At 37.4% G+C, this 72,089-nt stretch overlaps 2 protein-coding genes and 1 pseudogene across 2 annotated transcripts in view; all 3 read right to left on the bottom strand.

The window, feature by feature from the left end:
* Positions 1–16,483, bottom strand: part of LOC145772146 (uncharacterized) — a 26,084-nt gene extending 9,601 nt beyond the window's left edge. The window contains exons 1-14 of the mRNA XM_082583988.1: positions 16,411–16,483; positions 14,662–14,723; positions 8,031–8,150; positions 7,277–7,399; positions 6,954–7,109; positions 5,303–5,388; positions 4,165–4,247; positions 3,449–3,545; positions 2,521–2,683; positions 2,223–2,381; positions 1,799–1,990; positions 1,464–1,613; positions 792–925; positions 329–512 (exon numbers count right to left, since the gene is read on the bottom strand). Coding sequence (XP_082440114.1) covers positions 329–512; positions 792–925; positions 1,464–1,613; positions 1,799–1,990; positions 2,223–2,381; positions 2,521–2,683; positions 3,449–3,545; positions 4,165–4,247; positions 5,303–5,388; positions 6,954–7,109; positions 7,277–7,399; positions 8,031–8,150; positions 14,662–14,723; positions 16,411–16,436 — 1,735 coding nt within the window. The 5' untranslated portion in view covers positions 16,437–16,483. The remainder of the gene's footprint in view (positions 1–328; positions 513–791; positions 926–1,463; positions 1,614–1,798; positions 1,991–2,222; positions 2,382–2,520; positions 2,684–3,448; positions 3,546–4,164; positions 4,248–5,302; positions 5,389–6,953; positions 7,110–7,276; positions 7,400–8,030; positions 8,151–14,661; positions 14,724–16,410) is intronic.
* Positions 16,484–21,700: 5,217 nt separating this feature from the next.
* On the bottom strand, positions 21,701–21,796 carry LOC145773071 (U6 spliceosomal RNA; annotated as a pseudogene).
* A 7,467-nt stretch (positions 21,797–29,263) lies between these two features.
* LOC145772145 (A disintegrin and metalloproteinase with thrombospondin motifs gon-1-like) lies at positions 29,264–59,123 on the bottom strand. The gene is made up of 28 exons (XM_082583987.1): positions 59,009–59,123; positions 58,230–58,288; positions 57,470–57,598; positions 56,565–56,681; positions 56,035–56,193; positions 54,994–55,073; positions 53,064–53,149; positions 52,837–52,939; positions 51,385–51,556; positions 50,458–50,616; positions 49,758–49,955; positions 49,209–49,370; positions 48,723–48,853; positions 47,685–47,865; positions 47,070–47,203; positions 44,133–44,313; positions 43,721–43,851; positions 42,294–42,474; positions 41,969–42,099; positions 40,706–40,972; positions 40,315–40,426; positions 39,918–40,040; positions 39,200–39,307; positions 38,171–38,314; positions 37,289–37,838; positions 35,591–35,679; positions 31,370–31,516; positions 29,264–31,042 (listed from the first exon to the last, which is right to left on the bottom strand). The coding sequence occupies exons 1-28, from the start codon at positions 59,011–59,013 to the stop codon at positions 30,879–30,881; spliced, it is 4,203 nt and encodes a 1,400-aa protein (XP_082440113.1). The 5' UTR covers positions 59,014–59,123; the 3' UTR covers positions 29,264–30,878.
* Between the last annotated feature and the right edge of the window lie 12,966 nt (positions 59,124–72,089).

The following is a 72,089-nucleotide window of genomic DNA, read 5'->3' as shown; positions in this document are numbered from 1 at the left end:
TTGTATTTTTTGCCTGGAGTGCATTGTGAGTAAATTAAAGGGAAAACTTTTTGAAAGTTTACTTTACTGTATTGCACAGCTCATTGGCCGAATGGTTTCGCCTTCGTCTCTTGTGCTGAACGGGCGAAAATTTCAATTTATTTTACCAAAGATATTATAATATACTGCTGTATCCTAAAATCAGAGCTAAAGTTAAACTCCAAAAAAGCCGATTAACTCTCCTCCTCTAGGCATATGCACATAACTAGGCAGAAGCTGTTTACTAGTAAAAACTAGTAAAAAATTACTAGTAAAAACTGAAATAAGACTGTGGGTTTGCATTGCTTACATGCACAGTCTTCTTCGATGCATTCCTCGATATCCAGGTTGGGGCCTTCACAATCACCCTCCGCCTCATCTCGGCACACAATGCATTCCCTTGTTCGCACGCGTTGCCCAGCCCCACAAGTCATCGTACATACTGACCAGGCTGTGTAATCTCCAAAATGGGGGCAACAAAACGTATTGCAACTCTGAACAATGAAGTTGTTGAGGTAAAGTTGTTGAAAAAGCCCTCAATAATAAATTGGATCGTGCAGAGTTCACTCCCAGCACAAACATCCATCAAAGTCGTTGTAATGACTAAAAATGTTAATTTGTAAGTTTTTGATAAGGAATGAAGTTCTAATTTAAGCGCTTCACTTACATCAAACAGTCATTGACAGAAATGATTGTATCAGTTTGTCGATTGTCCTTTTAACACATAACTTTTTTAACATTCATGACATTTTTACCATTCATGACATTTTTACCTCTTCCATGGTTTCTTCACCGAGACACCCATCATCGCCAACATTTCCACCAATGCAACTTCTCGTGTTCAGTCGAGTACCTCCTCCACAGCTTTGAGAGCACACACCGACAGTGTAGTCTGACCACCTTGCACCTGCACAAATGGAAAGAACAATGTGGTTGGTAACTCGAAGTAAGAAACGTATTACGCATTTCATTACGCGACGTAAGAAACTTAATTTTGAACTTGAACCTTCAAACTGCTGGGAAAAGGCAAAAATGAATGCAAACTGATTAATTTAATTACAAATTTTCGATAGGTCGGCAATATTAAAGACGTGGCCAGCCAGTATATCAGTCGTTTTTGGAACTTGCTAAGAACACTGTTGAATCAATGCAAAAAAGAACTGATTTGTTGACTGGTTGAAGAAACATTTAATGACGTCTGTGAAATTTTTTTTCTGCCATAAACTGACATTTGCTTTATGAAAAATCATTTTTTCTAACAGTGTTTTTCTACTTAAATTGCGAAAGTTAACTACACTACCACACAACACAGTTCTCAACACTTGTTAACGATATAAACTGATGAAGCTGGGTTTGGCTGGATTTTAGAATTCGTTGAAAGTTAGGCTATTCACACAAGTCAATCTACTTCATGATAGTGGCCAGAACCCGCCATGTGCACTCACAACTTGGCAAGTTGCATTGTTGACTTTGAGTGTCTTGTCCGGTACATCCGGGTTCTCCAATCTCTCCATTTAAGCATCTCCTTTCACGTGTTCTTGTTGCAATTCCACAAGTACTTGAACAATCTCCCCAATTTGACCAATCGTCCCAAACTGCAAAAAACATTCACATCACAAGACATCCAAGTTTATATCCAGTATCGTTTCTTGGTTTCAAGGAAACCTTCATTCAAGTAAGATGAGATTAAACTGGTAATACACAAGAACAGAAATGTTGCTGGCTATGAAAGGTATGCAGTGATTTATATATACTGTATTACATTTTAAACTTTTAATACCTTGCTTGGCGCAAGTATTTTGCACGAATGGTGAACCAGTGATATTGGCAACCCATTCTTCAATGTACGAAAGTCGCGTGTAAACTCCATAACTCCCAGAAATACCACAATCCCTTCCAAATGACGTAATTCCAGCAATGTACCAGTCGCAACTATTGCATCGCTGACAAACCAATGGGCCGCCGGAGTCACCTACACGCAGACAGATTGATTTGTACAAACTTATTTAAAAATAAGTTAAAACATAAATTAAAGAATTAAAACAACATTTAAACAAACAAACTTTCTAGAAGTACTCCCTTCTTTACTATAGCCTACTTACTTTCTTTTTATATTTTAACTTTCATGTTTTGTGGTATATAAACGGATGACATTTCATGCAACATCAGGCTGTAACTACATTTGATATGGCCAAACAATTTACCTTGGCATGCATCTTGTCCACCCTCTTCCCTACCAGCACAAATCTGGTACGTCGAATTGACTTGGTACTCTGCCGCTGCGTAAGCTTCTTTGCAAATGTTATTATCAGTGATGGGAACGCTGGCTTCCTGAAGAACAGCCGCCGACGCTCCGAAAAAAGCTTTATTACAAAAAAGTAGAATTTAGCACCCTTGTGGTTGCGTTATAACATCTACCCCAACAAACAATATGTCACAACAATAGCTAAGAAAAGTGCAAAATTCAGTTTGAAACAAAACGGGAAAGTTTTTTGTACTTACTCGTGCTCCCAAAGCCTGTTATATAGCAAATTTCCCCAGTAGCGGGTTGGTGACCTCCAGGCAAACAAACAGGGGTAACGAAAGCGCCATAAGCAATAGGACGATCAAGCTTGAGAATGGCAGCATCGACGTTCGGAAAGACATATTCAGGGTGGATGAACACCTGCAGAAATGAAGCCCTCAAAAATCAGTAATGAAGCCAGAGCGAGTAGCTGATTTTGGATAGATTGAAGACATAGGGTGATAATGTCCCGAATTTGTACATAAATTGTGGCTAAATTATTTTTAATGCTATAACGTCAAATGGCCGCATCGGCGTACCTCGCTCGCTATTGAGCATGTTGAACAATCGCTATTTTATTTTGTTGTTATGGTAGTAGAAATGGGGGTCATAAATGTTTCAAAAGTGCGAAAGGGAACTCTTTCGGATGGTGTCTGTATGCGGTAGCCAGCTTCATCAGCGGTGAGATAGATTTAGCACACAATGAAGTTTTCTACACAACAATGTTTTCTAAAATCTGAAGGGATCAAGCGACGAGTTTTGCCTTTTCATAAAAGTAATATCTATTTTAGAGTTGCTTGCTGTGTGTTGTTACTTGGGTGGTACCATGGATGACACAGCCTGTTTAAAAACATCGCTAACCCTAAGTAACCTATTCAGGGTGCAATGAATTGGGCATGCTTACAGTATTTAAAGAAAATGCTGTCGAGAGAGAGGACCTGGCCAGCCTACTCTAGTTAGCCTCAACGACCGAGTAATATGAGAATCTTTTTTCGATATCAATGACGGTTTTAGTGATAACCTTACATGAATACCTTTTCGATAACGTGCAAGGAACCACTTTTACTTTTACACAGATAAGCACAGCACGAAGATAAAAAAATGTGAAAAAGTAATTGTCAACCATTAAAACGAGTGTAGGCCTACCTGTGTCACATCAAATTCTTGTATATGGGCGCTGCCCCCCATCGTGGTATCAGATAACCCTAAAGTTACTTGCAATTGTTCAATTGATGCCAATCCGCTGAAAAACACATATTGTTAAAAGAGTGTCAATTATCACAAATATGTATGCAGGCTTATATTGTTGTTATTGTTTTATTTGCATCAGACCAACAGATCCATATTCACTACCAAACATGCAAAAAACAAAACCAAAACAAACAGCTGTTGTTGTGAAGAATTGTTAACGAGTAAACTGCAAATGGCACCATTGAAATATGGCGATTTGACAAGAGCGTCAGAGTTGCAAAGAGTATTCATGCAATAATTTTTTGAAGATTGACATCTACGTAAAAAGTTCTACTAAGATTTGCTAAGTAGGCTACTGCACCAAAAGTCAACATGTCATCTTCAATTTGAGTAGTGCCGGCACTGGCATGGCGAAGTGAGCCATGCAACACACAAAATGCATCGTTCTAACCAACACGTAAATAGTTGATGTGGGCACGATAGAAACTACCCCAAAGTTGACAAGCATAGTAAGAAACACAACCAGGTTTGTATCATAGCCGATGCGTTTTTGATAAACTAGATCCTCAGTTCTTAATTTTTTTTTTAGACACAACTGTTAAATACAATTTTTGTCATGTACTCGTAAATACAGTAGAGCAACGAACTCATACACTAGCAAAGATACTTACTCCAAGCAATGTGCTGCCGTGAGTACGTGGGTGTCATCGATCAAAGTTCCACCACAAATGGCGTCGACAATGGATATATAAGCCTGACAATGCAAAGTTTAAATGAGCTTTTGAACAACAATTAATAATGAAATAACGGCAAGCACCGTTAACCCTTTTAGGTATGAAACATTCAAAACGCACTACTGGTCATATCTCGCTACTATGTCACATCGCTACTATTCTCGCTACCATAGGCTACCACGTTTGATCGTCCAGGACAAAATTCAATTGAAAATAAATTTACAAAGCCACCACTTAATCTCGTTAAAGTGCCACGTGAAATGACGTGCAGTAGAAGAGTTGATACAGTAGACAAAACGGGACGGACAAATCAGCAAGCAGGGACGCAGAATGCTGCTCTGTCCCGATAAATTCTCTGGCTACCCTCCAACGATGAGATAACTTTCGAGGAGGAAGTGGTTTCGTTTAACCTTTATTTTACGGCGCATAGTTTCACTTATCAGATTTCATCATCATCATCATCAATTTTAAATAGTTTGTTTTTGTTGTGATGAAAGTTGCTTTGTGAAGTTTTGTGGTTGCAACATGTCTCTGATGGAAGTCACGTTATGTTCCCTTTGTGCAAGCATGCGATCGGATAGACGACGAAACGCACGAGGTCCGCCAAAAGAACATGGCTCAGGTGACCATTCTTTAGAGTTTTGGGCTACGCTAGGTAATTTGGGAATTATTATGCTATAGCCGTTTTACAGCCGTGTATAGTTTCGTTCAAAGAATACCGTTTCGTTTCGTTTATCTTAATGTTTATCGTGCCATTCGTTATATGCCAGTCTTGCTACTATGCCACTTTCTCTCGGCTCAGACGAGTGGCACAGTAGCGAGATTTGACCGCACTGGCTTCAGCTTTTTGCATAGCTACAGGCTAGTTAGTGTTATAGAAACTCACACCGCATGTTTTGGGGAGCTCATGCTATTTTTCAACAATTTTGAGTTTTGTACAATGTCCTGCATTCAACTTCGTGGTTTTGGGCACACAATTCTAACTATAACGACAGTATCGGTAACTAATGTAGCCATGGAGAATTATTATTATAAGATTTCGTTTAACAAAATAAAATTGATCAAATTGGCTTACCGTCCATGGCCACCTTTTCACTCTGGCGTTCATACCACCAACGATTCGGCCGTTGGTTGTGCTTTTACCACATGTCGTTGACCGGTCTGCAATGAAAAACCACAAAGAAGAACAATTGAAAATCCAGCCGCCACAAAGGTTAAAATGCAAAAGCAGACAAGACAATTTGAAACTATTTTTTCCTAGCACTTTTCAACCATTAAAAAAGTTGAAAATTTAAAAAAAGTATAATTTCAATCTGTCATTAGATCTTTTTTGTAACTGATCAGAAAATTTCTTAATTGAGAAAAATTAGATTGACAAGTGACATAATTCCATTTTAGGCCCTAACCGGTTGCAGTTGGCAAGTGTTACTTTTACCATTGTTTTTAAAAATAGAGCTAAGAAATCCATCGCTGATGAAATGAGAATTCAGAACACTTTGTTTGTGCTGTTTATCATTGGTTGCCGCCAAAACTGCCATAACGATCCTGCAATATTTAGTCAGTTGCAGACTTTTATTCCGTACAAAGCATCTGTTGAACTAGCCAAATCTCCATTTTGCTATAAAGATCTGTAGATCCTTGCAGGGAAATTTCTAAGCAAGTATTCACCAAACACACTGATCGTGGAGACAATGATTTTGTTCAGTCGAATACATCATACGAGGAAAACATGTGAACTTTTAGCCATGAGTTTATCTATCCTAATGTGGCATTGAATCCTTCGCCATTCAACCAAACAAATTTAAATGATTTACAGTACTGTATTTCGCGACGAGCCTTACAGTCTTCCGAGCTGTTGGGTTTGAAATTGAAAAAAAATAACCTTCTTCAATCAGGAGCTAACATGACGTTTTACCAAAACATGCAAAAGGAGTTCCACCAATTCTTCACTTTACAAGAAAAGTTTGCAAAAAGAAAGAAAAATTGCTCGTTTAATCCCGATTTTATTAGGGAGCATGTGGCCCAGTGCTCTCGTGGATCAAGTTTTGGGCCAAGTCAACTGCCCAATCTGCGTCACTCCATCGTAAAAGCTATTATGACAATTGTGTAGAATCATAGCTGTGTTTTGCTTTGAGCAATATGGGACAAGTGATATGTTTCCTTTTCGTGTCAAAAACACAAATATTTTGTCTATGTGGTTTCGTTTTACTTATCTTTGAGCATTCGCATAGTTTTTGTACCGGTATTGGCAAAAACAGCTCAGTATTATGACACAGAAAACATAAAAAATGTTTGTTCATTCAACTTTGTGAAACCAATTGTCAAATTCAATTCAACCGAAATTATGACGACCAGTGTTATAGACTTTGTCCAAGTTTATTTTAATTAAAAGTAACTTATCGTTAATTGGTGGGATGGCGGTGGTGGGATGGCGCAGCGGGTAAGGCGCTCGCTTTCAAATTATGCAAACATAGTTCGACTCCCGGCTTATGCTGGTTGTTGACAAACGCCGCCCACCTCTACCCAGGGTGTAATAAATTGGGTGGGCGTAATTGCTGAAGTAAAGGTGGCCGAGAGAAAGAAACTGGACACCCTACTCTCGTTAGTGCCAAAGTCTTAGTAGCCTACAGTGAGAACCTCATCTTCTCATCCCCCGATGCTTGAATAAAGTATGGGACTCACCTTTACATTTATCGTTAATTTATAAAACAAAAAAGTTTACATACCTCGTTTGCAGCATTCTACTTTGTTGTAATATCCCCATATCCTGTTTATATCCGCTGCTTGGCAGGAAGTGCAAACATAATCTCCATCCGTGTTTTTACAGTTTGTCAGTCCGGTTTCGGTACAAGGATTATCTGGTAGCTCGCACTCATCGATGTCTGAATGTGAAGGATTGGGATCGTGATTATCCAGGGGAGTCAAAGTTGAATTCAGCGAATCGCTGAGTTTCTCTCGCAATTTAATATTATTTTAAAAATTAAAAAAGCCCTAAAAAATATTTAGTTATATTTCGTGTTATATTTCATAGAAATTAGTTTGTCCTTACCCTCGCATGTCCTTCCACCATCGGTAGTAGTGTAGCCTGGGAAGCACTCACAAGAAGCCTCCACATAGCTTGCGTTCACGTTCTCGAGCTTGCAACGGTGCTGGCACTTCAACTCCAAACACTCTGCAAAAAGCATTTTGAGATAAACGCGATGATTCCTATGAGACTTTGTTGTGGGTGTGAAAAAGTTGTGTTTTCTCATTAGCAAAACGGGCGAACACAATGATTGCCACTGTATAAATGTATGTTGGAAATCGAACAATACTTTGCAAATATTTCAAACAAAGTGTTTGAATTCCAACGTTGATTTCGTGTAACTTTTATTTGTAGTTGGATAGGCACAAACGTATTTGCTGTGCAAATGTATACTTTTATTGTTTAATAAATGTCTGTTTATGGTTTAAAAAAGTTATCTCTCTACCCAAATTGTATAATTGTTTAAAGTATCTTCAAATATAGCGTTGAGTCAGTTGTAGGTGCTTCTTACATGCCTATAAGAATAACTGCCCTCTTCAGCAAATGAGTTTCTATTTTATCATCTATGGATAGCTCATTGCCAAGATTATGCAAACTCGTTGAACAAGTTTTCAACTAAAATTTTAAGCTTAGAAAATAGTAAAACAATAGTTTTGATGGTTGAGAAAGCTGAACCTGTTCAAAGGGCTATGGAATGAAACATTATAATTGAAGCATAGCTACGCCTTGTTGATGGCTGGTTGAATTGTCGTCATACGGTGCATGTAAGTATGCTTACTTTCGTTTGAGGAGCACATGTTGCATGTTTTCTTGCAGTTGTCCCTCACAATTGACAGCGAAGAGCACAGATTTTCATAGCTGACACACCAATCTGCACAATCTCTACAAGAGAATGACGCTGAAAAAGAAACGGCACAATTGAAATATTCTATTCCACCGCAGAGCAAGGAATAGTTTTCAATTTTTTTACTGAGCGCTTTTGCTTTCTTGAAATATCGACAGATTTCACTAAAAAAAAACGTGGACTTGTCAACTAACCTATTGTCATTCAATTGAATGGAAATGTCAAGAGTGTTTTTGTGACTTAGCATTTGCAGGTAATTCCTTTTCATTGCAAGGTATAGGCATGTAATGAACTTTCAATTCATAATATTTCATATACCAATTTTTTACAGTCGTTTATTTTAACAAGACTAAAAACTCCATTAGCACACAAACTAACAAAAACGTGACATTACTAACGCAGCTCTTTTGATTTCTACCTATTAAAATTAAGTTGAGATTATGTGGTTACAAAGTTATGAATGTAGCATCCACATTGTTTTCACACTGCTCTACAGCAGTGGTTCTCGACCTTGCGACGCCTGGGACCAGTAAAACAAGAAGATTATGAACTGACTACAAAACATCATAGGAAGTAGAACAGATAATTGTAGCCTATTCTTTGTTGACCAAAGTTGTCGTTGCGGACCAATAACGTAAGATCTTGGCATAGACTATTGAAGACAAAACTTACAACAAAACGGCAATCAAATCAACTCAAATAAGAAAATGTCAATCACAAGGGCCGGCCGACAATTTATCCTTTCACAACCCCGGATTCACGGTGTTACCGGACTAGCCTGAAAGGCTACTAGAGCGCAGCCAGTCTTTGTTCCATCATCCAAGACACGCAGACCTTCCACTTCATTAGGTGATTGAAAATGGTAGCCTACAATCGTTGATGATGTGGTCTGCGGGTTGTTTCTCAGCACCAGAAGGGGACCATTTCCTGTTTGTGCATGGTTGAGCCGAAAAGATCAACTCCCGTGAGAAAGACGGATGAGGCATACCCACGCCAGAAAAGGGATGTAAATGGGAAACCTGCTATTGTGTCGTTGCCAGTATGCGGGCAAATAAAGAAGTTTCCAAAACACGTAGCTATGGTTGAGCACCCAGACAATATCTTTGTTTGTTTAATTAAAGGTAGATTTGAAAAGGATTTCTCCTATAATTAGTTAGTTGAAAAAACAGCAATAATTTAATTGCTTTGAGAGTTGAACAAAATTGTGACAGTGCTTTTATGTATCTAAAGTGCAAAGTCTAATCGAATCACAGTTCATTTAGATTTTCTTTTTTATGAAGATTAAAAGATTAAGATCTCATGTGTTAATATCTTGGATGAATAAATTGTTGATCAAAAAGTTTTTTATGTCGAGGATCTTCATGTTCCGGAAAATAATGGTTAAAATTGCCAGCCAACTTTTCAAGTGTTGACTTATAATGCTCAGTAACTGCTAACGTCAGTTATTTCTCGGTACCAAGATATTTGTGCAAAAGTCTTGTAAAGAAATTTTAAGCTTCTTCAACGGCCAGAGTAGGTTATATCTGTCGAGTAAGCATCCAGTAAGTTTTTTTGCTTTAGTACAATTAAAATTAGAGATTAAAAGGATTTCTCGCATAAGTAGCTAGTTGTATAAACTGATTGAATTCACAATTACGGTACATGTTCTCATTACATCGTTTGAGCAGCAAAGTCATTGAAAACTTGATTAATTGAGCAAGTGACTTATGGAGCAAGTGATTAAGTGGCCAAGTGCCTTCTGTATCGGCTGTGCATAAATTCAGTAATTTAAAAGAAGCGTAGTCTATAGAAAAACTCAACAACTAAAATATGCCGCTAGAAAAACAGGAGAGATCTACAGTCGTGTCCGTATTAGTTGACTCAAGCAGGAAAAAGGATACAATTTCAGTTGTTCAACGTTTTTATTATTTATTTTACACAATACATTTCAAAACCCGGTGTTAATAACTTCTGTGACCACCTCGATTCTTCAGCACCTCTTTCACACGCTTTGGCATCGATTCAACAAACTTTTTGCAGTTTTTTTGAATTTCTGGGTTTCTATACCATACTTGAATAATGGCCTCTATGAGTTTGGTTTTTGTAGTGCAATCGAGTTTTTGCAAACGAGATTTCAAAATTGACCAAAGCATTTCTATAGGGTTGAGGTCAGGAGAGTTTCCAGGCCAATCTAGGCATTATCTTAAGTTGATGAAAAACTCTCTTCATTTGCTAGAATGTATGGCATAGAATCCTCATTGAGGGAATGATGAAGTCAGCTCGATACTCTGAATTGATAACACGAACCTTAACTCATGACATGCAAAGGGCATTTCCTGAAGGTGGGATGTATTTCACAGGCTTGTCCATGGGACATTTTTTTCTGTCCCATCCCATCCCATAGCAATTCATGCCTGCCCCGTCCCATCCCATCCCATGGGATTCCCATCAAAATACAATTCAATAAATGTTATTAAATTTATGGAAATTTAAGTCTAATGTGGACTAGATAGGACTAAATGTACAAAAAGAGATACAAAACGACAAAATTTATTGACTTTGTTAACTTTAAAGTTCAGAAAAGTTGTCTATCTATGACAATTCATTATCATTGGCACTCATATTCCGAGTCACTGTGCTCATTCAGCAAATTTTCAATTTCCTGCTCTTCCACTTCAACTGCTTCTGATAGTGATGATTTAGTTAGTTCGGATAGTTTCTCAACCATTTTCTTGTTACAAGCAAATCTGCTATACACAGAGTTTATAACAACAGCAGGTAACATCCGCTTTCGTAACTTACTCAACAACAATCCTGCTGCACTAAATAAGCGCTCTACCGCTGCCGATGACACTGGTATGGCCAACACAATTTTCGCACCAGCTTTTAGCAGTGGAAACCTGTGTTCATTTTTCCAATAATCTAATGGTTGTGAACTTGGTTCATTATAGGGGTACCAAATTTAAGTGCTTTGTTTGGTGGAGGAACAAAAAGTAAGTCAAAGTCACTTGTTGGATTTTGTTCTACAGTTCCTGCTACTTCACATACATCAGATGAAAGATTTAAATCATTTTTTTTCCTCATTTTTTGCAAAACAGCTCAAACAATTATCAGCTAAGTAAAGCTCAGATTGCAAGAAAAGCTATAAAACCTATGGAAAATTTGCAAAATTTTTCTGGGGGAGCATGCCCCCACACACCCTTACATTGGCTATAACCCTCCCTACATTGCATGCCTACGAAAATCAACCAGGATACGCCACTGCTTATGTCTACAATCTCCAAAACCTCGAACTGTCTGTCAGACTGCAGCACCTTACACCAGGCCACATGGCTTTCGGACTTGAGTGTTGTATGATTGTGAAGTAAACTATGAAAGCAATTCAAGCATAACATATCGCATTAATTTTAAAGTTTTGCAAGAAGAATTTCTGACAATCTGTCTAAAATATTTTTAAATAAAAATGCCTAGCTACTGTCCCTTGGAAAATGCAATTCGTGCTGTCCCATCCCATCCCATCCCATGGGACATTTCCCATGGGATTCCCGTGGGAATCCCATTCCCATAAACAAGCCTGGTATTTCAGCAAGATCTTGCTCCATGCCATACATTCTAGCAAATGAAGAGAGTTTTTCATCAACTTAAGATAAACGTTCTAGATTGGCCTGGAAACTCTCCTGACCTCAACCCAGTTGAAAACCTTTGGTCAATTTTGAAATCTCGTTTGCAAAAACTCGATTGCACTACAAAAACCAAACTCATAGAGGCCATTATTCAAATATGGTATAGAGACCCAGAAATTCAAAAAAACTGCAAAAAGTTTGTTGAATCGATGCCAAAGCGTGTGAAAGAGGTGCTGAAGAATCGAGGTGGTCGCACAAGTTATTAACACCGGGTTTTGAAATGTATTGTGTAAAATAAATAATAAAAACGTTGAACAACTGAAATTGTATCCTTTTTCCTGCTTGAGTCAATTAATATAGGCACGACTGTATGAGTGCAGGTTTGAGAACCACAGTTCCAAAGCAACAAAGATATACTTTGTTTCAAAAGATAAATGTTTGAAATATTATTTCACAAGTAGGCTATAGATGCAAGCGATCTGTTTCAGCCTGATGCTGAGGGTTCGCTGACTCCACACGTCATTGCACATGACTAGGGAACGTCGTTTCTAAAGCTCATAACAAACCGCTACTACCATCAGCGAACCCGCAGCATAAGGGTAAAACAGGTCGTTTGCATCTGTAATACTTGCAAATAAACAACGATCATGATGTTAAAAGCGATACTCAACCTATTATTTAAAATATTAAATTGTAGGCAATAACAACTACTATAGCAAATGAATTCAGCAAGATTTAGCAACCTGTATAATATCTTTTGTCAGAGATTTATTTATAGTAGCCTATTGCTTCTTTTGCATTGTAGCTTATTGAAATGGAAGTATTTCATCTCTGTGGAATATGCAATGCGATTTTATAGGAATTTAATTTAAAATGTTTTTATTCCACAATATGGAAATTTTTTTGAAGCAAGAAATGACTTATTCTTCGTCAAGTACGGGGTGAAATGCACTCCATAATAAATTTTGGTGGTTACGACTGTGCTTGCATCACACAGCTGGAGATAGATGTCTTGAAGTATCGGTACGTCTAATAGTTATGGCTACTTCACTCAACAAACAGGCTTTGATCGGGTGGATTTACCAAATTCTTTTAGACAAAAAATAGCTACCTAAGTTTATAATTGATGTCAAATTATCCCAGAATATTGTAAGAACTCTTTAACTTACTGTTTAAAGCTTCACTTAGAGTGTTGTTACGTTTGACAGTGTGTGTTGTAATAACATGTTTTCCACCTTTTCCTAAAAATTTAAACATGATGATGGATCGCATTACATTAAAACGTCATAGTCCATATTGGAGTTTTAAAATCTGTTTGATGAGTGTTTGGTTTGCAATAGCTATCTAACCTATCTTGTGATTAATAGCTAGGTATTACTTTCAAAGGGTGTTTTTCAACCCCAAGTCCGCCTACTCAAATGAGCCCTCGAAGGTTCCGAATGAGCCCGCAAGCACGTTACACTTTTAAAATCAAAAGTTTTTAATTTCTTTCTACACTTATCGGGAAGAAAATTATACGAGGCTTTTATCCGAATAGTGAATGGAATGATGGCAATTATTAGAGTTTCTTATGCGTAACCTAAGGTTCGTCACCGAGCATGTTTGGAAAGCCAATGGAAGACTTTTATTGATTGCTTACAGAGTTATTCGTGGTGTCACATAGTTGTCATAGGAGCTTCTTTGGAAATAAAGATTATTTATCAGCAGGAACACGATTCTTCAGTAAAAAAGTTTTAATCTGTGAACTGCGGTAAATCTTTCCTTTGTGCAGTGCACAACTGCACATATGCAGGCTACTTCGTACATTACGTGACAAACTAGAAGCAGAACACGATTCCAATCGAACATTTGTTGGCTATCTGCAGGAAAGTTGCTCATTAGACCAGCTTATACAAGATGCAATCTGTACCTTCTTTAAACAACAGAAGCCCTGATAAAGACTCCAATGAAAACAATGCAGAATGACCATGTAGCCTATTTCATGTTCGTGACATGAATAACTTCAATCGTGAACTATACATCGAAGAGTTCGACAAAAACTCAATTATAATATTAATCTCAACGCCTTGTCATTGCATGAATGCTTTCATAAATTTGAGAGCATCTTCTCTGAGGTGGTAAACAATCATGCCCCTTACAGAAAAGCTCCCGTAAAGAAAAGCGGCTCAAGCTCAAATCATGGATCAATCGTGTTGATCCATGGTTTAAGTAAAACAAAAAACTCCATGTGTAAACGTTTACATAAAATAAGTTAAGCATACATTGCACGAACGATATACAACTTACCGCCCTATCGACACCGCTAAACGCAAAGAATCTACTATCATAACGCCCTAACAGAAAGCAAAAATGATTCCTACAAAATAGGTAAAGGTGTTGATGAATTATCCAATATAAAAAAGAAGAAAAAATACAACAAAGCCTTATGAAGTAATTGCTGCAAATGGCAAACCTCTGACAAATCCCCAGGCCCAAGACATAGCATATCGGATTAAACTGTGGTCAACTGTTCAATCAATGAAACCGAAACCTTTTTGATCTCAGTGACCAGACATTAAAATCCTTTTTCCGACTTAATGCTTGTGTAAAACTGGATCTTCAGCTCTAACTATGGTTGTTGCTACTAGCTACAGTTGCTTTCCAGTCTTCAGTTTCACCAAACATAGCACCTGCCGTAATACAAGCTCTCATTTACTTGCAATTTTTTAACTCTCTTAGCTGAACTTTACTGTTGCCTTCAATATTCAATTTCAGTCAACACAGCAACTGTAGTAGTTATAATTCTCAGCCACTGAACTTATAACTTCATCGTGCGTCATTTACGAAGTTTTCCCTATGTTTTAACTTCTCTTTGATTGAGGTCAACGTAGACAGAGTCGCTGATGAACAGAGTTAAAGACAAATGAGTTTGAAGCAAACTTTGACATTTCAGTCTTCATAAACAAACAATTGTTATCACTCACCTGTGCATTGCCCTCGTGTACTTGATACAGCAAAGAATAGAAATGCAAGAATACCGGCAAACCTAAACAAATGTTGCATGAGCAGAGTGGTGGACACTTTGTTTCAATACATTTTGCAAAGTTGTAACAGTTTTGAAACACAATGCTACTTTTCATTGGCAGTTTGAGATAGTGACGTCACTAACTACAATTTGTTTATTTGTTGCCTATATTACTAATATTCTTTTGAAGTTATCATCAGGGCCGTGTGAGCACCATCTATTTGCAGCAGTTAGATATTTCTTTATATTTCTTGTCCAATTGCCGTTACAAAGTAGCACAATCATTGCAAGTTGAAACCAAGAACGTATTGACTATAGTATTGCACCAAGTAGGCTATTTGATCGGTCTTTCCTAAAGAGTACGTTGACGTGTTTCATGTAAACTAAGTTAAGATTGCATCTTGCAGCAAAAGGGTCTTTTGTTTATTTATTTATAGTCTATTGTTTTTATTTTGACATACCCATATTAATTTTTCTGTAGTATATACACATATAATAAATATTGAAGATGTAATCGTTAGGCTATTCCTAATGAAAGCACAGCGATGCATTGAAAATGTTTGAAAGTTATTTTCTTGTTTGTTTACGTTATGTCTGTATATTGTTTGTTTAACAATAAAATATAAACCAATTGGTGTTACTCAGTGTTCGAAGTTCACAGATAATTTCTTGACACTAATTGCTAAATCACACCAAACAAACGTGTTCACTAACTCGATTTACAGAAAAGATTTCAAGAAGTCGCGCTAGAGAAGAAAAATAGAGGATGTCGCATTAAATAAAGCCATGATACGCGATACAACAATAAAAACATTCAGATAAGGTAAGTGATGGGGCTTTGACCCTAACTCCTTTCCCCGCCCTTTTACGTACCCCACTGACAATGCGGATTAAACTTAATTGGACAAGACCAGGCTTTTGCATGACTTCCCTCCAAGACTTCAGTAAAGTATAAAAGTTATATGAGTATATTTGACAAAAGCAACAAAGCAATATGTCGTAACACTGTTTTTTAATGTTTAATATCGGCAGCAGTGGCCGAGTGGTTAGCGCGTTGGGCTCGCAGTCGAGAGTCTGCATGTTCGACTCCAGCCACCCGCACTTTCTGTTGTTTCTCTGGGCAAGAAACTTTACGATAATTGCCTCTACCCAGTGATCGATTTCGAGTAGTGAGTAGTACCAAATTTAAGTCATAAGTAGAGTAGACAACCGGAAACAGACATTGCAGTCGGCTGCAGCGTGGGTCAGGTGTACGTAGGAAGGCGTACGCCGATGCATAGCGCTCAAGTCCGCTTTCCCGCAATGCAGGATAAAGATATGACAAACAATAATACTTATATTTTTTACTTATATATAATGTTTTTTACTTATATTTAATGTAGATGGCTTGTTCATCCCTCCTCGATTTTCCTGACGTTTCATGATCAATTAACTCGATATGAAATAATAAAACCAGAACAGTTAGCCTACATTACTCAATGAGAAAATACTGTTGATCATGATCGTCAGGTAGACCACGCGTGTGACAGTGCTCAACATCATTGATGCAGTGTTATATAACCGATTGTCGAATCAATTGTATGTAAGGTAAAAAATGTGTACATCACAACAAATTACAAAATTACCAAACAAAGTGATGCATCTAACGTTTTGTCCAAACAAACCATTAGGCTACGTTATAACACTAAATCTATTCACATTTACTTACCATGATATTTGCCTTATTGAAAGCATTATATTGTTATATGTATATTACTATAAAACTAATTAAAGCAGGATCTGTAAGCAAAGATAACTTTGTGCAAGGAAAAAAGTTATGAGTCAACTTTTCAACTTTCCGGTCTTAGAAGATTGTCGTCAAATCATTTTTTTTTTTGACGGTCAGATGGAAACTGGCCAAATAAATTTTTAATAATCTGCTTTGCTAATAACTTCAAACCGACGGCTACGTAATATAGGTTGTATACTAGCCGATTTTTATTCGGTATTCAAGTCAATAAGTTCCCATTCTACTTTTTTTTCAATGAATCCTGCAGCTGCTACTGTTTAAAAATAAAAGTTTGCCTACGATGATGATGTCACATGAGCTCATCTACCAACAATCATTGTCTTTGTTCTCTATTCTGGCTCACATAAAAAGCGGCAGCATAATTAGATTCACTCTCGTTTGGCGATTAACTAACGTGGTATGTGTTTGTTGGAAAGTACGAGTGAAGATAACCATAACGATTCGGCATCACGAGTATTATGCACGTTTGTCCTTAATAACCGTTTCCACGTTTCCCGTCTTGTTCTCGTTACACTTTTGCAACTCTTCAAGAAACTTTCCGCGTAAGCAATTCCGTCATACTACGTCATAAAGCTTGAACGGCAGTTGCGGCTACAAATCGCCCCAAGTGATATTATGTAAAATATTAGGCCGCGCGGGTTGCGATATGATTCAGAAAAACAAAACCTGTAACAATATGCTTTTCCCTTGTTTGGAATGGTTGAGTAACACATTTGTTAGAGAAATGTGGGATACGTTAATTGTTCTGGCCCAGTAGCAATTTGGAAACAGATTTAATACATAAACATATAAAAATAAACGTACAAAATCGAAACATAACTACATAAAGCCTAAAACAAATTTTATAGTTATGAAATAGGCATTTTTAATTTCAATTAACAAGAAAACTATAGAAATCTCAAGCATAGAAAGTATGATTCAATAACTGCAAATCTACCTTTCAGCCAACATACATTGCAGACATAATGTCTATAAAAAGTTAAACTGTTTAGTTTGGCGCAAAGGAATTTCATAAAACATGAACACAATGAGCATATTAAAAGTTGATAATGAATCCAACTAGAGTTCCTCCGTAACCGACAAGGAATTAAAAGTATCTTCTATTAGACCTTTACAATTTATGGTATCGCATGAAGCAAGCAAACTATCTCTTTGTACTCGTTTAACCTTTACTAGTTTTATAATAGATAGGCTTAGCCTGCTAGGCTACATACTGTATCTACAAAAAGCCCTAGCAACATTCATTCGAACACTGACAGAAAAACGAATAAAATTGTTGCTTTCAAACCTGGCCGCCCATGACGTCTGTCATCAAGAGATGAATCATCTCGAACGTTTATGTTTGCTCCATAAACGTGACCGCATCGCACAGAGATGAGCAAGCACGCATCTTTGCATTCCGGAAGTTAGTTTGTTGTTTAGCTCCGGAAACGGAGCGCGTCCGAGAAACAAGAAACGAGCATACTGTAACTTTTGTCAGATGCTATTGCGCCATGTTAGTAACTTCCCTTTACATTACTCGTTGGAAAATCTATGCTGCAAACAGCTGTTTGCCAGAGTGACAAACCTTGCTTATATCCTGTTAACAATAAACTTTGGTCTGTACCTACATTTTGGTGTGACCTATGTGATTTGATTTTATTATTTCAAAGAAGGTTTTTTAGTTCGAGAATTATCGTTGTATTTTCTATATTCATTAACAATCCAGACATTTCCTGAGCAAAAAGAGCATTAATCATTTCTGAAGTTATTTCTCATTTTACTTTCGACTGTAAATCTCTCTTTTGCCTCGTTTGAAAGAGAAACGTCCGCTGGATCGATCAAGTTTGTATTATCATCTCTACTTTGCTAAGGTTGCAGTAAAACTCATACTTTTAGTATTAACAGAACCTTATTTACAAACGTTTTCTCATCTTCTCAAACGTAAAATGTCGAAGTCCAGTGATTTTCAACCTTGTTTGTGCCACGACATATTTCATGTAGTGGAACGATCTTGCTCAAACACAAAACTAAAGAAATATAAGTTATGTTTCAGGAAAAGAATAATGTTCTGTTTATTTTTTTGATATAACTGCCGCTGCCTTACACGAAGTTATTGCACTTGAACCAGAAAGCATAAATGTTTTTGTGGTAAGTTATGATGACTGAATAATAGAACCTCATTGCGAAGATAATAGTACACCAGAATGCTCGACTAGAGCTTTTAACCTTCCAGTGAAAGCATTGAGCATCATCAACCTACCATCGTCATTACTTGCCGACTAAGCTGCCTTACTGTCTTCGACACCGCACCTTTACAACAGTCATAAATCAACAGTCTTCGATAAATTTAATTTTCAGTGAAATGCCATCCTAACAAAAGGATGGTTTGACTCAGCTGGTGTAGACAATTGTTTTCCAGTACCACATTTTAGTCCGCAGAACAAAATTGCAAAGCATAGGATATGAAAGTGTAAAAAGCGTACACTTTTTTATAGCTTTCCACTTTGCCACTAATTGAAAACGCAAACGCAATTTCCAATTGATAGGAAATGACGCTTTAAAAATTTTCGTAAAATAATTCCGAAAGCAAATGTTTTCAGGAAACGTCATAACTTCTCACTTAGCTGAATCACGCCTTAAATACTGCTGCTGTAATTAACTATTTCAAAGTTGAAAACGACAACAAAACATCTGGTCGATTTAAGCTAATTGAACACTGAATAAGAGATGAAAAAACTAGACTCATTTTATCAAACGCTTTGAAAATTGAACTATTTTTACTAAGTAGCATGTCATTGTACAATTCTGAACTGTTTACACGTAGGCTTGGTAGTTGACATCAAATTTATTTTGTTTTGTCACAAACGCAGCACTGTGATTTCCAAACTAAAAAAATCTGTCACCAAATCAGGGCATTTTTGATGTTAGTTTTTTTTATAGACATCTTTTTATATAGTAGATGACACACCAATTATAATGTCATAAGTAACATGACGTTGTTCCTTTGGGCGAGATACTTGTAGTTCGCAGTAATTTAGGCCTGAAGGTTGATATATGTGCACTTGTGCAGCACAACAATAACGCCAAAGGCGCTTCGTCGCAACGTAAACGCTTGCAACAGTAAAATCAACAAACATTGGACAGACGACTAACAAGGGCGCAACCAGCACAAAATGTTGGGGGAAGGGGCAAATTGACATGTACAAATTATTGTACATGTCAATGAGGGGGCGTTACCGAGGGAGACAGACGACCAAAATCAATAGTAGGAGAGACTGGAGTTAGCCGGAAAGTTTTGTTTTTTAAGTTGAATTTAAAACAATCGATGCATATCCCGACAACTTGAAGCGGCTTAAATTATCATCTGTGGTATCCTCTATTATACAACCAAAAACAAGTACTGAGTCAATTCAGCTTTTAATAAACATTTAAAATAAACAAACATACAATTCATTTTTCAACAAACCCTATGCTTGGGGTTATAGTGTAAGACATCTTTTTCGTTATCAGAAAGAGCAACCCTTTCCCAAAAGTGTTTCATTTGAATGACAGCTAAAAGCTCTTACGTTCAGTGGTATACCATTGCTACCACTTTACCTATGGTAAGATTAGTTTGAATAACTTTCCTCCTCTTTTATTTATTTCGTTTTGCAAACGGACATTGTCAATGGGTCTTAAACCTACTAGACCGTTGATTTTGCAAAATCATGAGCAGTAGAGTTGACAGGGAGTCGAGAGGTGGTTTTGGACCAGAGCCTGGAATTATTTTAGCTTAGAATCAAGAACTCCAGGGAATCAAGGATTCAAAGGACTCTAGAACAAGGAAAACACCAGGTATTTATTGTAGTCCTGTTGTTTTCTTCAAAAGTTTCTTGTTTGTGGAGGGCCAAGCTTCTCATTGATACTTTTATATTACCTTCTCAACTGTTTGTGAGTTATGAACTTTTTATAGTGTTTTCAAATTCAAACTTACATAGAAGTTCAAATCTGAAAAAACACCATAGCCCCAAGCTTCAAATTTTTTTTGTGCAGAGTGAAAGAAAAGCTCGTGTGACGTGTCATTGCATCGTAACACAAGAAATTTAACAACAAACATAGTTTATGGGCACGTATTGAGGCAAAGTGTAAACGAAAGAAAAACAATGTTACATTTTTAAATATAGGCTAGTCTGAACCTGGTGCCATATTTCGTGAAAGACTTGCACATGATGGAAGTTACTTAAAGACAGCTTTCGTTTACTTTAGTGTTTTTGAACCTTTAAAAAAACAATGTAGACCTACACACATTATATTGCCAAAATTTTATCCGCACAAAGCAAAAATAGTTGGTTTGCAGCTATTTGTTTTCCCTGTTTGTGGAATAACAATGGAAGGGTTTATTCAATACAATCGTGCAACTGAACTGATTTTTAAGTCGAAAGCTTAAGTTGTAATGGATTGATCTGAATTCAACTCTGATTTACTTCAGGCCTACTTCTTTCAGTAAGCCTGAGGCCTACTTCTTTCAGTAAGTAGGCCTTACAATGTAAGAAGCATCAAAAAACTTTTATTTTAGTAACTACAACAGTGGGCTAGTGGTTTGAGTGCTCACCTCCGCATCTGTCGATGTGAATTTGATTCCACATCGAGTCATACCAAAGATTCTTTAACATTAGACGAATCAAGATTTGCAACAACCCAGAAGGACCATCTACGTCAGGGGTCACCAAATGGCGGCCCGCCACGCTGTATCGCTGCGGCCCGCGGAAGGTATCAGCGTACAAGTATAACCAAAAATACTTTTCTTGAGGAGTTAAAGAGCACGAAGGCAAAAAATACTTTCCGGGAAGCATATTTTCGCTTTGCATACGATTCCACCGACCGACCAATCAGATTATAGTTCTAGGTGGGGGTTGCTTAAAGCTATTCCAATGCGATGTCCAGCCACACTGTAACAGTGGTTGATTAAAACGTCTGTTTTCGAATTTCGAAAATGTCTGTGAGCATATAGGGTCGCTTATTTTAAGTTTGCAAATGTCATGTAAACACTAGTGTGGGTTTCACCGTTATTATGTTTCACGACCAGTGTTCTCTTTATGCAAGTTTTTGTTGGCAAAATAGGTCGGTGTGCCAACTCAATTTATAATAAATTGGCAAAATATTATATATAAATTTAAAGACTTCTTCTGATTGTATTATGAAAATATCTAGCTTAGTACTGCAAAATGTTTTTTTTTTCTTTTTTTAAAGAAATATGGAACGCTTCACGATTTCGCGTGTCATCCTTGCGCAGGGCCATGCTAATCTTCTCTGTATCGTTCCAATTTTAGTATATGTAGGCTACTGCCGAAGCAAGTTCTGCAAAATGTTGTTAATCAACAAATTCTTGCCACGCTGATAGGCTAAGTATCGCAAGTGTCGGTTGTATACAACAAAAGAAAGACGGTTTTATAGACTTTCACAACAAGGATGAAAAACCAACTCATTGCTTTTTTTAAAGGGAAGACTGTTCATGAATTACGATAGAATTAAGATTTTTGGGTGATTTCTACAAGCATTTGTTTCATGGTGCCTGATTTCTTTTTCCCTGTTATTGGAGCCTCTTTTTCACTGATATGTTTGTAGGTCACTATTGTTGCCTGTATTGCGATGTGTCAAACATTTCCTTGTTTACTAAAATTGTTAATTGCAAGATATCTTTTGTGAAGCGAAGTGACAATACCACTCTTGCTTGGCGATGCATATTCTGATGAAACCGCTCGCCTCGCTATAAGTGCGCAAAACAAGTGGCCTGGTTTATCAGGCCTTGTTAAAAAAAAGTCAAAAGTGTTGTAAAAGGAGCTTGGCCTGGCAGTAGCGTTGTTCGATTAATTTTGTTGTTGCGGTATTCTAACATAAGTATGAACAACATGCAACGCTGGATACTGGGTACGAAATGCGTTAGCATAAGAGTCAACCTACCTGACATTTTATTAGTGCGGCCCGCCACAGCTCTTCTTAGTGCCAAAGTGGCCCGCATGCAAAAAAGGTTGGTGACCCCTGATCTACGTCAATTGATGGGCAGTTTGCTGAAGCTGGCATGCATTGCACTTCGTGTTTTAAAGCACAGTTTCAGGCTTATGTTTCGGATTGCTGTTTCGGGAATGGCAACGTCTTGATGTAAAATACTCAGAATGTTCACAGATTTAAATTTTTCACACCGATATAAAGTGATTGTCACAGTAGTGTTCTTTATGAAGTGTACAACAGCCGTGTCGTGAATCGTCCGCTTCTCCTTCAGCAAACTTTGCATTTTTAAAAGATAAAGCATTGCAGCCATGAGCATTGTTACAAATCACGTGAAAACTTATAGACAGGTTTAAAATTTTTGTGACATACATGACAAGCATTGTTTACTGCAACATGTTCCACATCCAGGTTTTTAGCACAGGACACAGTTTTTCTATTTTGAACGATTCAGCAGAATATGTCCAGCGGTGTTTAGGCGCAGGTTGTTCGAAATTATAATATTCTCTTCATTCCAGGTTTCTGGTAGCAGTTGTTTTAAACGAGGTCTCTGCAGTTTTTATGATGCATGAGCATTACAGTGATGAGATTGTTGATCAATAGAAATGTAATTTAAAATCATCTGCTTGAAAATGCAGCACACATACTTTATGCCAGTGGTTCTCAACCTTTTTGTCTTGGCAGACCCTTTTAGGTGCCTTCGAAGCGGCTGCGGACCCCTGGATTTTTTTTTATCTAAAATGTTACTCCTATACAGAACCTCCTAAAATGAATAAACCTTTCATAAATATCGAGGGTCACAGTTGGAGCGATTTTCTAAACTCGTCAAGCAGTTATGAGGATTGATGGCATTGATAAAGCCATGACATCAGCAATATGTTACCACACAGGATTAAAAATCAGCAATTAATATTCTGGTTTAATGTTTTTCTGTAAATTTTATCGAAAAAACATCAAATTTTTGCAATCTTTACAAAGAATTTTCTTCTTTCTTCATTTTTAATCAATATTTTCTTGTGTAGCCTAATCACAATCATGGAGGACTGTGAGTGCTGATAGACTGCTGATTATGATGGTTTGCATTTCTAAAATTAAACAATTAAGCATTGATCAACAATCTGCTGTCTCAAAAGAATTAAATTGAGCATAGATAAAAATACAGAGCTTCGGTAGAGAGTTTGTTTTGTTGAACCATTGGCATACGAAGCCGAGTAACGTGATCAAGTTACTGTGTCCATGCAACTTGATCACGTTACTCGGCTTCGTATGCCCATGGTTCAACAAGATAAAAATATTTAGGTTAACCCTGTTACATGAATATTTTTAGTTGAAAGACTGAACGTTTATGTGACGCCCTTTGAAATTTCAAACGACGCATCATGGCGTCGAGATGCGCAGATTGAGAATCATTGTAACACACACATAAAGCACAAGCAACTTTAAATGTCGTATTTTGTCAATTGTTATTTTTTTGGCTTTATTCTCACTTCAAGTGAAGTCGCCGTGTAAGTTGCAGTCCTCCACATCACTCTGGCCTTCGGCTTTCCTCGCTTCTTTTACGTGACTCAACCATTTAAGGCGTGTCTCTCAGCTGATTTTCGAGCTCTCCGACTTGCATTCGTTCTCTGGTGATTTCATTTCTTACTCTGTCCTGCTTTGTCAATCCCAGAGACCATCGCAGCATTTTCATTTCTGCCACTTACCTTTTACCTTCCTGTGTCTTCGTCAGGGCTACCACCTGCATCTCATACAACATTGCTGGTCTCACCATTGCTTGATAGAGTCTCCCCTTTAGCTTTTCTGGCATCTTTCTGTCACAATTGACTTCTGTTATTTTCTTCCACGCTCCCCATCCTGCCTAGTATCTCACCAACTTCCTGCGTTGTCACCTCTCGGTCGCTCGTTCCGTTCTCACGAACTGTCGAACCAAGGTATTTGAATTTTGAAACTTGTTTCACCGTTTTTTCCTTTTAATTGTATTTTTTTCTCATTTTCTTCATCATTTTCTGTTGACTTCTGAAATTTAGGATATTCTGTCTGTCTGTTTATTTTTATGCCTCTATCTTCCATCGCTGTTCTCAAGTCTTCAGCCTTTGTTCCGCATCCTCTTTTGTTTTTGCACACAACACAACGTCGTCTGCAAACAGTATATCTCATGGTGCTTCGCTCTAGATGTTTCCTGTTAAGCAATCCATAATAACAAAAAAAGAGAAACGGGCTAAGTACAGATCCTTGATGCAACCCAAACGATACCTCAAATTTCTACGTGATTCCTGCCCCACATTTCACTCGTATCCTACTTCCTTGGTACGTGTCTTGGATCAGACTGACAGACTTCTCCACCATTTCTTTCATTCGAAGACAATTCCAAATCTCCTGTCTTGGCACCCGATCATATGGCACCTCTTGGCACCCTGTCCTGCTCTGTATTTCTCCATCAGCTGACTCAACGCAAATATTGCATCTGGGGTGCTTTTTCCCGGCATGAAACCAACCTTCTGTTGTGATCAAATGGAAACTTTTACTGATAATTTATCAATCATGCTGACAATTCGGAAAAATTTCACAGACCCCTTGAAAACGGTGCACGGTCGATTGGTCGACAGACATTTGGTCGACAGGACAATTGGTCGACAAGACAGTTGGTCGACAGGACGTTAGGTCGACGACGATTCATTTTAGGGTTAGGGTTAGGGTTAGAGTTAGAGTTAGGTTAGGGTTAAGGTTAGTTAACTAACCTTAACCCTAAAATGAATCGTTCTGTCGACGTAACGACCTGTCGACCAACTGTCTTGTCGACCAATTGTCTGTCGACCAATTGTCCTGTCGACCAACTGACCGGGTACCTTGAAAACGCTTCGAAGGAACCTCGGTTGAGAACCGCTACTCTATGCGATGATGTAACTGTTTAATGTTTCCTAGGAATTTGTATTATCCATTTTTTGGTCTGTTGGAAATTAAAATAATGCAACAGTCTTTGTATTTTTTTAGATTAATATAATAACTTACACTTTAAACAGTAGCCTACAACCAGGGCCGGATTTAGACCATGAGAAGCCCTAGGCTACTCCATTTGTGAGGCCCCTCCATATTTTTGAGCTCACAGTTTCTCTCTAAACAACATCACATGTCATTGCTTAATGTTAAAAATATGAGTGCATTAAACTCTTCGTTCTTTTCATTTTCCACATTCATGGGTGCCAATTTTTAATCAAAAGAATAAAAATTTAGTTAAAGCAGTTTTGCTTTTAATTTCTTTGATCAAACAACCGTTACAATAACTGTAAAGTTTTTTTACGAGGACATAAGAAATAGTTACAGCCATCAAACAGAGTGAGACTAGGCTACCAAATTTTTTCTAGCTTTTGTCAAAGCAAAAGTTAATCAAAATTTATCTGTGTGTGTTTGTCACTCTCAATGCACAGAATGCTCAGTGCGGACAACCTTTCTTGAGACATTGACGATTGACATTGTCGATCTCAGTTTATTTTTGATGCTTTTGAGCCTTGAGAAAGATCTCTCTGCTGAGCAGTTATTGACCATTAAGCTTAGAAACAGTCTTAATATTGCTTCCACATTATGAAATTATTTAAAAAAAGGGGAGCGATTACTTTAAACCCGTATCAACGTAAAGTCAATCGGGGATCCGCGTAAAGCAGATACAAAAGCATCAAAAATTTAAGAAAAATGTGAACACTATAATATAAACGACGACCTTTTAGAGTACATGCATAAAACTCCAATTTGAAATTTTTGTTGTTGCATTTTTCCAGTTAGAAATTCTTATGTTGCATATCGCGCGATTTCGGGTATTTAACCCTCATCAGTACAATTTTTATCAACAGCATAGTACAGTAAAATTTACAGCAGTTCACTTTAAAAAAATGGCTAAAAATGTTATTTGGTTGATAAGAAACAAATTAGTCTACGAGCAGTAATAATGATATGCAACATAAGAATTTCTAACTGGAAAAATGCAACAAAAGAATTTCAAATTGGACTTTGTTTCACTTTTATGCATGTACTCTAAAAGGTCGTCGTTTATATTATAGTGTTCGCATTTTTTTCACATTATGAAAGGCAGGGTTAATTTTTTCCTTGCACATACTGTAGTTTCATAAAGTTCTCCATGAGAAGGAAATGGATTGCTCTTCTGTAGCCTACCGGTAAGCCGTTGGTTTTGTGTTTGTCTCACGTACAAATGAAAATGTAGAAGTTCATCTGTAAGTTTCGGGTCAACATCTTCCAGATACCCTTCCTTTAAAAACTTTTAAACCTTGGTTGTCCATTTTCAGTTTTAGCCAAAACTCTGGTGGGCTAAGGTTATCACTATCATGGAAAGCATTGCACGCTTGAGGCAAAGCTCGCTATTCTTCTTGCAATTCATCTAAATCTTCTTCGTTAACAACAGAAGGAAAGTTGATGATTCTACTCTCAAAATTAAAAAACAAAACTAAATTCTCGTAATTATTGCCTTTATTGTGATGCAAACGACGCAATAATGACTGTTTACAACGCGGTTGAAACCAGTTGTGTATAGAATTTTCTACTCTGAAAAGCTTGATATATAGGGGAGACCGGGGCAAGTTGAGCAGGTTTTTTTTTTAAATCTAATTTTTTTTTATTTTACTAACTTTTTCGAAGACTCAAGTATTGCATTTCAAAAACATGCTAATAAGCCAAGTTTTAAGACAAAAACTGGTTAATTTTATTTATTATTTTGCACTGTATTCAAGTTTAAGTAACGATTACTGTACTGACCTTGTCGATGTACCAATCAACAACTGCCTGCGAACTGTCACAGGTTGCCTCCGCCCAACTCCAACTGACTGTTTGCCTGTCCTTGTAAACATTGAGCCAGCTGCACTACGGCGCCAACGTGCCGTTCTTTCCCTGAGCCGTAAAGCCCTAAACCCTGGCCATCCGCTACACACAACCACGCTGAGATATCCACCAAAGCAGCGGCTAAAATCAAGAAAGCCATTTGTACGCGCTGCACAAGACCTTCTGGCAGCCTCTGGTGGAAGCCCTAGCAAACAGTGGTGCCACGCGGCGTGGTGTGAACAATGGCCAAGCAGCACGTCCCCACTTCGCCAAGTATTCAGATCCCCGTACGAAAACCAGCTGGGACATGGCCTCTCTAGACTTGCCTCATCAAGGCGTAACCGTTTGCTCACTGGTGTTGGACGCTATGGTGCAGACATGTTGCGTTGGGGCTTGGCAGAGAGTGCTGCTTGTGAGTGTGGCGAAATGCAGACGGCAGTCACATTATCAAAGATTGCCGGCTATATAGACCACCTCATGGTATGGAAGGCCTACTTTCCATCGATGACGACACCAGGCAGTGGCTAACCAACGGATGCCCTGACATATAACGACAATACGAGAGAAGAAGAAGTAACGATTGCGCAACTTGCCCCGGATTATTTTCCGGGGCAAGTTGTGCAACACCATGGTGGGCAAGCTGTGTAGCACCATGGGGTAAGTTAAGCAATACTAGTGCCAGGGGCAAGTTGAGCAACATATTACGACCATATTACAGTTGCACAACTTGCCCCGTTATCAATTGCACAACTTGCCCCATTCACACTTTTTTTAAAGAACAAAACATTTCAAGAATGCCAACAAATGTACAAAAAAATTTTACCTGCGAAAATACAACTACATCACATGTCTACTGACCCCCACTGCTAAAGTTTGACTAGTTCTATTGTGCATCCAAAAAATCAAAATTTCGTTTGCATCCAAATTTAGATCCTAAGACCTACACACCTTACATCGTTGATCAAGCCTAACCTGCCCAAAAAACTGATAACTGCAATTCACGTGTTTCAAAGGCATTATAGGTAAAATATAATAATGGCGTTAAAGATTCATTACGCTCTTTATTTCCTTTCAATCGGGGACTTGCCCCGTTGCACAACTTGCCCCGGTCTCCCCTATATACTTTAGGTAGGGTTTAAACTTGTCAAGTTTTTAAAAGAATTACAAACTTTGAAACCAAATTTCGAGGCGCTTGGACGTTGAGGCCCTAGGCTTCAGCCTGCCTGGCCTATTGGTAAATCCGGCCCTGCCTACAACCCGGAAGACAACATGAATAACCCAATGCAATATGGGTTGCACCTTGCAAAAACTAGAAACAAAATTAGTTTTTCATCTGTTAAAATATGTACAAAACCTGATCTGTAAGCATTGAAAAACAGCTGCTACAGTGTTCTTGATCTGACTAGCAACTTTGATAGCATTTTACAAAAATGGGCAGGCAACTTCAAAATCATAAGGCAATGCAAAGTTTTATATTTAACACCAGCTTTAAACAACAAAGCATTTGATTTCTATTCCTAAATGCTAATCACTAAATTAGACAAACTGAAGCAAACTTCTTATTTGATTGAACATGAGATTGTTCAGACAACTTGGTCTAATGCTTTTCTAGTGTTTATGAATTACTCTCAACTTGGATGTTAATCCCTAAAGAAAACATTTTTATTTCACTTTATTCTAAACTGAAACTATTATGTTTCGCCTACTTAAATGCTACAAACAAGAGCAAAAACAAGACACACAGTCCAGTAAAAAACGTGCTTGTGACTCTTCTGCAGTTGCTTGCAAAGCAACCCTGATCCTACCGTGGAAAGCTCTGTAAATTCTTCTAGTTCTTCCTCCGGAAGTCAAAGTCCCGGGTCTATGCTAACGTATAATAGAAATTCACCGCCCTGGTCCCAACGCGTGCTTCTTACAAGTTTTGCCTTCGTGTGGTGCGACAAAAGTGTCTTGTTTCCAATTCGTCGCAAACTGCACGAAGTCCAGCGGTATCATTTTTTATTGTACGCTTCATAACATCAAAACACAATAAATACAATCAATTAAATGGAAATTCGACAGATTGAAAGAATGCGCTTGGTCACTAGAGTGAACGTCATAGAAAAAACGCATTGCGCTTGCTGTCTAATTCTAAGCCGCTCCTTGCGTATGAAAACGTCGCTAACTTGTGAGCGAACGATTGCATTCATGTTTAAACAAATCAAATCAAAATTAAGAATTAGGCCTACTGCTATTGTGACATCAAATGACAAGTTGCTTGTTTATTATTCCATAAGCAAAGTATCTTCATTCGGCTTCTGAAAAATCCTAAATTTTCTACTATTGTTGCCGAACGACAAGTCACAACATTTTTGAAAGATATTATCGCATCTTTAGCCAAGGAGAAAATAAAGGGAAAATGCTGAAACAAACAATCGGTTTAATAATTACTGTACCATTTCAAAGCATGCAATCAACCACGCATCTTGCTTTCCTTTGATGCAATAGATTGAGTTTCGCTTTTGGCAGCATGATCGTTGCTTACTTCACAATGTAGATATTAACGACCCATTTTAACCTGATGCTGCGGTTCGCTGTGGTAAAAGCGAATTGCACTAACTTTCGGAACACAGTTCCCTAGTCATGTGCTATGACGAATGGTGTTGAAGTCAATGGGTCGTTGTTTTATGCGCTTTTTTGTTTGGCTTGAGGCTGCTGTCCGTTGAGTTGATGTTGATGTGTTGTCAGGCGTTATTGCTGTGAAATTTTGTTAGGAATGATTCAGCTGGGAAAAATCACTATTACCGGAGTGAACTCGCACACGACCTACTAGAACAGTAGGTTCTAGTAGGCCGTGAGTCGCAGCATCAGGCTAAAACAGGTCGTTAGTTATCTAGATTGTGGAGTTTTCTTTGATGCATTACCAAACGTGCCTCCGTACCCCTCCGGGGGGCGATTACTGCCAGCTGTCATTGCTTTCACCGTTTTATTTTGCATTAAAGAAATCTTATTTCAGACATTACATGATCATACTAGAGATTTACTGGTTCTTCAACCGCTTGAGATGCCAACAATGCTCACATGCGAAAAATAAATTACTGGATTGAATCTTGGAAATTGGAGAACAAATTTCACATTAAACATGCCAATTTACTATGCAAAAGGAACTACGGTTGCAATTTGTTTAGCAATAGATGTGGCTTCGATACTCTGTTGCGTCATACCACAGACCTTACAAATATGACACCAAGTTCCGTTCCTGCTGGGCAATCGGGCAGTGCAAGAATAATTTAACTTGATGACGTGTTCAGCTCCCCTGAAACTAACTGCCTTAAAAGCGCCAAGAACAATGCATACCTGCAATGGATGCAGTAGTTGCAGCACTATATAAAAACGCACATCATTATTATCAACATGCCATATGGAGTGCACTTCATTATCAGTGGCTGCAGCAATAGCGTTCGTTTATCTTTGTAAATTCAATACGTAACATTATTAAAGAAAAAGAAGCCCATTGTTGCAAGCAAACGTACAATGCCCTTGTGCAATGTGAGGTCCATTACATTGAATTACTGCATTGGGTGGGGTGAGCTGTCGAACGGATGCGCAAAGGCGGGTTATCCAACCGGAAGCCTATTGTTGGCACAGAGCCCGCAAGACCTGCGACAAGAAGCCGCAGCAAATCCGCTGTAGCGAGGATCGTTGCACAATCGGAAAGATGCTAACTGCTGACAACTCTGAGCGTAGAGCACATCGTCGTTGCATACCTGCTGCTGAGTTCCTGTAACAATAAGACAAAGCTGATCAGTTATTACATAAAACGTTTAATCTAAGACGGTCAGAAGCGTGTTGTAGTTGCAAAGAATGCTTTTATTAATCATTTTTATTCAATACTATTTCAATCATTTTTACGAATCCTCCATCTAATCACTTTTTAATTCACTTCCATTGACCCAACACTTTTGTTAGTTTGTTATTTCGTTGTTTAATGTTTAGCAAAAAACATACATTTTCTGGTTGCCAAGACAATTCAGATTATTAAGTTACAAGTCTTGCTGAAGTCTTCATTCTGTTACAAACGTTTTGGACGACTGGTCACACAACTTACCTCTATTTCGTTCGAGGCAACACGTTAAAGCGCAGTTGTCGTCTATAAACGCTTCGAAGCCATTGATGAAACATGAAGATCTATAATCTTCACAAGTCGGTCTACCAGGTTGAGGAACCAAGTTATCTGAAAATCTGGAACAGGGCCCTAAAAATGGTGTAAAAACTGTGAGTTAAATAACCTAAACCGCAACATATTCATTTGTGGTCTTGTTTTCACATATTTCGACTCACTCATCGTGAGACTTATGTCGTAAACTTTCTCGTGATGCCTCTCGATGACTGACCAATTAGTAGGCTTAAGACAACAGAGACATATCAAGGTATTTCCGGGTTGGTAACAGAATTCTTTCGAGCCCCAAAGAAACGGAAGAAAGGAATCTTGCCAGTAAGAAAACCCACAGCTGAATGTTGGAGGATTCATGACAAGCAAAATCGACGTCGTTAAAGTGCCCCTGACAGGTAAATAAATTTGCGAAATTTACCTAAGATACCAAAAAGGTGACACTAACAAACTTCCCTGACCAGAAAATTGTAAAAAATATCAACAGGCTACTAAGTTACACGCTTGCAAACTTTCGTTGACATCGGCGAATCTGACACTCATTCTATTGCGAAAATAAAAACGGCAACATCGCTGTGACGTCACCGTAAGCTGGAAGGATACAATCTGTGGTGACTGGTGACTTGGTTAGGTGTAGTACGCTACTGCAAAACGTGAATGTGTGGGGCTCTGTTGGTCTAAAGCATGTGCAAATTAAGAATTACCGAAATAGAAAAGTGAACTTACTATTACTACCAGGTTTTGATCAAATAGGTTGAGTTTATTTTTATCAAACAGCATCTCAATTCAATTGAAATTGCAGTTTCATAGGGCTACAATTTTGATACTTTTTTATCTGTCCTAATCTGGCTATAGCCATTTGCAGTGTAACAACAGTATCTCACAAACAGTAGGCTACCTTTAATTTATGGTTGAGGCAATGCTTAAAAATTGCTGTTCATGTGTATTGTTGTATTTAAAAATATCTATCCCAAATTTCCTTGCCAACTGAAAGTATTAAATGCAATGATTCTCATTGTTCAGATGCTTCTCATGTTGCCTCAATAGACTCTTTCTATAATTTTATAACTGATGCTCTCAAAGCAGCTTCTGATAAAATCTTTGTTGGTGTAAAGAAGAAATGTAACATATTTTCTGTTCCTGGTTGGAATAATCATGTTAAGCAAGCTCATGCTACTGCCAGAGAAAGTTACATCATGTAGGTGAAAAATGGGAAACAGTGAAATGGTTACCTATATGAGTTGATGCAGAGCAAACGAAAGGAGTTTAAAAAAGCCTTTCACCGTTGTAATCATGCCTCTGAACAACATAGAGCAAATGTGTTTGCCTCAGCACTCAACTTGGACAGCTCACATAGGTCATTTTGGCAGAAAGTAAAAAAGTCTACTTGCAAAAAGAGTTCTCTTCCTGTAAATGTTGGTGGAACACAAGGTCGCAATTTCTGAGATGTGAAAACATCATTACAGCTCCTTGCTAAATTCTAGCAAAACCAACACTGAAAAAGAATTTGTTAACTCATGTACCGTATTTCTTCTAGGGATAAATATTACAACTTTTGTTGCAACATGGACACAATTGGTTCCTTGCTTGTCAAACTGCCATAAACCGCGCTGCTGGTGCTGACAAAATTTCAGCTGAACATATTGTTTATGCTGATTATTTGTTTTTATATCAGTGTACTTTTTAATATGTGTCTTAGTCATGGCACTGTACCAAATTCTTGCTTAAACACTGTCTTAGTCCCGATTGTAAAGAATTTGAATGGCGACATTCAAGATTCAGGTAACTATAGACTTATTGCTTTAGCCACAGTAATCTCAAAACTGTTTGAACGTTTTATGTGAATCATCTATTGCCTTTCTGGAATACCAGTGACAATCAATTTGGGTTTAAGTCTGGTCATAGTACTGAAATGAGTGTTTTTTAATAAAACAACCAGTGTCCTCTTATATCAGCCATGACACTCCTGTATATTCTGTCTTTTTGGATGCTTCAAAAGCCTTCGACAAAGTCAATCATCATTTATTGTTTAAAACGCTTATCACATGTAACGTGCCTACTGCCTATCTATTTTGTTCGCTTATTGGAATACTGGTGACCTTTGTGCCTTTATAGTAAAAAAACCATGCAAGTGAGGTGGGAAGGTCACCTGTGCCAATCATTTACTGTGTCCAGCGGAGTCTGACAAGGTGGGGTGTTAAGCCCCTATCTTTTTGCCGTATATATTGATCAGCTTTCTTATCTCAATAAAACAAAAGTTGGTTGCTATGTTGGCAACTCTTGTCTAAATCATATTATGTTTCCTGATGACATTTAATGCATCTCGCCTAGTTTGTGTGGCTTACAAAATTTGTTAGATGTTTGCCACAAGTATGCTGTTGAACATGAAATTACTTTCAATTCTAAAAAGTCATTTGGTATGTTATTCTCCCCAAAAAACTTTTATCTTTTACGTGCTCCTCTGCTACATCTAGGTAAATCTGAAATTGTGTTCACAGACTCTGTAAAATATCTGGGTGTATTTATTGATAGTTCTCAGATGAAAATTATATTTCAAGGCAAGTACGCTCTCAGTACTGTGCTGCAAATAATGCAAAATCTCAATTTTTCTAAATGCTCACCCGCTGTAAAAAACAGTTTATTTCGTTCTTATTGTATGTCGTTTTACTTATCCCAGTTGTGGAACAAGTTTAGATCTTCTAGTATAAAACGATTACGTGTTGCTTACAATGACTCTTTCAGAATATTGCACAATTTGCCTCGTTAGGTCAGTGCCCGTGAATATCAAGTAATGAATAATGTAACTACGTTTGATGCTTTATTGAGGAAAAACATGTTTTAGTTTATTAACCGATTGCATACACTCCTCAAATCGCTTTATATCAGACATGATGTCATCTGATTATTTTTATCGTTCTGAATGCTTTCAATTCTTCCAACGCTCATTATATGTAAATTTGTGACAGTAGTGAGCTTTTAAACCGACGGCATCCAAGGTGGCTCTCTGTGATCTTTGTGCATTTTCAGTTTGTGTATTACAGTATTTCGTTGTTTTGTTTTCGATGTGGACAGCTTTGTCTGACGCAAATAAATAATAAATAAATATGTGACAGTGTCAGTGACAAAGACCGTGTGGTTTCTTTTTACGCTTTCCCACAAAACAAGGTGCTGAGAAGAAAATGGTACAAGTTTTCTTCAAGTGTTCGAAAGTAGGATGGGCCATACAAAACTAGTCATATCTGTTCTCTTCACTTCACTGAAGATGATTTTGTTAATACCACTCAAGTAAAAATGGGCTTGAGCAAACTTTACATTTTGAAGGAATCTGCCATAGGCTACCATCTATAACAGCAAAGATGCAACCAGTTGCTGATGATGATTTCAGCACTTCTAAACAACAACGTTTACAAAAACGTACCCTTGTACAGGTAAACTAGGCTTTTACATGTATAGACTCTGCTATGTACGTACTGAGGGCACATTATGAGAGAGAGAGAACTTTTATTTATTATGAATAGTGATGATGAATTAAATATGAATGATGATTCGTACAATTTCTTCATTTTTCACTTCAAGTATATTTTAGGTTTTGTAGGAACGTATCCAGTACAGTTTTATTAAACTGTAAAAAACAATAGATCTTTGAAAAAAGCAACCGCTTGTACCAACTCCGACTAAACTGTGATCCAGCAATCACATCTAGGAAACGTATGTTTCATCCGTCGCTAAGAACGCCGACTTACAATGACGTAGTACCACCAAAGTCGTCCCAGAGCAGTGAAATATGGAGTTTCGCCTGTGGTGGCGCTGCGGAGCCGTCGTTTGATGTAAATTACGCCCTAACCAGTCGAGCTAGGAGGTTATGGTTAAAAAGTTCACTAAGTATGATTCTGCGCAAGGAAATGCTTTAAAAAGTTACTATACTTGGATCCAACCTGTCAGGGGCACTTTAAGGACCTCATCATAATCCTCAAAAACATTCACTACTATAAAGCAGGGAGATGAGTGGTGTCAAATCACATCCTAGCTGAATCATTCCTAAGTAGGCCATACAGCATCTCGAGGTAAAGTTTTCCAAAAACATCAACATTATTTTATAAATCAGAAAAAGAAAACGTAGAAAATGCATGTTAGCAAGATTAATTAATAATTACTCACCGGATGGGCAAGATTCTTCGTTACATGCTTCGTTATCTTCTGCTTCACCTTGGCACCCATCATCACCAGGAGAGCCATCTTGACATGTTCTGTAAAAATGAGCAATTACAATGATGAAATAATGAATTTAAAAAAAAAGGCAATTAAAAGTAATATTACTAAGGTTAGATACGTTCGATTGCCGTTGCTTGAGTTTTGATTAGTCGAAAGTTATACTGAAAGATTGTGGTTAGTCAAAAATAGTTGGACAGTTAGAAATTTTAAGATCTTATCCGGCGTTTCTTCACCTGCTTGACCTAACCCTGTTTAAAACAACATAGCATTTTTTTTTTTAAATGAAAGGTAAAAAAGAGTGAGAAAAAAGAGAGATTTATTCACCTTTCAACAACAACATTAGCAAATACATAAATGAGAACAAAAAAATTATTTAACAGGTACCGTAAATTAGTTTTATTCAAAAATTTATCAGAATATTTTTGTAAAGCTTTTTGTGTACCCTAATTCAAATTTGTTAGAGTAAAAAAGTTGGAAAAGAACAGATTATTATAAGGTATGACATAAATAAGTACAAAACGCTAAACAAACTGACTAACACCTTTCCAGGAAAATCAAGAAAGTATCGGAAGCGCAACTTACGCCATCTTGGTTCTCAGAATAGGGTATTATGCAAAAGTGTTGCCAAATATTCTTCATATTTTCACACAAAATGTTGCTTTGAATCAAGTAGCTAAAAAATCAACCAATGATTTCTAGTAAAGCCTTAACTAACATTTGCAACAACTGTACAAATTATCTAAATTATTAAAGGGATCTATTGTTAACTTATCAATTAGGTGTAAGCCAGGATACTAAAAAAATAACTAATCAAAGTATTAGTTCTGATAAACTTAAAACAATTATCCCTGCAGAGATAAAAACTAAAAAAAAATCATAAGTGTAATACACATAACACTCTAACACTCATTACGTGACTCATCTAGTAATGTTATCTTTACATAAGCTGATGAAATTGCATAAAAGTAGCTTATTTGATCAATTTATCGTTTTTCAGGTTATAGCCGAATTGGTTTGAACATTTTAAAATTTTCTACACTACTGCAATAATAAATTAAAGTTGGAATCTTTTTTGAAATCTTGTGCTTAAAAATTTTGGAATTCATTTAATAAACAAACACTAATTTACTATTGAGCAAATAAAAATAGCATTTATGGTGCAAAATAGTGGCAACATTATTATTTAACGCATCCTATTCTGGAAGGTAGTTTCGCATCCCGTGCATCTGGAAATCCCTGCAGCAAGTATGTTTATTTACTCTGCCTTCAGGCTACAATGACATTTTTAGCTGACCCTAGCTTGCCAGCAAACGCTTTTATACGTTATCAGTTTTTCTACATTTGACCGTGCTTTGTATATGCAAAGTGTGCTTCGCATCATCATCAGAGGCCATCTCCGCTTGCAGAAGATTGCGCATCGACATGCGGGTACTAACACGTTTCACATAAACTGTGTTAATTTGCCAATACAAAAATATTTATGATTTTCGTAAGTGATAGGCTACTACAGTAAATACATTTTTCTCAGTAAATATGTACAAACCAGGCGAGGGGTGTTCTCCTCATTTGCCCTACAGCCACGCCTTCAGTCTCAGATATACGGTTTATAAACTGACAAAAGAGTAATTAGAAAGTAATTCTAACCTTGTCCGTGTTTTTTGTCCACTTCCGCAAGACACAGAACATTCTCCAAACTCACTCCAGTCATTCCATTGGACTACGCAGTCTCTTATTTTACAATTGATTTGCCTTTGATCCCTCCCTGCGCATCCTGGTCCTCCTACAACTCCACCCATGCATTCTCGTCTTTGCGGCCTCTTTCCTTGTCCACATAACGCCGAGCACGACCCAACAAACTCCCAAGATCCCCATCGTCCAGGACATGGGTCATTGTCACAATCTTGTTCTTTCTCATCAGAGCCTTCACATCCTGGACCCCCAACAGATCCTCCAATACACTCTCTTTGTTTATTTCTCTTTCCTTCCCCACAAGAAGTAGTGCATGCTCCATAGGATCCCCAATTGCCCCAAACTCCAGGACAATCTCCTTCCTTGCATCTTTCCACCTGACGAGTAGCATCTCCATGCACATCAGGAGGGCAATCAGTATTTGGAGGACATTCTCTCGTTCTTCTTTTAGTTCCTCCTTCACAAGAAGCGGTACAAGAAGACCATCCTGACCACTCTGTGTATCCTGAAAAGCAAATACATCATGTTTGTCTAGCTGTTCTGATGAACTAATGCTAAAGGAGCTATGACAAAGCTTGCATGAACAATTCCTAAAAAGTGGGAAAGCGTGAACGTTTGAAACTTCGTTAGATGTTTCGGATAATTATAATCTACATCTGAAACCCTCAGTGTTTTGTTTTTATAAGGTTTACTATTTCTTCAAAACTAGGTGGACATCAATACAAAAAAACACCAGGGCATGTCAATAGGACAGCACACAACCTGCAGTTGTACAACTTTTGATCAATCTCCAACACTCAGTATGTAACGTGAAATTGTTGAAAAATAACTGATTACCGGAACATTCTTCCAAGTTGCATCCCCGCAAGTGCTCCAGAGATGTCTGACAAACTCTCGCCCTACATATCCGTGTCCTCATTTGAGTGCCTCCATCACAGCTGGCTGTGCATTCGGACCACTCGCCCCATGCTGTGGTGCCACCTGGAATGAAAAATAAATCACTTAAGATGTCTTGACTTAAGATGTCAAGATTACAAGATTTTGGTGCTTCTGCAGCGTCCAAAAATATGTTAAAGAAAAGAGTTAGATGAATTAACAATGACATCAACATTTTCATGGTCAATAAGTTGTTTTCACATAGATCAAAGTGTCATTTTGTTGAATTCTTCTTTTAGTTTAATTTTCTATTGAGAGAGCCACTGTAAGTATTGACGAATTCAACTCATAAGAAAAGCATATATAGATCCTGTCTAGTGTCTAGGCTAAGGATTCATTCATTCATACTTTGTTACACCAGTGTCACAACTGAGTAATTTTACTCGCTCACGTTTATATTTACGATTAACTGAAAAGTTTTAAATCTTTGTAATGTGAACTTCAGTCATCCTTATAGGTACTAAGTATTTTATATGATAAAATTCCAGTTGCAGAAAATAATGTCTAAACTTAAGAGAAATTGCAACGATGATTTATATTTTCAAGAAAAAAGTTCGATCTAAATTAAAATTAACAATGAGGTAAAAAGGTTACGAATCTCTGCTTTACATGTAGCTTATGCTAAACTCCAAAGCATAAACTTTCTAAAGCTTTATAACTTTGAAAATAAAGATTCAATTCAGTGATCAAACTAGTGTGATTCTTAAAATTACTTAATTGATTTCAAACAACAGTAGAATCTCGAAATCACTTCATTAATTAACTTCACGTCATACGTCATAGTGAAATACTATAATCGTTGCAATGTTTGTTAAAACCATTTTCATTTCTAGCAATGGTTTCGGTGTTACCCTGATCGATAAAATGAAAGAAAAACATTTGCAATAACAGCATATTATTCAGCGCAACGTTGGGCGTAGACCTACTTACCGTCGCAAAAGTTGCAACTTTTAGGACAATTCTTTCTATAGAAAGGCTCATAGAGGATGCAGAAGTTGATATCGGTGGTGCAGCGGACGTTCGGGGCGTCAGCACAATCTGAAGCAACATGACTCTTCAAATAATTTGATGAAGATAATAAAATCAAAAATTTCAAAGGTTGCATTTTTTGACAACAAATGCTCATAAAAAATTTATACAATTTTCTAATGATAGATTTCTAGATGAGCCTTTGTTTATACGGTCCGATGACGGGTTTGTATGCAGTTAGTGTTTTGCGTTGAAACGAAATTTCTTCTTAAAACAGTTTTCCAAATGTAGCATATTCTTGTATTGAATACTCGCCTGATTCATAAAAGAAATAAGTCAGCATTAACCGCTACACAATGTACATGGTCTAAAACAGCAGGGAAATCACAAAGTGGTTAACAAGAGGTATATTTCAAAATGGCCAGTACAGAATACCCGATCCACGATATAATGTTGCACCACACAACCTGCCTTGGTAGTATATTGCTGGAGCACAAGAGACAGGTTTCGAAGACATTGAACAAACAGGGCACCCGACCCACGGTTGTTCCTGCTTATCGTTATCTGGCCATTTGTCAAGTTTGGTGAGTGCTCCCTTGCAACAACGTCTCAATGACAGCTATTGAAGCTGAGTTCTAGCCTATACAATGATCTGCTGATAACAAGTGAGAACATAAACCTTCGCAAAGTTCCTCATTGCAGGTTCGCACTTGGGTCGCTTTGTTTCTCGGTGTGCATCCCGGATCGCCGATGCTTCCATCAAGACAGGATCTCCTCCGTTGTCTTGTACCGCCAGAACAAGCTGAACAATAAGATTTATATTGAACCACTCGCACTTTACAAAATGGTTTCATTTGCAAAGACGATAACCAGAATAAGTGAGTTGCAGAGCCCATCATGAAAAATTTCCTTCAAAAGACAAATTTCCATTCTGTCAACACAGTAAACTGCGGTTACTGTAGGCTGGTACTGAACATGGCGGCTATATTTTATCTCTTATAATTGTTTGATATCAGTAAGTTTATAACTGCATCAAACATTATAACTAATGAACAACTTGATAAGTATTGACTAACACTTCGTGCACTGCGTCCAGCTGTCCCATTCTCCCCATCGCGTCTTGCATGGTTCCCCACAACTCATTCTTTCAGAAGCCTTGCCGGGACAGACTGGATTCGAACCGGGTCCCTAAAGATTTGTAGAACATCACAATGAAGTTGTCAAAATTGATCAAAGGACTAAAAGTTTCTAAATGTTAATATTGCTAAATTGACCCATACGCATAATTAGCTATGATTATGTTCCCCTGAGGCGTTGCACTTCGACGATTAGTAATTTTAATCGTCGAAGTGCAAAATATAATCACATGTGATAGGCATTTTATGGTAAAAAGCAGCAAAGCAACTTCATAATGATCACCAAACGTTTTCCTACTCTTGCAATGATGTAGCTGAGCTTTGCACTTACCTCGCACGTACGACGTCTTGTCTTAACTCCGTCAGTTCCACATGTCACCGAACAGTCTGAAAACTCTCCCCATTCAGACCATTCTGTGGGACACTGGCGGATCTGGCAATTGCTCATTCGGGTGCGTTGCCCTCGGCATCCTTCTTGTCCAATTGTACCTTTCATGCAATTGCGAGTTTGTCTAATTTTCCCAGATCCGCAAGTCTCGGAACATGAACCTTGAGAGATCCATTCACCCCAGTACGGGCAGTCAAGTGTATTGCAGCTCTGTTATAATTTGAAGAAGGTTACAGTTGGTTTGATTGGTACAATGAGTTTAATTTAGTTATTATTGATATTGACCATCGCAGCAAAAACAATTCATGTCAACATAGCATCATCATCATCATCCGTTCAGTCGTTTACGACTCTCGGTCACTCTATACGTCATCTTTCTCCACATCTCTCGATCCCACGCAGCCTCCTTCAATTCATGCACTCCCATACCTTTGCTATGTCAACATAGCAAAGGTTGAGAAAGAATTGAAGTGACAAAACGCGAAAGTTAAAACTTAAAGCATAAGACCGAAATTAGTTGTTAAATTAATAAAATTTTGGTGTGGTAGCAACATCTTCAAAAAGATTTAAGATGAAAAAAACAAAACAAGAATTATCAAAAAAATATTTATATTCGAAAATACAGTGGGATATTTTAAAGATTTGTACATGTAAACAATTGCTATGAAGATCGGCTGTGGTGTATTGTCAAGAATGTTGATGGTCGTGAGAGGAACACATTTTAAAGGGTTTCGCTTTAGTTTATCGCAAAGAAAAAGGTAGGAGAGTAGCAAAAAGCATTTTTGTGTTTTAATGATGATGGGTCAGTATTCCGATGATCGAGTCATCGGATCGAGTCAACAGATCTTTAACACATTGTACAAATAGCTGCTTTGCCTGCTATAAACGGGAATTCTCGTTAAAGCGTTCTGAAAAGCTGAAAGTATTTTTTGTAGCTTGAAAATGCAGCATAAACTTCCAGATCATCAGCGTAGGCTACTTTGCAAAGACTGTGCGATGAGTCGATACTGGCGATGGTCATGCAAAAATGGAAGTTAATTAATGAATAGCTCAACAGTTAAAGCTGTCAAACCAATCAAAGTATGAAAAGTAGAAATTTTGCAAGCGACCAAAGTTCTGCTTAGGAATCAACGGGTGGCTGCTAATATTTGATAGTTTTTTTGACGATTTTGTTGCATCACTTGATGGATGATTGGCTTACTGTACCTCTTCTTGTTTGACATTTCCCCTACAACCGTTATCACCGGGCTCTCCATTCAAACAGCGTCTCCTTCTTTCGCGCATACCGCCGCCGCAAGTGCTACTGCATTCGGACCAATCGCCGTATGCTGTCCATGCTGTGAAGCGTGAAGTTATAATTTAATGCACAACAAATAAGATATTTTTTCCAGTTGAAAGTAGGTCCACTGACCATTGACAAGGTACACTTCAGAAAGCAATGAAAGATGTTTGTTTGGTCTTATTTCAAAAACGTCTCTTAATCTTTCTGTAGATTTGACACCAACCGATGCTGCAATAGCCAGATGCTTACCTGGACACGATTGTGTATTGCAATCGTCCTCTCTTCGGGTTGCTCCTCGGCACCCAGCCTCCCCCTCTTCTCCATTCTGGCAGGTCCTGGTTGAATGTCTGGTCCCTCCATTACAGGTCTTGGTGCAACTTGACCAGGTGTTCCATGTATTCCACTTTGGACAAGGTAAGGAGTTGCAAACCTGAATACAAAGTCTGTAGTTTGAAAAAAGTTATTGCAAAAGAATAATTGTGATAGATGTCCATCGGTACTTTTAGAGTAATTTGGCACCGGTACTTGGCTTCAGAAATAAATTGGTGTAAGTACTGACTTTAAATTTCAACAAAATGACACTGTTCATATCTCAGCATTGAAAATAAAACGTTTTTGACTGGATGAACGTAATTATATAGTTTGTTGTCTCATGGCTTCGGCAAACAAACAAGCGCCGTTTGTTGAACGAACTTGCATAAATTATTAGCTATGACCATGCTATGACCTATTCATAGCATTGCAAGAAGCTGCTATTTTTTAAAGTAATAAAATGAGTTACATACAATTGCATTGCGCAGGCCTACAGTTGTACTCGACATGGTCTACTTGAAAGAAAAACGATAATATGTTCGATGTGCAAATAAAGACAGTAAATAATAGCCTACAAGCAACCGATTTAAAAGTTTTTTCATTTGTTGGTTTTCATTTATATTTTACAAGCCAAGTTTGCGTTTCCACTAAAAACATAAAAATAAGACGTTGGGCCAAGTGACAGATTTGAGTTGAACATAGTTGTTGACAGCTTCAGATCAATCGTGTCGAAATGAATACGGGAGATGACACAAGGGCAACGTGAACCTTCCGTATTGCCAAAGAAAAAAACCTAACGTTGCCAAAGCATACACGAAAGTACATAGTATGCCGAAGTAAAAATAGTTCGGCGTATCTACTTCAAAGTTAATTCACAGCAATCAGTACTGCTCAGTGCTCAACTCTAACAATTCGACAGGTATAGGGCGGAAATAATTGCAATGTGAACATCAGGTTCAAACTGAAATGGTAGGTTAATGTAGGTAGGACTACTACGTTAGTCGCAGAGATGCTAGCACCATCATGTTCAAACCAATTTGTTATTGCGTTATTCAGGGTGAGGTAATTGAGGCTTTAAAAAAAATTGTTCTGTGAGTGTAACATCAATAGCAAATTGACATAATGTCCAATAAAACGTAGTGACCATTTTCATATATTTGATGCGTGCGCCTACATGACCTCTTTATCTCTGCATTTATCTCTGCTGCTGCAGAAAATTAGTTCTAGTTGACCAAGTACCTTATTGTCGGTTAACATTTCAGACGTTGACAAATATGTTAACGATTCTATCAGCTACATTTAAATGTATGAATATTTTTGTTTCAGACGTTTGTATGAAGACACGTCTTTGACCATGTAATCACCTTTCCTTCTTCAGGTTCCCCATCGCATCCTCGTTGACCTGGATCTCCATTCCTGCAAGTTCTGCTTCTTGTTTGTCTTCCTCGGCCGCAAGATTTGCTGCAGCTTCCGTATGGAGACCAACCACCCCAAGCTAAGAGGGAACGATAGTGACAACTACTAATCTTGGAAATTTTATAACTTAAAATGTCCTAGCTTTCGAAACACCGTCTAAACTGCTATTTGGAAATTTTACAAGTGGATGTTGACAAAATGCTGCGATTATCCAAGCGAGAAACAAAAACAAACTTTACTCTTATTGATTGACTAGTTGTTTCAGTAATTCATATATACGACAGATGTTGATTTTCAGCCTTTGTCTTTTTTATAATTTGTATCATGTTTTACAGAACTGCGTCATCAAGTATTTCTTACTTGGGCAATCAACTTCAGCACAGTTACGACGTCTTCTTTCTCGGCCAGTACAACCCCCTTCCCCAACTTCCCCTCCGGAACAAACTCTGGTAGAGAGTTGATGACCAATATCACAAGTTTTAGAGCACTCTGACCATTCTCCCCATGGCCTCCATGTGCCACACACATGCTCGTTACAATCCTGATATAAAATAACAGGCATGCATGGAAGATAATGAAATGGTAAATTATTTTTATCGCTATTGTATCAAATCCAGAAAAGATAATGGTAACCGACACAATACGACATCAAAGAAAATGGGTAATTGTTTTATCGATCTACTTAACAAATCGCAACAATATTGTAAACTGTGCAGTGTGCACTCTTTCACAGTGTGCACTCTTTTACAGTGTGCATTCTTTCACAGTGTGCATTCTTTCACAGTGTGCACTCTTTCACAGTGTGCATTCTTTCACACCTGCACGGATGACAGAATTGTCACAAATTCGACTCTTTATTCAAAAGCTTTTAGGTTTGGCCCGGGACTTTAACTACGGGACGGAGAATCGAAGAATGGGTACTATCATGAAATGCAGGTTTCACGCATAAAATATTTACAGCGTGTTTAAAAAAGATGAGACAAATTCCGAAGTTGACCGAGTATCTGCAAAGAAATCATGGTTTTGAATACGAATTATTTGGAAACTGAAAAGTGGAAATTTATTTATGCCTGTAAAGCTCTTTTCTTCTGAGTGTCAAACAAGATTACATGTGGCTGGCGGATTTTTTTTTCTTGACATAATTTGGAATACTTGTCCTGATGCGGATGCAGCAATTGCTTACTTTGCCAGTTGATACGTCGGACGCAGCATTGTAGTTGTATGACGTAAAAATACTTTGTTGTAAAAAAAATTGTGAAAAATGATAGTTTATCGAATTTAAAAGACTTTAGGTATACCCGACATGAACGTTTGTGATGTTGGTGATGGCAAACCGAGGTGGCCTTTCCGAGCCCACAAAATACTGCTTTGCTATGACTGCACTCACTGTGCAATATTACAAGCTAATTTTAAACAACATTTTCATGGCAAACAATCAGAAATTATCTTTTCTAACGCTGTTACTCAACTAGTCGTTGTTGAGCAAACCACTTTACATGAAATGCTCTAAAAATCAGTTCGGCTTTCATCTAATCACACAGTGCGCTTTTAGTTGTTTCGCTGAAATGAATTGAAACGTTTCTACACGATCAAAAAACTTAAAAATCGCAAGAAAACTCCGTAAAGTGCGAAAACTGACTTACAAAGCGTCCTGCGAAAACTGACTTAGGCTACAAAGCGTCCTGCGAAAACTGACTTAGGCTACAAAGCGTCCTGCGAAAACTGACTTACAAAGCGTCCTGCGAAAACTGACTTAGGCTACATAGCGTCCTGCGAAAACTGACTTAGGCTACAAAGCGTCCTGCGAAAACTGACTTAGGCTACAAAGCGTCCTGCGAAAACTGACTTAGGCTACAAAGCGTCCTGCGAAAACTGACTTAGGCTACAAAGCGTCCTGCGAAAACTGACTTGCAAAGCGTCCTGCGAAAACTGACTTACAAAGCGTCCTGCGAAAACTGACTTAGGCTACAAAGCGTCCTGCGAAAACTGACTTACAAAGCGTCCTGCGAAAACTGACTTAGGCTACAAAGCATCCTGCGAAAACTGACTTACAAAGCGTCCTGCAAAAACTGACTTAGGCTACAAAGCGTCCTGCGAAAACTGACTTACAAAGCGTCCTGCAGAACATACAATTTTGCTGTTGGTGTTTGGCATGAAAGATCGTCTGCAACGCCATTACAATTGCTATTGTTTGAAACGTGTCTGTGTGCCCTGGAGAGTGTTATTCAGACGTTATTGGTATGCAGTAAACTGTTTTATGGAAGACAACTGCGACTCTTGAGTTTATGACGTCAAAAACGTTGCACACCCCAAAAATTTAAACTTGAACGTAATGATTCGCCTTGGAGGTCAGGTCTTTGCTTCATTCCTGTTTAGTTGATGGCCATTGCCAAGTCAAGTCAAAACATCGGTAACCTTGCTTATGCCGGGCAGAAAAACTGAGTTACTCGTCTCGTAGTAAAGTCCCGAGTCTGTCCCACTAAGAAAGCAATAATGAAAATTAAACATTTTCCCTGGCAAGGTAGTAGTTTTTTCAAGCCTAGTGCATGAAAAAAATTTTTTTTAAACAAAATTTGTTTTAACTCAAAATTTTCTTCTCTTGGTTTCCTTCAACTTCAAATTGATTCATTTCACTTTTTGGCATGACGTGACCATCTTTTTTTATTGTGCAAGTAAATTTTAACCAATTTAGTTTGACGCAAATTATTGAGTAGCTGAGAGAGTAACAGTGAAATAGACTGACAGTGAGTCAACTAACATTTACGCTATGGATGGCATGCTGCTTTCTTTTAAATTGCGGACATGAATGTGAGACCCTGTTGAAAAAAGTTCCAAGTGGAAAAACATTTGTAGCCAAAACCAACGTGAGATGGGCTGGTAAGTTTGAGTAAAGCAAAATGAATATACTACACAGATCTTCTTTTCTCAAGAGGAAACTCCTTTAAATCAAGGCATAGGCCGACAATCATTTCAGCATATTTTCATATTGCAAGAATTCAATTAAAATTTAAGGCCTTTTACAAAGATATTAAAATCCATTACTGCGTTATTTTTATCGTTGCAATTAGCTTGCTTGTTCAGCTTACTTGCGCTGTTTTTGGGCATGGCAGTTTGTGAAAAATGTAGAGCAAAACGGTTTCTTTGCAATGCGTTTGTAAACTACCCAAGCGATAAGTGACACGTACAATAAACAGCATTAAAATTACAATTTTTAACTTCCATCTTCAATGATTGACTGAAGTTTCAGTTATAGTAAACTTTAGTTGCATTTTTATGCTTTGGTCTCATGTCTCTTACCTCAGACATAGATGCTTCTCCTACATGGCACCCTCTTTGGCCTACTTCTCCATTTCTACACGTCCTTGTTCTCATGCGAGTTCCGCCTCCACAAGAGGCGCTGCAGCGGCCGTAGGATGACCATCTACTCCAACCTATAAATAAGCAACAAAAAAGTTTTTTTTCGCCACAGTCAATTTATTTTCTTTACTTCAATTACCCAAGTCAACGTTGAATTTTATAAAATATGTAAACAAAGAACAGTTTTACTTTTTGTTGAGTCTAGTTATTTGGTGAATTCACAAACGCAATTCGAGTATGACTCATAGAGCAAACGTAAAAAATGTTTCTAGCATGACAACAGTTATAACAACGCGCTTTAAAAACTGTATTTATTTCATAAATAAATATTTTTTCCACCCCACTGATAAAGCTTTGAACGGTAGTCACTACCTGGTCTAGCCCCTGAAGAAGTCAGTCGTGTCTGATTGACGAAACGTCGGAATAAAAGCAAATTGTCACTGTATACATCTTGTGATAGTTTAGCTCAATTTGCACCAGTAGAACATCTCTTATTATTTAATTTAATGCCTGGTGAACAGCCTCATTCAATTTTCAAAACAAGTAGTGTTATACTTGGACAGTTCTGTGTGTTGCAATCTTCAGTTTTCGTGGCTTTCCCTTCGCATCTTGCCCCTGGTATTCCGAACGTACGACACGTCCTCGTGGCGGTTCTAGTTCCTCCACCACAAGAGGCTGAGCAAGAAGAGTAGTCACCATAGGGCCTCCACATAGGACAGTTGCGGGTGTTGCATACCTGAGAAGAGTAGTGTATGTCACATGGAGGTATATACTGTATTTCCATGGCCATTCCAGGGTACCTACTGCACTGAGGAGACCGGAAGTTATGGACGCTTTTGGCTTACGCTGATTGAGCACTTTACTGGAGGCACCTTGCTATGCATTGCGCAAAGCTCACTGCTTGCAGTTTGAGCACTTTGGCAAGGTTGGCAGTAGTGCTATTTTTGGTGTTTAGGTACCGCAAATGGAAAAATGTCACATGGAGGTGTATATCTCCATGGCCATACCAGTGTACCTACTGCACTGAGGAGACCGGAAGGTCGAAACGGTGTGCACTGCCTGCAGTTAGGCTAATATTAAATAAACCAGGTAAAAATTTAATTTTCGTGTCGGATCTCTGATAAAGTGTTTTGCTGTCTGCAATAACAAGGTTACTTTATTTCTAAATGAAACTAGTCCATCGCTTAATTTAATATTCATCTATACTGTAATAATGAATAGTAAATTAATTAACAAAATTAGGTTTCGCCCATGTACATCAAATCATTAAAATGTAATGAATCTTTGGTTTTATTGAAAACTAGCAATATTAGTAATGATAAAAATCTGTCAAGAAAAATTCTTGTACTTAAACTTTCTTCCTATGATCGTGTCTTCTATGAACTACGTAACTAGTATGTAACTTTACGCTTAAGTTACTTCATTCGTTAGTTACCTTGCCAATAAGTAATGAAGTAGGGAGTTGAATTCTCGATGTTCAGAAAGTTGTTATCGGACAACTTAAGCACAGTACAGATTATTCTTACAAATAAACAAAACATCAACAAGTAATTCATAGTTGGATAGAACTGTTAAATAAAACAATGAGCTCACCTCCGTGTCTGTGGCAGATCCGGAGCAACCATTGTCCCCTACGTTACCGTTTCGGCACTCTCGCTGTCTTGTTCTTTCTCCTCCTCCACAAGAAGCGCTGCATCTCCCAAAAGCTCCATATGAGCTCCATACTAATCGATAATAACACAAGAAAATTATTTCGGGCCAAATAAGCAGATGCAGCCACTTCACTTTGAGTTCAAGTAGCCTAGTAGTGAAAAGATCTTTTTAAGTTTGAAATTAGTGATGTAAACTTTGTAAACAAATTGACAAATCGTAAATATTTTTTAAAAATAATGAAACAGAAGAACCTATAAATGTTTAGTTTTGCTCAAAAGTCAACTGTGAGACCCACCGTTGTTTGCTTGAGATATTACATTAGCCTAAACTGAAGTAAAATTCACAGATATTTCTTTAATAGGCTTGGCCCTAAAGTATGACGTAGATATACGTAGATTTTACTGAAATCTCAAACCTTCTACTTACCCGGACATGGCCGAGCATTGCAGGTACGACTTTCTGTTTCAGAACCAATGCATCCCTGATCTCCTGGGTTTCCATTGTAGCAAGTTCTTCTTCTCGTCTGCCGACCAGAATTGCAAGTTTTTGAACATTCTTCATAATCTCCAAACGGACCCCATCTTGTGACTGTAGCGAGAAACAATTTTCTTCCATTATTATTATGGAAAGATATAAAAGGACTTAGAAGTAAACACGATGCAACTTGTCTTCACAATTTTTGGTAGAGACGCTGGCCGTTCTTTATTATATTGTTTTTATCCGCTGTGATGTCTAATATAATTTAGCTGTTTAAAGGGATATTGCAAAAAACTATTTTTTTTAAACAGGAGGAAAAATTGACACAAACAAAAAAGTTATTCAAGCACAAGCATTAATTGGAAGCCCACCTGAGATTTTTGCAATTTGTCAAGCTGATCTTTACAAACGAAAACCAAAAACGTTAATATTGCTACAACGTATGATATAGGAACATCCTGAATTGAAAGATTGTTCAGTATAGTATACATTCCGTACCTCGTCTTTGATTGCATGATTTATCTTTGTTTATCCGTATTCCTGTCTTACGGCTAATCCATTCCTCGTGTGCTTCCACATTTGTATAAACCCCGTAGAAGTTAGCCTCAGCGCAGCCTTTCCCGAAAGAAACAACTCCAGCTAGATACCAACTGCATGATTCGCACCGCTGGCAAACCAAAGGACCTCCAGAGTCCCCTGAAGTAAGTGAGTGCGGTATGTCAACCATAGCATAACTCCTATTGTTCTCTCAAAAGTATTTGTAATGAAAATATTAGTTACTGCAACAGCGTACAGTAAGAGTATCAATGGAATTGCAAGCGTTTGAATAAGCATGCATAATGCTTCAAGTTGCATACGAAACAACTGGATGTTTATAAAGCACTTCAGTGTTGTAGGGTTATTCATTGCTCCAGCAATGGTCCTACTATGTTACTTGTAACATAAGGTATACAACAGCCATGATGACTAGCTTCGATGCAAAGACTTCTTTTTATGATAACTACGGTATCCTGCATTTTATATTCGAGTTTTCATAATTTATTTTAAACGGTATTCTTACTACGCTTTTGTCATTAAATAACGATTACAATCATTTGAACACGAGTTTGCTTTGTAAAAAATAAGAAAAGGTGTACGTTAGATTTTTGAGGTAATAAAATTTGTGCAACTGTAAAAATCGAAACATATGAACTTTTACCTTGGCAAGAATCTCTCCCCCCTTCTCTGTGGCCGGCGCAGAACATGATATCTTCATTAATCGGATACTCGCTTCCAGCATAGGTTCGCTGACATAATCCCATGTCGATGATGGGTAGATCTACTTCCTGGAGGGTATCGGCAGCATTTCCGAGATAAGCTGAATGATTGTTTGTTTCGTTTCGATGAAATTTATCGGTGAATTAAATCACACCATTCAACAGTTTAAGACACAATAACTTTTACAGATAGGACTTGGCTATATTTCCGCGTTAGTGTAGCCAATTAAGAAATTCAGCCCTAATTTGAGAAAAGTTTATATAGTCTCTAGAAAAGGTTTATAAGGCAGGTGTCCTTGCCCGCTTCAACTGTCCAAAATCTGGACATTATCTCAATTAAAAGCTTTTGTGCCTCAACAATGTTAAAAATTTCCTAAAATGGAGACAAAATTTCCCATGTAGCAAAACAGTTAACAAAGATTGTAACAACCAACCGAGAACTGGACCAGTTACCCACCACAATAACGGAACGGTCACTTTTACATCTAACAACAAAACAAGACATAACAAGATCGCGCGTTAACTTTCAGCTAGTTGGCAAAACAAATCAATCACAGCAAGCTAATATTGGCACAGGACCATGCTTGCTGACTGAATGGTTAACTGGGATTTTTTAGTTGACTGACTGGGACAAAGCCAACTGCAACTGTCTTGCAGCCTAAATGAGAATGAATGGTAAGCCTAATGACATGTTGCCAAATGTAGCTGCTGTAACAACTATTGTCGTAATGACTTAAAATTAGGAAACGGTAAGGTTATTAGGTGTTACTAGTCCTTTCTGCAATAGTATATGTGTTGTTTATGCTTTTTTACTCATTTTTGTCTGGTGCTTGAAAGAAATAAAACATATTTCTTTTTCTCTTTCCCACCTGTAGTTCCATACCCAGTCACCCAACATTGCGTTCCAGTTTTCGGTACTTCACCATTGGGAAGGCACACTGGATTAACATGCCCTCCTATTTCCACTGGGGTTTCAAGATGCATAAGAGCAATGTCATGGTATGGAAATCTGTCTTTGTTCCAATTTTCATGTAAAATTATCTAAACAAAAACTTTGATTTTAACATTGTTGCTAGTAGGTGATAAACTAAGTGATTGTTTGTTGTTAAAACATTATTTGTTGGTGACGGTTTGAGTTCCAAAGCAGCTATTTAACTCACACTCATCATTTCAGCAAAGAGTAAAAAATTCTAAGATTTAAAAACAAAAAAATAGGAAGCGAAATACGTCCACAGTGCAATAGCGAACCTGGAAAAAAGTTGGGAAAGGACCAAAGGTTTACCAAGGCATCTTTTTATAAGATCTATAAAAATGCAAAACTTAAAATTCAAAAACATAAAATTGGGTAGGGAAGATGGGGCTTGCTCGACCGAAAATTTTCACAAATTTAAATTTGTTTGGGTCACTTTTTAGAAATTATTGGGGCAATTACGTTTTCTTTTTATTAAGATGCAGATTTTGTATAGTCATAGCTGAAACCAAAGGTCACTTTGTTAGCTATCTAACCAAATTCATCAAATTAAAATTGGATTTTGGTAAAAGGAAGGTTAAAATTGGATCTGGGTAAACAGACTAAAATAAATGCGCCCCTAAACAGCCATGGGGTCCTCTCGGCCAGGGAGAAGGGGGACGGTTTACACGGCCCTGGGGAGGGTGCAACAGAATTTCGAGCAAGGAAACAATTTGAAGCGAAATGAACAATGAAAACATTCAGATTCTAAAAATAGAAAAAATTCTAACAAAACGAAAATTATTAAATTGTCTTGGTCGCTTTTGCGTATTTTGTGTTCCAATATTCTATCTTTTTGCTCTCGACTCAGTTCAGCAGGCCAGTTAGCCCTAAGAAGGGCTGTAGGTATTTTTCTTTAGAGCAGATTGCTGCTCATAATCATGAGAGTAATCAAAGGAAAGGCATGCCTTTAAGTGTCTTGCCAAAGACACAGCCATACTCTTGAGCGGTGTCGAACCGGCGGGCTTTTGGACGTCAAACCATGGCCCTCACCACTCGGCTACGCAGCCGCCTCACACTTTGTATTAGACTAAAATCATACAATTAAAAGCTAGATTTGTATATTAGTTAGAGCCACAAGGTTTGATTTAAAATTAAAGTTAAATTTTAAAGTTAAAGTTAAATCATTTCTTTTTCATGACCACAGAAAGATTTTAATAACTAATTTTTGACGAAGTTTTGTTTAATCTTTCAGGAAAATTTCAAACATCTATCTGCGGTGTACCCACCTTGCAATATCAGTCGTTAATTGATAACCTATCCAGTTTAGTAGCAACCGAACACAACTGTTTCACAGTTGCTTCAGTCTTACCCGATCAACCATGCGTCTCTGGACATTCCTTTCCTCCCGGGGCGTCGCGTATGGATTAAGCCTCCCAAAGAAAGTCTCCACTGTGGAATTGGTTAATGACTCACTAAAAAAGCAGAAGTTTCTGAATGACTATTCCTCTGTCAACGTTGACAAACGTGATCAATGTTTATCGAGATGTGTTTGTCAGACATTTCAGAATTGAAGACACGCGACGGATTGAAACTTACACAAAACAGTGTCCTGCTGTCACGACCCACGACTCACTCAACAGGGTTCCTCCGCAAAGAATGCCATCGTCAATCAACACATAAACCTGAAAGAAATGTGACAACAATTTGAATTGAACGTCTGTAGTGTACAAGGGAGAATACACATGAGAACCTCGTTGTAAAAATCTTCATCTTCGGACTAAGAAAGCACGCAAATTGTTTATTCAAACTTATATGTTTGATATTTCAGGAATTGGGACCATTTGTGTTTTATCCAACTGCACCTGCAGAAAAACGTATTTTTTTTTTTTAAATTAGGAAACACGTTTGGCAAATTGTCTAACTAATTATTTGATTTTTCTCTCGGCCGATTTTGATAAATCAGGCAAACTACATTTATGAAATGATCTCAAAATATCAAGATATCTGCATGGTACTAAAGAATGAAGTTTTTCGCATTACTCACTGTTGAACTTTTGCTTTTGCGAATCAATTTTTTTTTCTTGATTGTAGTCGTTTTGAATTTAGGTAAATCGTTTAAGACTTCAAGTAGATGGAATATATTTCCCATCAGACTACAACAATTTGAGTTTTCGTTACCTGGTAGGCTAGTTTAGATTTGACAACCTCGGTGTGTATCATGACCTCAAAATATACTTATACTGTAAGTTGGCTGAAGACGTAAAAACAAAGACATTTCTACAATTACAACAAAAAGAAACCGTTCACAATGTTTTTAATACTACACGGCCGGTCACACAAAAGGCTACCGCGGACCGTATGTTGCACGCAGCACGCCTGTAATCTAAGTCAAGGCGCTACGCATGGGATACTTTACAATAAACAATTGAATTGTGAAGATAGAAATAAGAAAAGCCTGTTTATCCACAACAATCAAGCAATAACAATCGAAAGTATCACAACAAGGGATCAGTTTGTATCAGTTATGAACGAAAATACTGCCATAAGTTTGATATGAGTTGCTTTCTGTGTTCTTTTTTGAATAAATAAAACGAGGAGGAATTGGTAACCTTGAGAGAAATAATAAATTGTTAAAGGGGGGAATTGGGAATGAATTTAAATGAAAGTCTCATAAATTTATTAAAGTTTATTTATAGACATTTTTCAAGTGTGCTTTTTGCAACTTGGTACTTTTATTAAACTCGATTCCAGCTCAAAGTTGACTACACCATATTTACTGTGTAGTGTGTACATGTATGACGTAAACAAAGTCATAATGACAATCAATAATGTAGGGCTTTTCAAGCTTTTATAATGTGAAATCTCATTTTGAAAAGTAATTTTCTACGCAACCCCTTAGTGGACAGTTTTCAATGTAAACTACTCACTGTAGGCCTATTTTTAATTTGTTTAACAACCTTAAAATTGCGATTAGCAACCCGGATTTGGGTCATGTCCCATAGTTTGGGAAGCACTGCAATAGAGCACATCATTTTAATTGAAAACCAGCTACCAAGTGCAGTAAGCTAACCGTGATTTTAAATAAAAAAGATGACGTTCAATATTCGTGACAGTGGTGATCTTCGATCAAAGCTAACTTCTTTTGTTTATGGTATTTACTAATAGTTGCAGCACATACAATACAAGTGGATAAATCAAAATTTGTATTTTATGTAAATTAATATTTTTGTACATTCAGTTGTTCATTTTTTACTTTGATACGATAATACTTTATTAGTTATTAGCAACAAATCCTGATTTTATAAATAATAATTCTGTGATTTACGGTAAGAAAGAAATTATACAGTAGCTTATCTAAGACTTCTAAGGAACAAATACAGAAAAAAAAACGCTGAGAAACACAGGGCTGGATACTTGAAGAACATCTGCTAACACAGGATATGTCCTTACTTTTCTTTGTATCACGTGTTATCGTAATCAGAATCACTTTTTTTATTTCGTGAATTAGAAATTCCATTCAGCTTACCATCCAAGGCCAACCACCTAATCGTGAATTTCTTCCACCTACAATTCTCTCAATGGCAGTGTCTCTCCCACATGTAGCATCTGCAAGGTAATTATTGCATAATGTCTCTGTCTAAACAACAAGTGTGCTATCTGCAACATAAATTAGAGTGCTAAAGAAAAATCCTTTCTTACATTATTTCAGTAAGTTATCTCCGGCATCAATGAATTTTACATCTAGCTTGGGCAACAAAGTTTTTTTTTACAGGATTTGTGCATTAAATTTGGTGAAGCATTTACGCGCAATTCTAAATGACTCTGGGGATGGTTTATTCTTTGAACAAGTTTGGCAATCGAGTATATGATCTTTAATAGCACTTTTTCTCTTCAGAGCAGTTAAATCCAAGTGCTCCCTCACTCACGTGGCTGAATGTTACATGAACATACCAATGCATGTACAGTTCACATTATGCAAACAAGCGAACTTGTACACGACATTTAAAAACAAAAAAACTTTAATAAAATGCTTAAGATGCTTCACCGAATTTGATACAATGATCCACGAGGTTCTGCTCATAAAATCCTGCAATCCTCGCCCCAATAGGCAGTTGTTTACCGCAGGTGCCTCCTATCTGCTAAACGTCTTTACTTAATAATTATGCGTCATGTGATTTTGCCTCTCCTCTACCATGCCGGTTCATTCTTGGGCATTTTTTTTGATTCAGTGTATGTAGATTAGTTACGTTCTTTCAATTTATGGATGGCATCTGTCATTTTGTTACTTGATAAGGGCTAACCTGAGTATGATCGAAAACGTTCGTAATTTAAAGTTTATTTTCCTGTTATTGTATTATGTTAAATGCCGTGTGGTTACTACTAAGTTGTATTAACTTGTCTATGGTTCAAGAAAGCCACCTCTTTACCAAATCGTCAAACATAGTATGTATAATATTACAAATATTGATTTTAATACTCGTATTATTGCAATAATCTAACCTCGCCACAGACAGCATAAAACTCATCTACTGTAGGCTACTGTATACAAACAAAGTGTAAAGCCTACCAGGCTCAATCTGGCAGCAGTCACCGCTTTGGTATCGGTTACGAAGACCATCTTCCTTGGGACAAGATTGCGACGTACAAAAAAATGATCCCACTATGTTGATACAGAAAGGCTTACTCAACATAGGACAGACGTTACCTCCCAGACATTCATTCACATCTGAACACAATCAAGAAAATGAAATATCTTCTGACAGGTGTCAAACCCACAACAATGCTTGATATGAAAGACTTGGTTACATGTCTTGTAATACAAACGAATATATTTTCACGCGAGTCAGTTCAATCATACGTAAATAGCTAAAAATTGAAATCGATCTTAATTATTTATGATTGAACTGACTTGTGTGAAAATAAATTCCTTTGCATCTGAACACAATCCGATTAAAATACCTTGGTGGATATGCTTCAATAACAAGAACCAACACTCGATTCAAAGTATCATTATCTTGTACATTCAAGTAGCAGAAATATTAGGCAATGACAAAATTATAATGAATGGTTATTGATTGAAGCTAACTCCATAAATACCAATGCATTTCTTTCCGCCGGTATCCAACTCATATCCAGGATGACATCTACACTGCAGTTGGTTCTGTTCAATAGTGCAAATGTGCTGGCATCCTCCGTTGTCGACAGAGCAGCGAGCTGAAAAAAAGTCATAGGCATTGCAGATTATTATTTATTTGCAACAAATCCTACGCTTATTAAAAGTGATTTCAAAAATTCTTCCTCAAGTCAAAAGTTGTACACCACTGTTGATGTATTTCAGCCTGCCAAACTGGTCTCATCATTGGCCTACTCTTAACTTTCGTTTACATGTAGATTGTAGATGATAGAATTTCTGTCAAAGTTATGATTAACATCAATCGATTTTGATCAAATAATAATGAAGACAACAATAAAGTTATATTTTTCGCCCATTGCGACAACATGCAGTCATAGCCTCATAGGTCTACACTGCGATTACTGATTCAACACAACAGGAAACAGCGAGAAGACTTATACTCATCGAGTCCACTGCTGCCATTATTTTGGCATCCCATGTGTCTTGTCGAAACATTACTCGAGTGCAAAGACAAAAAAAGGCAAAAAGAGGCACGAGAAACACAGGCAATATCAAGCATTTCTTCAAAGTCTGTAGTAAAATGTGCTGCTTATAATCTTTATAAATACCTGCAGCTGAAAGACGATAAGATAAAATATAATTTTTAAGGTATGGCGGTTTGTCAATTGTGTCAGCTGGGGAAACCGGGTCGACGTTGGTAGCTTGCTCAAGTACATGTACATCATACTTATTTTCCGGCCACTATATCACATGTACCTCTCACTTATGTTGACTGGAAGGATTTAAAGGAAAGCTGTTATTTCGTGGCAATCTAATGTATTTGAATGGAAAAACATGCTGCAAAAATAAAGCCTTAAAAAATACGTACTGTCATTTGACGCTTTGGATCCACACAAGTCACATGTTTCACGACAGAAAGATTGAAGTTGATCTTTATATTGGAGGCTATTGCACAAATGTTTATACGATGGGCACCAACTCATGTCATCACGACATCCTGAAAACATAGGATAATAACTATGAAGATATCATCACCATCGGTGCTCTTGCAGGTAGATTAAGAACTTAAGGGATTCCTGCTCGGATTCCATAGGCCTAACAAGTTATCATTATTTTTAGATTCAATAATTTTCTCATTTTTCTTGTTAATATTTTTTTTCTGTTTTAGGAAGATTGCTTTTTGAGCACTAATTGCACCTAACATGTTTTTAGTAATTTTATCATTGTTCTTTAAATTGATATCACTTTCCGGCTCAAGTTTTGGCGACTCGACGTTTTAAAGAAAATGGGCTAATGCTTCAACGACATCTTGGTGGGAGAAAAGTCCTTTAATGAGGTTGCCTGAATACAATCACTTGTACTGTAGCGCTATAAAGACTACAAGTAGGCTATTAACAAAAATTTATGTAATACGTTTCGGCGTTTGTAAGTTTTTTTTAACAATTAGCTTTGATTAGATGCATCATCGACTGCACGTACGATAATATTCATTTCAAAGTCTTGTAGCAAATACTGTATAAAAAGAGCATTGTTGAGGTCATTATTGTTAATGAAGATATCAAATAAAAGTATTCTGGAAAAACATCAAACCTCATTTCAACATGAAAGACTTAATGATATTTACTTACGTTGAGATTCACAAAATACAAGCAAGTTGAAAGCAAATAATGCAATGGATAGAAAAACCCTGTAAAAACACCACAGGTTAATTTGCATCTTTGCCAACAGTTTGTTGTCAATTCAAATTTTACACATGAAACTCACACTCAACCAATGCATTGGGAATGGGAATTTTACGACCCGTTAGTGGTCGTACAGTGTATAATTTATTGTAAATGACTTGTTTCTTTTTAAGCGAAGCTAAAAAACAACGCATTAAACAATGCGAAAAGGATTAACATGTTCAATTGGAATAATCGAAATCATGCAGGGAATCCGTCGGTATGGTGAAATCACCAGGAATAGAACATGAAAGAAACTAATATGAAATGCAATTACCAGGAATATTATAGTTTACCAGGTACGTCATACTACGTCAAACCAGAAATATTCATTTAATCATTCTTGGGTGTTCATAAAGTTGTGTTACAATGTCAGTTCTCAACACTTTGAAATTGTAACAGGAATTTATGAATTACATTATACATTTTCTGTGAATTGAACCATTTCTTGCACAGTATTTGACAAACATGTAACATTACACTCGTTTTATCACGTGGTAAATTAGCAACCAACTATTTGAAATGCAATTTTATGAGAAACTTTTACGATAGGAGTATTTTTCTAAAAAATTTCTCCATAAACGAACGTTTTACTGGAAAATTTATCGAAGAAATTATATTTTATACATGCCAAAGCATGTTGCTGTATGCAGTATGAATGTATTTTCACACGTATAGTGTCTTACCTCATGATCCAGTCAGCTGAAACTACTCAAAGTTTTATGTTTGGTTTACGTTACTTAATGCGTGATTAACGCCACTAGCTTTGTAAACAACACCTCATAAAACAGCAAAGTATCTGCAAATAACAATTCAAAGTTAAACTAATTTGCGTTTGTAAGAGACGACATTTAACTGGTGTATTGCAGATTAGTTGACTTAATTGTTTAAAATTGAGCAATGTGCACTTACTAACACAACTCGGCTGAATAAGTTATTCCTATCTAATACGAAAAAACAAAAAAACAAGTAAGTTTGAAAACAAACACAAGTAAAAAATTCAATTTTTTTTCTTTACACCCAACCGTGTTCTTCCACTTATTTAAACGTCTTCGGATGGAATAACTTGGTCGGAATTGTCAAAATATGTTGAAAGATAAACACACATAACTAAGCAGCAATACTATATTAACATTATTAACCAAAAAAAGAACAAGCAAACGTTTTCGCTAGTCATACAACTCTTTGCAAGCATATAAAAGAAATATTGTGAAAGAAATACTAAAGAATTATACAGTATCACAACAAATAATATGCATACTTCTTCTCTGAACAATTATTTTTAACTCTTTCAAATACTTGACCCGTTGTGCTGCGTAATCTTTCAGTTATTCTTTTGTGTGAGCAAGTTAAGCAGTTTCTTAAATGTTTAGATTAGACCATATTGTTGCTGTGATACTGTATGATTCTTTAGTATTTCTTTTAGAAGATTTCTTTTATAGGTTTGAAAAAGGCTATGTGACTAGCCGAAAACGTTCGCTTATTGTTTTTTACTTTTATAATGTTAAATGTAGTGTTGTTACTTTGTTATGTCTGTTTTTCATTCAAAAAGTAACCTCTCTACCCAAATTGCATCTGTTCAAGGAAGCAATAAAAATTACTTTCTTTAATCATTTACGGAATGCAATTTGAGTAGCTGCAAAAAGTTTTCCTTTGTCATTAAACAGAAATTCCTCAAAACATTTGTCAAACTTTTTAAAAATCCACGAAAATGTCTTATCCGTTAGTTGCAAACGAAAATTTCAGCATATCTTGTGCAACAAGCATACATAGAAGCTGAGCCTGTCAGTTACTCCGCTGCTTTGGCAAAACAAGATAACAAAATAGCCAATAACTTGCTTTACATGAGCAGAAGTAAATCCACATCATACTTCGATGTGGTGTCAGCTTAAAATTGCGTAGTTGTGTTGTCAGTAACGGTGATGCAAAAATCATCATCAGACTTTCAAATAAGGCACAGAAGAGCTGTAGAAAAACTGAGCTCAGAAGGAATGACAAATTGAAGCACTCGAAGCTGGCAAGCTGAATGTAAATAACATAATCGCAAATAGAAGGTTGTTTTTTTGTTTACTTTAAGCTTATTTTACTATGTGGTCCTTTTGGCTAATCCTAAAATTCCTTGTGTAATTGTATATTTTTGTCATAAGCTTTTATCAACAACAACAGAAATTATGATAATGCCGACTTTGAATTGATTTTTAGACGTCAAAAATAAAGCCATGTAAAAAGTTTGTTGTTAAGCCGTGGCCGAGTGGTTAGCGCGTTGGGCTCGCAGTCGAGAGCCTGCATGTTCGACTCCAGCCACCGGCACTTGCTGTTGTTTCTCTGGGCAAGAAACTTTACGATAATTGCCTCTACCTAGTGATCGATTTCGAGTAATGGGTAGTACCAAATTTAAGTCATAAGTAGAGTAGACAACCGGAAACAGACATTGCAGTCGGCTGCAGCGTGGGTCAGATGTACGTCGGAAGGCGTACACCGATGCATAGCGATCAAGTCCGCTTTCCCGCAATGCAGGATAAAGATAAACAAACAAACAAAGAATGAAGATTTGAATAAAAATAAACTATATAACGTGGAATGATATCAAGAAGTTTTGGTAAACAACTGGCCAGATGTTTGGATGTCTCTTCTGATACCAAATTAGTCAGGAGCTGCAACCAGGTCGTAGACTTGCAATCAGTTTTGTTTCTCGCATAATACGCTGGTTGTTGCAATTTAGTTGGATTTGCAAGGTTTAAGCTTTTTTGTAAAAAAATAGTTAGAATTTTGTGAACAATGCTTCGACGTTCCCTACAAAACTATAGCAATTGTAGCCCTTTTGAGAACTTTCTCACTTTGTTAGAATAGCGTGAAAGTTTCATATTTGGTAACTTACTACAGCAATCCTTGCGGCCATACGTAGCCTATTCATTGCTTGTATCTTCATCTTACTCAGTAAATAAAAGTTAGTTTTATGGAGAATACCTTGCTTCTCTCTTGCCTTACTTCTTGACTGAAAGTTTTCTTTGCAGACTGTGCAACTTTTAATTGCTATCTCGAGGTAAGCAAGGACTAGCTACTTGCCTCTCTCCACACATGGCAGTGTCATGTTTGCGCTATTTTTAATTAGAAAATTTTCCTCTCTCCGAGACAAGTTTAATTGCGGTGTTCACGCGTCATGCTGGTAACGCCTGAAGCAATTTTTTTCCACTCAAATCGCTATCAGGCGCGTCCGTGCTATGCTCGGGATGCCTGTGCAAAATAGACGAAGTCGTGTTTTGACGTCATCAGTGCGCAGCGTATTGTTCTGTTGAACGTCACTACGTCAATATGACGTAATAAATCTTACTGATCATGCCGACCGGTAAGTTTTTCGTGCGTTGAAATAATAAACTCAACAATTGTTTTGATGCTATTTGCTATATTAACCTATCCAAGAAATAACACATTTTATAGCAGTAATATATTGATCTATGCTTGGAGATCCATGGAGCTGGAGATCTGGTAAATATGATCTGGTGGTAAATGATAAATATGATCCACGTCCATAGTTAGCAGGGAAGGGATAATGGGACTTCTCCCACAGCTTGGATAGCTGCAAGCACGCATTGTTCGATAGAGTGGCCAACACACATCCAGTCATAGCACAAAACTTGTTATCAATTTGGTGGTAGCAGGCACTGCCTGGCTACAAACGTGTGAAAGTATTTCAATTTTTCTAAATAAAGTTAACTAGAATCAACGTTGCGGGAGATGCGAAGTTTTTATGGAATGACTTCTAATGTTGACTGTACATGGATGTCCAATGTAAGAATTCTTGCAGTTTAAGAAAAAGAGGGCAAAAATTTTCTAGATTTGTGTTGAAGTGAATGGTTGCCATCGCTATTTTGGACCAAAGGTTGCCGTCGGCGTCGCTATTTTGGACCAAAGGTTGCCATCGTTATTTTGGACCAAAGGTTGCCATCGCTATTTTGGACCAATGGTTGCCGTCGGCGTCGCTATTTTGGACCAATGGTTGCCATCGCTATTTTAGACCAAAGGTTGCCATCGCTATTTTAGACCAAAGGTTGCCATCGCTATTTTAGACCAAAGGTTGCCATCGCTATTTTAGACCAAAGGTTGCCATCGCTATTTTGGACCAAACTTTGTGTCCTGGCAAAATATGAATCTCAAGTAGAAGGTCACATACCTTACTTCTCTCGGCTTAATATGAAGGTTCTTTAAGTAGCCTAACTATTCATAGGCTCTTGGGACACTATTCACTTTGCACCACTATGTCCAGACGCAGTTACCATTGTGCTGTCACAGCAATGAAGTTGCAATTACTTACTGCTAAAAGTTTGTTAAACAAGATAAAGCCTTTTTAAAGATAAAAAAAACATTAGTTTAATCAATAGAAATGTTAGCAAAATACAATTCATCGAAGCGACTTGGAGTTAGAAATGAAACGGATATGGCTCATAAATTAACCGAAGCATGACCACCACTTCCGGAAATATTTTTTAAATGTGAACGGGAAATGCTGAAAGTAATTTATTGTCAAATTAGTCAGAAAACGAAGACCGTGTCTTTATGATTAATCTCATTCTGAATAGTTGTTGTGCAACGAGAAACGTTTGCAAATCACTCATTGTCGATCCAGAAAAACCCAACCAAGGTCTCCCGCTTTTAACTCAGTGGTGATGTGCACAAGTGTTCCATGCATTTCTATTAAATTCAACTAAACAATTATCTTTTTGTCATTAACCGAAATCGGCATTAATTCCAATTTCACAAAATAGCTCCACAACACATCGGCGTTGTAAAAAACCACGATCCCAGCTTAACCTTGACTTGTTCGGCTTTACAGCAGATTATTTCTATTTTAAAGTAGCGTCGCAATTTTACATCAAGACTAACACAGTTCCAACAGTTTTAATATAGGCTGCTAAAAAAGTTTCACCACAGGCTGCATGTTTCAAATTAATTTGCTTCCGATTTGGCAATTATTGACTTACGCCTGCTTTGTCCGACAGTGAGTTGGACTATACTGTGAATGATTTTATCAGTGCGTAAGAAAAATTTTATGCTCAGCTTTTTTGCTAAAATTGTAATAATTAATTTCGCATTTCTAATTTCATTTTGCTATTCAGATCAAATGACTCACATGGTATCTGTCTGTCACTGCGTGTCAGGTCCTATTCGTCACAACAAAGGCGAGGTATTTACCTTCAGCAGCATATCTGACAAATTTTTCCAGGAAAAAAAATTCTGATGAAGTTATGAGTATGCATCAGTTAGTAATTCCCACAAGTTCTGTTGTTTTGCTTCAGCTTATATATTAAACTTAGGGTGTTATTTTGAACTTTGGTGGTTTGTTCACGCAGACGTTTTATGTTTTAGGTTTGAACATTTTGTTAAATTGAAGCAGAAACAAGACAAACATTATTATTTCAACTGAAATCAATGCCATATTTGTTGAGATCTGTCCAACAACTTATTTTCCTCGTATCATGCTGAGCATATTGAACTTCTTATGATTGTGCACTCATTGACTCCTCCGCTGCTCTTGTCATTACAAAATAACAGTCTACGACCAAATCCTGCTATCGTGATAGTGGCACTTGTTGTCTATTAGTGCCGACAACCAATGTCCTCATTTGGAGCTTGCTGGTTTTGTTGGTTTTTGCTTCCATGATAATAAAAGTTCAATTGACTGATAAAAGCGGTGATCGATAGTCAGTAGCAGAATTAATGGTAACGAGCCCAGCCTCATGGGCGAAACACAGATCCATCGCTGTCAATTCTTGCTACAATCGACTGACGAGACGAATCAAGCTTAACTAAAAGTACCAAAGTAACACGATTTGCTGTACGAGCCTAATTGGTATTACCCACTTTGCCAGTAGACGACTGTATGGACTTTGCTTTGCAATAACTCCGATGAAGTAATCCTCTGTCTACGCCCTCTATGAAGCACAACATAATATGTAACCATTAGCTTTACCAGCATGTTATAGGCCTTAACAGTTCATGCGGAATTACCGGTTATTCTATAACATCGACTATTAAATTCTCATAGCCTTATAATGAATGATCGAACCAAACCGACGCTTTTTATTTTTAATATCTTTAAGTTTTTTTCAGCTTTTGTAGTCAATTAGTTCAGATATTGCAATCAGCATTTCCAAGATTTTCGTTAAGATGAGTAAATTGTCGAAAAACTGCCCATTAATAATGACGAAATGACGGAATTCTAACTTTAGCTGTAACGTTCCCCAACCAATCTTATGGCAGCGGTCTTGCTTTAATTTTCTGTCCTCATGTACCGAGTTGAGCGAGTATGTGATACTCAACTACAGTCCCCACGTTCAAAACATGTCCTGACTCACTTTGGGGCATCCAATCTCCTAACGGCCAACAACTTTACACGGTCTAATTACACGATCCATCGAGTCATTTTGTTTCAGCTGGTAGATCTTTAATTGTTAGAAAATAATTGTTGCCAAAAATATTGCAGCATTTTAATGACTGCGAGTTAAATCTCGTGGTTTAACAACTGTGCATGTTGATTTAGTGTTTCTACTTCAAAAAGACAATGTTTACAATTCTACTTTTTTATTTTATCTTTTATAGCCTGTCGCCTGCATCACTAAATCATCTAGCTGAATGAACGTTTAATTTATTTTTCGACCAAGATTGATTAAAGCAAAATGAACTACTGTAGATGTTGTGCTCCAAAACCACACGTGTGGGGCTAAGAACCATATTTGTGATCGCTTCATTTTCATAATCAACTCTTTGTTGTAAACCTAAAGTAATAGGTTGTCATTAAAACAGTGGATGCGTGTGTTTATAGGATATTTTTTCTTTCAAATACATCGTCCGTCATTTTTAAAAATAAATTTAACATTTCGTCAAATTGATTGAAAGGAATCGTGGAATTACAATGGCCGGGAACATTTTTTCATCATTGTTTCCTTCTTCTTATAGATTCCAGACACTAATTATGCAATTTGACATCGTTTAACGGAGTTTTTACATTAATGTAATTTGTCGCTTGCAAAACCTGCCAAAGTCCATAGGAACGTGTTATTGCGCTCTAGAAGCGACAGCATCGATTAGAGCTCGTGTCCTTACGCGCCACTTATCCAGAAAGTTACAATTAGCTAAATATGTCGACGCTATTTGTCATGACCACGACTTCGCGGCTACAAGTTCGGAATGACAAGAAATTTCTATCCGGTTTTCCCTAATCGTAATGGTTTGTCATTATTTCAAGAAAAATAAGTTTTGATTTACTTTTTATATAAACCGGATATTTGTTAGTTAGCTTCTGATTAAGTTTGATTCTCATTAAAATTTACTTATTTTGCATCAAAAATTAAAATCCCAAAATTGTGCTTTCAATGAAAAGAGAAAGATTAATCTTGGAAATTCATTTGTAGTGTAAGAAAGCAACCGCAATTGTTTCCAGGAAGTTTCCGAATAAAAGTAAAGTGTAACAACCAAATGAAATAGGCTCTATTGCATTGCAATCGTATGCAAAAAGCTTTCATTAAATTTCAAACAAAACAAAGAGAACAGAGGCTTTCCCAAATATCATTGTCGATGAAATGGAAACGAACGGAATAGCAACAAGGAAACACAATAGAATTATTATTTACAAAGGAATAAGCACAACCGCTCAGTCAAAGCTGGCAGCTACAAGCAAATGTCTAGGTTTGTGCAACTGACTATGAAACTATGCTCGCTCGTGATACTTCAGGGAAATATATTTAAAGACGGATGCAAAATAAGAAGTGTGTTTCAACCGGTGGTGCGGATGGAGTTTCATGCGTGGTGATTAGGTTTGGTAAAGCACTTTGATTATGACCATCTCCCTTTCTTTGTGAACGGTAACATGTCATATTTTTTGAAAATCTAACCAAGAAAATTCGACTGCTTGAATTCCTGTTTTCGTAGAAACGGACAACTGGTGTGGCAATGGCTAAATGGAATGAACAAAATTTTGAATTAGGCTAATTCACAATTTTACAAAACGATAAACGTACAAATCATACCAAAAAGATTCAGAATTTGATCAGTTGATGAATCAAAAGTAGTTGATGCGATTCTTCTTTAAATATTTTAATCAAATTTCTGTATAAATGAGTTTAGGTCTGAATTTATCTAACTTTTTCATACACTGAGCATGAAACATCTGGCACAGTCTGTTATCAGACATATCCTATCTGAGTTGCCTTGTTTTGCTTTTGTGTCTTGGTGCGAGTAGGCCTACACGTTTTTTTTTAATACGTTTTTTGTCGAATGATCATTGAATCAAAGCTAAACTTTGGTAGAACTTTCCAAACAGCAATATCTGTCATTTTTACATTGACTTAACGTCCGCAGACGTTGAATCAATGTAAAAACAAGCTGTAATGCAAAAGAACGACATCGGGTATTACTGTGTAGCCTTTGCTTAGCTTTTTTTGCCCAATGACAGATTCTGTTTTGTGGGTGAGCACTGTAAGATATATGCTTCAAGCAAATCTATTGTCTTCAAATCGTACCACATCGCCTTTTGAATGCATTGATTTTCAATTAAAAAAATAAATGCTACTGGGCAAATAATCGATCACAAATAGTGCTCAATTGCAAGTAAACTGGCCAAGCAGAGCAAATTTCATCAAATACAGTTGTTACTCACAAAAACGTTAATCATTTGATTTGAATAAAAACCTTCAAATGATCCCAATAAGGGTGAAACAGCCTGTTGAAGTTTTAAGTAAATAATAAATGCATTTGATGATCTTTAATTTTTATGGTTTCACCGCGCCATCTAGCGTGAGAGGAAAGAAGTAAAGTGGCAAAACTTTTCTGCTTTCGTACGAACAAGAAGTAAAATCAGAAATGTCATGGTAGATTTTGGTGTACGTTGTTCTTTTCTCCTTTGAAATATATGGTATACGCTTGCTTATATGCACTCGCTGAATGTCTGTTTTTTCACATTCAACAGAAAGAAATGAATAAGCTGCAGTTGTCTTCTATCTCACTATGTCCGAACTCACGAACTGCTGCTTTTCACCATTCATGAGGCAATCTGAAAATAGCAAATTGAACCAAATGGTTAAGCCACGAGAATGAGTCCAGTCTTTTCATAATTTAACCATTTTTTTAATTTTGTTTGCCGTATTTTGATGGAGATCATATCTTACATTCCTTACCATAAATTTCGTTAAGATTCCAACAGATACAAAGAAGCCACATGATCAATGCAGTGGTGTGAGGAAAAAAATCCTGGGAAAAAAGTTGAATTTTTTTTGCATGAGATTCCGTTAAATTAAAACTATGGCAACCTCCTTTTTCTCTACGGAAAAACGAAAATAGACATGTGATAAGTCACAAACTGCAGGCCTCTAATTGCTACAATCAGCTACTGCCGAGAATATTTAACCCTTGTTATGGTTTTGTTTAATTTATTTTAATTTTATTGACTTTTGTACGCATTGCAATGTAGCTTAAGTCATGAATACAATGCACGGACATTATGCACGACATGTTGTCTGTCTTACTTGTAGCCAATAGCTCCCATAAAAATTTCATGGGGTTAGATTTTGTTTGATTTATATTTAGAGGTTTCGATGCCACACAAGCTAGTTTTTAAACGTGCTACAGTTTCTTCTTTCTGTAGAACAATTTGCATGGGGAAAATTTGACATTAATGATCTATAGAGCAAATATAGGTTTATTTTACTTACTGCAGTTACAGTCCAACATATATATGGTTGGTTGGTTTTGAATCTTTATCCTCGGGCTGACAAAGCCTTGATTGGTTATTCCTGGTAGTTTCGCATACTTGTAGAAGCTTTTGACGCAGGTCCGGTTACCGAGATTGACAGAGTGAAGTTTTCCGACTATTGAAGTGATGTTGCCAGGAAATTATTCTATTCACTAGGTGCCGCTGAATGGAGAACAGTCCTGAAATGTGTTGCCCAAGCGCACACCCCGAGAGTCGAACTTGCGCGCGTGATCTTGAGTCGGGCGCGTAACCACTAAGCTAACGGGGCAGTATATATTTTTCGGCAACATATTTTTACGGCAACTTATATATCTTTAAAGAAAACTGTTTTAGCTAGTACAAATGAGTTTTTTAGTTTATTCGTTTATGAGCTCTTTGCGCCATAATTACGCTTCGTTTCAAAGTTTTTATCGCCATATGGGCGTTAAAACGTCTGTTATTCCTGATACGTAAGACTTTTGAAGCAGGGCCGGTTACAGAGATTAATAGAGTGACGTTTCGGCTTTTTGTTGATGTGTTGTTGCCGGGAAATTATTCCATCTACTATTGGCCGCTGAATGGAGAGCAGTCCTGAAATGCGTTGCTCAATCGCACACCCCGAGAGTCGAACCAGCGCCGCGTGATCACGAGTCGAGCGCGTAACCACTAAGTTAACCGGACAGACTTCTAGAACAAGAAGTCCACAACATCCACACTTTGTGAGTAACATAGTTCCAATTCAAGTCCGACATTTAAATGTACCACATTGCTGTGAATGATTCTATTGTGTGAACACTTGAACAATTTAATCAAAGAGTCTGAGAAGCGATCACACTATGTGGCAGCATATACAAAGCAATTTAAAAACCAAAGCGTTAGCTGTGCTAATACAATCAATTAAGTTTGTTTCAGTGTAGCTTCATGCATCGGTGCAGTACATTGTACAAAATTTATATGTCAAACACATGACTTTTATTCATATGGAAGCTACACTGTGGAGGCATCGAAAACAATCATGCGGTTATCTACCGTAAGTCAAGGTGCCCTTACAACTTTAAATACAATTAAACGATATAAGAGAGAGCAATCTTGCCTTGCTACAAACTCCAAACACACATGGTGGTTGGCAGCTGACATAGATGACCTAACAGGTCTTTCGTTGCCATCCTGTTGTGCTGATAGACACTCAATTTGTTTTTGCTTTTTGTTTGTTTATTGCCAGCAAAACAATAAACTGAACTGAACACGGGACAAAAATCACCTCGAAAACAAAACACACAACCGCTCTCAGGCAACCGCTCTCACGCTCTACCAACCCTCAAAAAGAGTTTACGATATATCTACTACAATTGCATTTGAATGCAATAATATTAATTTCACATTTTCATGAAATTTTAATCAAGACATTTTTGTTGCTGTGTGATGTAATTGAAATTTCAAAACAATTTGGTCCAAGGTACAATTACACTTGGTAATACAAATGCACGCACGATATACTGTTGTATATCATAAAGGAACTTTCTGTGTGTAAACAATTTCCGTAACCTATTCTTTATCAAAATCAATTCTACTGGCTTCGATAAAAGCAGGCAGTAAAAATCGTTGTTGAACATGAATATTGACACTTTTGATGTTTGTAGTTGAAACGTGTAATTAATTGCATTTGAAAATATTTGTTATTTGAAAAATTCAGAACAATGTGATTGTAACGCGATTAAAATCGATTGCGTAATTGTAATGTAATTGAATTGAAACTACACGTAATTGATTCATCCCTGCTGCACACCAAGTTTAAAAGTTACACCGAAGTAGGTTTTGTGCAGTAGTTCTAACTTCTAACACTAGACTTTACACAAACCTTACAAATATACTGTTGTTAAATTTTCAGCTTAAATTTAGCCACAAACTTTAAAGATAGAAGACATTTTTGTGATAGAATGGAAATGGGATGGAAGAAAATTTCAAGATGGAAGATAAAAAAAAAACGTCTTCCATTCCATCCCATACCCTGCCAAACTATATTGATCATTAAAGTTAAAATAACTCGCAGACTTTCCAAGTAGCAACAAAAGAAATGAAGTTTTGTTTCCTAAATTGTATTTCAAAATTTTGAGTTGCCAATATCGTTGCTGTCGTCTGTATTAGCAAGGTCAAGTATTAATCTTTACCACAATCGGTGTGAAGCTGGTTCATTGCCACATACTATGGTCTGCTTCACTTGTGTATGAACCTGCAATGAAAACCACATTAATCGACTCGTAGTGGCTGACTTGACGGAAACGCCACTAGAAGAAGTGGCGTGAAAAAAATCAATCATTAAAAATTACTTCATATGCAGATTCTTCGCAGTGTAATTTCCGGAAACTAAATTAAACCTGAAATATTTCATTAAGCTGTTTAGTGCTTATATTGCAATCTTTACCTTGTGGCTTTCCACATGAAACTACAAGCATCGTGTAAAGCAATGAGCGGTAATTATAACGGCGTGAAGTAAGCGTTTATGCTGACACTTCCACAATGTCTATCTCTGCGGTTGCTGTGAGCAAGGTGATTCAAGTGCGAAATTGCAAAAGCAATGAAGCTGCTTTCAAGCTAACTTGGTGATAATGTTGCCCTTCGTTTTCGAAGTGGCAGACAAACCAAAATCAAGTAATATTTAGCACGTGGCTGGTTCGAAGATGATTTTGTATTTGACATATTGGTTTCGTTGTCTGGTTTTTGAATCTTCAACCTCGGACTGACAAAGCCTTGATAGGTTATTCCTGGTAGTTTCGCTTTCTTTAAAGGCTCTTGACACAGGGCTGGTTACCGAGATTGCCAGAGTGAAGTTTCCCGATTGTTGAAGTGTTACTGCCAGGAAATTATTCCATCCATTTGGTGCCGCTGAATGGAGAGCAGTCCTTAAAATGCTTTGCTCAAGCGCACAACCCGAAAGTCGAACCAGCGCCGCTTGATTTTGAAGTTTTTCCGTTCACGAAGCCACGCGCTAACCAGCTGAGCTATCGGGGCGGAGATATAACAATAAATTCAAATTCAGTATTTCACTGCTCATCTCAGGATATACAAACATTAAGTTTCACAAAACGAGGAGACATTCAAATCAGCAGAAACGTTTTAAAAAACATGCGGCTCAACTCCAACGTTGGTAAATGGTCACAACTTCGATTTAACCATTTATAGTGATATCCCGCCCAGATAGCTCAGTCGGTTAGCGCGTGACTTCGTGAACGATGAACCTATCAAGCAGCGCTTGTTCGACTCTCGGGGTGTGCTCTTGAGCACAGCATTCTAAGGACTGCTCTCCATTCAGCGGCACCTAATGGATAGAATAATTCCCCGGCAACAACACTTCAACAACCGGAAACTTCACTCTGTCAATCTCGGTGACCGGCCCTGCGTCAAGAGCGAAGAGCCTCCACAAGTATGCGAAACTGCCAAGAATAACCAATCAAGGCTTTGTCAGCCCAAGGATAAATATTCAAAAACAAAACCAAACGAACCATCTGCAAACGAAAATTTGTTTCTTCCGCCTTGCCAAACATATTCTAAAGCTGGCCGAAGGTTTGAGTACAAAGTTAGTTTAATTAAGGCAAATAATATAATGATGCTTATTTAATGTTGTCACTCTGAAGTTTACTGCTATGTTCGATTGCTCGTACATACTGCATATAGTTAAGTGTCACGTTGTTTTCCATTATCCTACACCAAACTACTTTAATAAACTTAGTCAAACCCGTTCGGCTACTTGTCGCAAGAAAGCAAGGTGTTGTTTTGATTGAAGTGGAACCACAAAGTCATGTATGCAAATAATTATTTAAATTACACTATATGCCCACCAACATCCAGTGAGCAAACAATGTAGTTATTTATTTTTAAGTAAACTTGTGTGGTATTCGTCAGTGATATTTACATAGGCAAGCTCGAATGAATCGTGTGACAACCAGGGCTTCAATGTCGCGTATATAAGACAGACTTGGTGGTAAACCTACTCATTTGTGCTGCCATCTCTTTTGTTGCGGACACTCTTGCGACATGATATTCTG

This window comes from Aplidium turbinatum, chromosome 6, assembly GCF_918807975.1.
Source record: "Aplidium turbinatum chromosome 6, kaAplTurb1.1, whole genome shotgun sequence".
In the NCBI taxonomy this organism is placed as follows: Eukaryota; Metazoa; Chordata; class Ascidiacea; order Aplousobranchia; family Polyclinidae; genus Aplidium; species Aplidium turbinatum.
The sequence above is the reverse complement of the archived record's forward strand: the minus strand, read 5'-3'. Positions and strand labels throughout refer to the sequence as shown.

Bases quoted from the DNA above. Each gene is read 5' to 3' on its own strand.
- LOC145772145 (XM_082583987.1), bottom strand. The intron at 50,617-51,384 runs GTGGGAAAGAGA...ACAATCATTCAG, and splicing joins GACTGGGTATGGAACTACAG to CTTATCTCGGAAATGCTGCC. The intron at 35,680-37,288 runs GTTAGAATTACT...TCATTTTTACAG, and splicing joins GGACAAAAAACACGGACAAG to AACATGTCAAGATGGCTCTC.